Raw genomic sequence first — 54,128 nt, 5'->3', positions numbered from 1 at the left:
CCCAGACTTGAGTCTCCAGCTGTTTTTTTGGACTACAGCTCCCATCATCCCTAGCTAGCAGGACCAGTGGTCAGAGATGATGGGAATTGTAGTCCAAAAACAGCTGGAGACCCAAGTTTGGGAAACCCTGTTATAAGCAATTTCTCTGAAATGAGAGTAGTGTTTTTCCTGGTATACTGAGGAATGCTCCCTGTTAGCAGACAGCATCGTCAGTATTCATTGTTACGTTTATATCCCACTTTTCCTTCAAGGAGCTCAAGGTGTCATACATGGTTCTGTCCATTTTTGTCCTCACAACAACCCTGTTGAGCTGAGAGACTTGGAATGATCCATATTCACCTAGTGAATTTCGTGACAGTGTGGAGATTTGCATCATGGGTCCTAGTCCAGTTCTCTAACCACTTCTGATCTCCATAATCGGGACTAGCAGAGCACAGTAAGCATAATGTGCTTGTCACTCTGATTTTGTTTTACTCCATGTTCCCCATGGACCCTCGTACCTATGGGACCACCTCTCCTGGTATGTCCCACAGAGGAACTTACGATCTTCAAACAAAAACATCTTGGAGGTCCCGGGCCACAGAGAGGTTAGGCTGGCCTCAACCAGAGCCAAGGCTTTTTCGGCTGTGGCTCCGATCTGGTGGAACGCTCTGTCACAAGAGACTAGGGCCCTCCGGGACTTGACATCTTTCTGCAGGGCCTGCAAGACAGAGCTGTTCCACCAGACCTTTGGCCAGGGCACAGCCTGACTCCCTCCTTTGGCAATCTTCACAGAACTCTAGCCCAATGGTTGCCATCAATTTGATTTGAATTAATTTTATAATGAAATGATTTTAGAGTGTTGTATTATTTTATTGTTAGCCGCCCTGAGCCCGGCTTCGACTGGGGAGGGCGGGATATAAATAAAAATGAATTATTATCATTATTATTATTAGCCATTTTGCCACGCCCAACCCATTGCAACTATTCTGTTTCTGGTGCCCCCAGTATTCAAACCAGTCCAAAAAGGTTGACAACCCCTGGCCTAAATGATCAAACCAGTTGCTGGTGCTGTGTGGTCATTCTTTCTCATGTAACTTTTGTCTTTTGCCCACCCAACAGAGGAGCACTGATTCATGGGCTTTTCATATGTACTTAAGAAATTCTCCATTTTTTGTGTACCTGATGGAATGTGCTTTGTGCCCCAGGGCAGTTGAATCTGGCTTTGGTTCTAGAGGCTGATCAGCGCTCCCAAACGATGAACTCTGATCTCTCAGAGGATGTGCATTGGCATCTGGAACAGGTTGGACGCCATTGCACTCAGGCCCACCTCATGGCAATACCTCCATCTTGTCAAGATACAGCTTCCTTTTAGTGGTCCTCATCCAGTCAGCTCAACACTCTGTTGCCTCGCTTGAACGAAAAAGAGAAAGGGACATGCCCTCCCAACATTTTCCCGGTGGAAATAGGGATGCCCTATTCCATAATAATAAAGGGACGCGGGTGGCACTGTGGCTTAAACCACAGAGTCTAGGACTTGCTGATCAGAAGGTCGGCGGTTTGAATCCCCGCGATGGGGTGAGCTCCCGTTGCTCAGTCCCTGCTCCTGCCAACCTAGCGGTTCGAAAGCACATCCAAGTGCAAGTAGATAAATAGGCACCACTCCAGTGGGAAGGTAAACGGCGTTTCCGTGCGCTGCTCTGGTTCACCACAAGCGGTTTAGTCATGCTGGCCACATGACCCGGAAGCTGTACGCCGGCTCCCTCGGCCAATAAAGCGAGATGAGTGCCGCAACCCCAGAGTTGGCCACAACTGGACCTAATGGTCAGGGGTCCCTTTACCTTTCCCTTTATTCAATAATAATTTTACTATTTATACCCCGCCCATCTGACTGAGTTGTCCACGCCACTATGAGCAGCTTCCAACATATATTTAAAAAAATTAAACATTTAAAAACTTTCCTATACAGGACTGCCTTCAGATGGCTTGTGGGTTGGAAAACTCCATACCCTCCATCATTTCTCTGATGAAAATAGGAACATCCTAAGGAAAAGTGGGAAATTCCTGGGTGAAATCAGAAACCGGGATGGCTTCTGTAAATCTGAGACTATCCCGGAAAAAATAGGGACACTTGCTGCGTTTGAATGGAGGTGGCTATCAGCAGTTTATTGATGGCACCAGTTCCATGAAGGTAGTCCTAGACTGCATAGGAGGCAAGGTAGACCCTCGTGAGACCACATAGTGTTAAACTACAGGACGGAGGAGGAGGGGTCTTCTGGCACCACCTGAAAATGGCCATTCAGGCAGGAGCAGACCCACAGCAACACACGTCCAAAATCCCCACCTTGGGCTGTGTATCTGATGGATACTGAAAAGAGGTCAAGGAGAATAAGCAGAGTTGCACCCTCTTTACTGTCTTCCTGTCATTGACGGCTAGGCCAAGGCAGTCTTGGGATCAGACCCAGGCCTGTAGCCAGGTTGAAATGGATCCGTATGCTCAGTCGTCCCAGAGGTACTGCAATGTTGCACTCAAGCATCATGCCTCTAAAGGGAATATTATCGCCTGGCCAATAATACAATCCTTGGTGTCCAGGAAGGCTTTCTTTAGCAGCAGTATTATTATTCAATTTGTTTACATCCTTGTACACTGCCTCTTTTGATTAAAACAAGGGAGTTTTAATCTAATGAGACCTGTGGGTATATGGCGGTATACAAATTTAATAAATAATATAATGCAGCCACTGTAGTGCACCCACTGGCTTTTAACTGAAGAAAAATCTGAATTTATCAGTTCCTCAGCTTTCAAATACAACTTCAAAAATAAATGAAAGTCTTGCTTCAGCTTCAGCTTCTGAGCAAAGGGGAGATCCCAGTGTCAGACTAGGACCAGGGTTTCAAATCCCTACCTCACAGGGTGGTTGTGAGCATTCAGTGAGGAGGTGGAGAACCACCTTGAGCTCCTCGGACGAAAAAGGTGGGTTTATAATTTAAGTCGATCCATCACAAACTATTAGGCTCTACTGAAAGTCACAATGCAGTGTGCTATTTCTTGAGTTTCACAAAGATCTCAGGCTGGATGTTAAACAGAAATGGTGGTGCAAAGATATTGCTGCTAAAGGGATGTTTGCAATCCTGACAGCTTTAAGATGGTGGTTCGGAAAGAACCTAAAGTAGTTCATTGCCAGAAAAAAGGTTTTTCTGCTTGCATGGAGGCAGGCTAGGACAATGAAGCAAGGCACCCCTCTCCCCTTGGAGAGATGAAAGCCAGCGGTCACTCAGAGCTCCCTCTCTAGCACAAGTCAGAACTCGATCGGCATGCCTAGAGCAGTATCTTAAAATTGAATTAATAGCCCATGAATCTAGGAAGTGTATATTTCGGTTAAGAGACGAAGAAACACTACCGATTTGCATGTCCTCAAACTGCTGGTCAAAGGTTTCTCAGAATTTGGGCCACTCACCTGTTGCCTGCTTTACAGGGTTCGAGAAGGAATAGAATTGTTCCCCCTAAAATTGGTTCTCTTCCCACCCCCATTAGAAAATAACAGGGCAGCTTCTTCTCATATTTATCACAGCCGAATTATAGCCCCCAGGATGTTGTCATGGCAACCATCCGAAGGCAGCAGGGGGAGTTCAGGAGATGGGGTCAGAAACATGGGTTGGCAAAAGGGAGGGGAGGTTTGTTGGCAGCGCGGCGAAAAGATGACTGCAGAGGAGTCGAAGAAGAGCACAAAGCAGTTCAGGAGGAGAAAATGAAGAGGACCAAAGTAGATTCAGCAATTGCGCTGTGGCTGGGTTGTGTAAGTGAGCTTTACCCCCTTCTAAGGCTATCTTTTAAAAACCAGCTTCATCCCACTGGGTTTTATTCAATGTAGCACAAAGCAAAACATTTCTCTTTCTGTGCACAGCAAAGCATTCTCCACCCGCTAAATCTGTTCTGGGGGTTCCTCATTGCTCTGGAGAAGATTTGGGGATGGCACAGGGTTGAAAGCTGCTGAGAAATCAAGCAATCAGCAGCAGGGTTGCATTCTCCATGGCACTCTCCTGAAGACGACCATTCAGGGCAACAAATGCCAATTCTGTCCCAAAATGGCCCAAAATCAGACTAAAATGGGCCAGCTTGGTCAGTTTCTTCCAAGAGCACCTGCAGCTAGACTGCCACTACCCTCTCTAGACCCCAAAACAGGTGTTGTAGTTGTCAATCCATCTGCTTCCATTTCCATTTTTTAATGTCCGTCTGCTTTCATGGAAGTGTTAGCACAATGCAGACCCTCCATGTGTCCCTATTTTTCAGGGATAGTTCTAGATTTACAGAAGCCATCCTCGTTTCTGATTTGATCTCAGAATGTCTCACTTTTCCTTAAGGTATGCCTATTTTCATCAGAGAAATGTTGGAGGGTAGAATAGGACACCACTATTTTCATCGGAGGGTATGGTGCTATGTGACCCCTGAGCCAAGGAGGTAAGTAACTATACAAGCTTTAGAAGACATCTGATGAGAGCCCTGTACAGGGAAGTTTTCAAATATTTAATGATTTATTTTGTTTTGTTATATGTACTGGAACCCACCCAGACTGGATGGGGTAACCCAGTCAGATGGGTGGAGTATAAATATATTATTATGATTATTATTTATTAGATAGAACGTCCCTTTTTTTTTACCTAAGAAATGTTGGAGGGTATAACAATGGAGCTTAGCTTTGACTGGATTGTGCTGTGTGTGTGTCGGTGTGTGTTTTCATACCTAAAACGTAATCCCAGGAGCACCAAATGCTCTGTTATTATCATTATCCTCTGATCACCACTCCAAGAACATAACTGAGCCACAAACAGATTTTGGTGAGTATCCAAGTGCCACTGAAACGGTTGTAGAGCATCATCTGCTGGGTATAATGGAGAAGACATTCATTCCTGCTAACCACCATTCTTCCTTTGCCTCTTGAGGGTGCTTTTTAAAACATTGTGCTCATAGGTACAAGAGTCTCCCTTCTGTTCTGCTCACATTAACTACCTCTAATCAGTTACGTTTAAAGAATAGCAAGACCTCCTGTGGCAGGAGACAAAAGAGGGAATCTGTTGTGGTCAGGTTACTAACACAGAGAAGCCAATATAGAAAAGCAAATTACATCTTGAATGAATGCTTTGTGCAGCAGGTGGAGAACAGCTTTCAGCAACGGGTCCTATGGGAAACGGAAATTCTTGGTATGAAAACTGAGAGTATACAAGAACGTCCCTGTTTTCATCTATGAAATGTTGGAGCGTACGGAGCTTACTCTGGCGATATTATTATTTTTCCCCCAGCATGAATGTCTAGACCTCAGTAAAATCAGTATTTTATTTTTTTAAGGAATACGAAGCAGGCATTCCAACCCAGTTCCTGACTATATGTTCTTTTCAACTCTTATCAACGTAAGCACATCCACTGTGAGATTAAATACTACCTAACAACCAGAATGCTACGAACATGAGTTTGACCAAACTGCAGGAGGCAGCGGAAGACAGGAGTGCCTGGCGTGCTCTGGTCCAGGGGGTCACGAAGAGTCGGACACAACTAAAGGATTAAACAACAACAACAAACAACAACCAGAACAATGCTTGCTGGTGGCACCTTTGCAACCAGGGAGCCAGTGTGGCGTAATGGTTAAGATGTGGGACTAGGACCTGGGAGACCAGAGTTCGAATCCCCTCAGCCATAAAGCTCACTTGGTGACCTTGGGCTAGTCACAATCTCTTAGCCTAACCTATCTTTCACTCCAGAGTTCCAAAAAGACATCTACTTCTGCTTCATTGACTATGCAAAAGCCTTTGACTGTCAACTGCAGCAAACTATGGCAAGTTCTTAAAGAAATGGGAGTGCCTGATCACCTCATCTGTCTCCTGAGAAATCTCTATGTGGGAAATCTTTTAATGAGGGTGAAAGAGGAGAGCGCAAAATATGGTCTGAAGCTCAACATCAAAAAATTGAAGATCATGGCCACTGGTCCCATCACCTCCTGGCAAATAGAAGGGGAAGAAATAGAGGCAGTGAGAGATTTTACTTTCTTGGGCTCCATAATCACTGCAGATGGTGACAGCAGTCACGAAATTAAAAGACGCCTGCTCCTTGGGAGAAAAGCAATGACAAACCTAGACAGCATCTTAAAAAGCAGAGACATCACCTTGCCAACAAAGGTCTGTATAGTTAAAGCCATGGTTTTCCCAGTAGTGATGTATGGAAGTGAGAGCTGGACCATAAAGAAGGCTGATCACCAAAGAATTGATGCTTTTGAATTATGGTGCTGGAAGAGACTTTTGAGAGTCCCATGGACTGCAAGAAGAGCAAACCTATCCATTCTGAAGGAAATCAGCCCTGAGTGCTCACTGGAAGGACAGATTGTGAAGCTGAGGCTCCAAGACTTGGGCCACCTCATGAGAAGAGAAGACTCCTTGGAAAAGACCCCGATGTTGGGAAAGATGGAGGGCACAAGGAGAAGGGGATGACAGAGGATGAGATGGTTGGACAGTGTTCTCGAAGCTACCAGCATGAGTTTGACCAAACTGCGGGAGGCAGTGGAAGACAGGAATGCCTGGCGTGCTCTGGTCCAGGGGGCCACGAAGAGTCGGACACGACTAAATGACTAAACAACAACAAAACAACAAGCTTTCACTCTATTCAGCTCATTGAAATACACATACACACACAATGCCTGTGGCAGCAACTGCCTTCTGAAGGTTCCTCGGGCTGAAGGTTTGGCAGCCCTGGTGAAACCAACCACTCCCTGGTGGCAAACAGTGTCTCCTTCTCCCCTCACAGTTCTTCCTCTGGAAACAGCTCCCTTCTGAAGGCTGCTAGGGCTGGAGGATGGGGCAGGGCAGGTGAGGGAAGCCATTACCTATCTGCTGACCAACAGTGACTCTCTCCCCTCACAGTTCTTCCTCTGGAAACAGCTCAGAACCTCACTGTTTTACCAAAGATTTCACATGCACAGTGCAAACACACACACACACATGCCCAGAACACGCATTACAGATTAAATGCGAAGCTCAAATCTTTTTGAATTTTGCATATTACAGCTTTATAGGGATGTTGAATAACACCATAGCCATGAATCATGAAAGAGAATAATTTGGTTGCTCCTGCTATCTCTCTGCCTCCATTTTATGTCTAGCTGATCCTTTGTCTTCAACATTATCCTGAGCATTCAATGATAGCTCCTTGTACTGAAACCGAACCAAAAGCTGATCCGGCCCAGAATGCTCTTTTCTCAAAGTCAGCAGCTCATTTAAGTTTTCAGCCAGCAATCCCTGCAAGCCTGTGGCTGGTGAGAGATCTGTGCATGCAATGGCATCCTGGATCATTCTAGAAAACATAAAAGTTATGTTTTGGTTGTCTTGGCCCAGTTCTGCCTGCACCGCCTGCTACTTAGGAAAAGAATGGGGTGATGACACATTCTTCTGTTGCCTATTCCTTTCACAAAGAACCCGGTTCGAGAGGTGGAGGCTGCCTCACATTGCCCCGGCAACCCTACAAAGCTAAGTGGAGGGTCTGATTGTTCTGCCTGAGCAGAGTTGTGTTGGTATTTCAAAGTCTCCCTCTCACCCCAAGTGCAGCTGCCAACACACACACCACCCAGCAAAACACACATCTACCTTCTGTTGCCCTCATTTCCATCTCAATAGCTTCCTCTCCTCTGGCCCAGTCTCTATTCAACCTCTTCATGCTTCTTATTCCCCCACCCTGTCCCGAAAGGAGCAGCTGGCCGGCCTGAAATGAAATCCCCTTTTAAAATTCCCTCCCAGCTCTCTTCTGGGCAGTTCATTGGAGTGCAGGCCGGCCTCCTAGAGACCATCACACTCCTCCCTTCAGAAAGACAAATAGGCTTCTGTAGCTGTTCATTGGCTGCCTCTGTTGAGGGCAAAGAGGAGCGAGTAAATAGGATTTGCAGACAATGTGACAGCTGTGCTGGGGATGTCCTATAAATTAAAGGGAGGGCAGAAGGAGGGAAATTTGAAAATATTCTCAGAGAGACAAGATGAGCCTGGAGGCGGCAGATAGCAAAGCTTCATGGACGACGACAGGGGCACCCAGGGGATGCAGCTGGAAGAAACCACACCTGGAACAGCCAAAACGTCTGGTCTACAAAAAGGTACATGCAAAAGGAAAGAGAGCAAGAGAGAAGCTGTGTTGGCAAAGGTCTGGAGGTGGGTTAAGTATGGGCTGACGTGGTTGTAAGGAAGGCAGAGACAGAGGGAGACAGAACTGAGCAACAGGTGCAGTTCTGCAGGATATTCACTGCAATCCCCACTGAAATGAACAGTTGAGAAAGAGCGAGGCTGTGATCTTGTGCATCTCCCATTTACTTCGGTGGGGATTACTTAGGGAAACTTCCCACCCAACTGCGTACCCATGTTAATTAGTGAGAGGGGATTTGGGATGTGATATACAGTGAAATGAAAAAAGAATTCAAATATACATTCCCAAAGAAATGAGAGGCTTTTTTATTAGGGATAATGGGAGATGAATTGAGAAAAGAAGACTGCAAATTATTCTTGTATGCCACGACTGCCGCAAGGATTCTTGTGGCCCAAAAGTGGAAATCCCAAGAGTTACCAGCCCTAATGGAGTGGCAGACGAAATTATTCGAGTATACTGAACTGGCAAAAATGAGTTATAAAATTTGAGACCAAAAAGTGGCAAAGTTTGAAGAGGAGTGGAGTAAATTTGTTGTGTATATACGAAATAACTGTAGAAGTTTAAAAACTGTAGCAGGGCTAACATAAATATTGCGATGTATATAGAATGTAATTAAGAATCTGCAGGAATGGATGTAAATTGGGAAAACCGAAGCAGGGAAGGAGGGAAGTCCGGGCGCGAAATTGCGCAGGGTAAATAAGAAGATAAAAAAGGTTGAATGTTAAAGTTTAACTTTAATTTTGTTTTGTTTTTGAAAATCAATAAAAAAGTAATAAAAAAAATTAGTGAGAGGGGATATTATTTGGATTTTCTGATTCAGGCACTTCAGTGTTTTGGGCCAGCTTTGGTCAACTGCTCCCCCTGTTCCCCAGTTCTTCTCTTCCGCCTTTTGTCCTTGCCCAGCACGACAAACAACTTCCTAGTCAATTCCTCTAGTGATGCAGGAATTCTTCATCTGCAGATCATCAAACCGCTAATGGAGAAGAAGCGAAGGAATCGAATTGCCCAGTCTCTCAACCAACTGAAGGCTCTCTTACTAGGTGGCACCAGCCCAGGTAACAAGGTAAGGAGCCACATTTGGTGTCTCCCCCAGTGGCGTAGCGTGGGGGGTGCAGGGGGGGCCGGCCGCATCGGGCGCAACATCTGGGGGTTAGGGTTAGGGGGCGCAAATCCACGGGTTAGGGGCGCAAATTACTTGCCTTGCCCCGGGTGCTGACAACCCACGCTACGCCACTGGTCTCCCCATAACCCATAACAACACATCCCACTGGGGATGAGAGGGCATCAAGCTTCTGTAGGTATCTAACATGATAAGCTTCAACTTTTAACTTTATTATTATTTATTAAATTTGTATGCCGCTCTATACCTGCATGTCTCAGGGCTATTGCAACATAAAATTAGAAGATAAAAACACAAAATTCATAATAAAACAAACAACACAATAACCCTCCTCCCCAACACATTTAAAAAGGGCATCAGATGTCAATCAGCCAAAGGTCTGGCTAAAGAGGAACCTTTTTGCCTGGAGCCTAAAGGTGTATAATGAAGGTGCCTGGCAAACCTCCCTGGGGCGAACATTTCACAAACGGAGCCACTGCAGAAAAAGCCCTTTCATGTGTTGCCGCCCACAGGACTTCTCATGGAGGAGGCACACGTTGAAGGCAGAGACAGGCGTTGAAGGCGTCTCCACCCCCATCATTCAGCCCCAACACTGAGGTCCAGCGCTGAGGGCCTTCTGGCAGTTCCCTCATTGCGAGAAGTGAGGTTACAGGGAACCAGACAGAGGGCCTTCTCGGTAGTGGTGCCCACCCTGTGGAACGCCCTCCCTTCAGATGTGAAGGAAATAAGCAGCTATCCTATCTTTAAAAGACATCTGAAGTTTTTAATATTTAATCTGAAGTTTTTAATATTTAATGCTGTACTGTTTTTAACACTTGATTGGGAGCTGCCCAGAGTGGCTGGGGAAACTCAGCCAGATGGGCAAGGTATAAATTATTATTATTATTATTATTATTATTATTATTATTATTATTAGGGCCTCAGAAGGTGATTTCAGGGTCTGGGTAGGTTCATATGGGAAGAGGCAGTCCTTGAGGTATTGCAGTCCTGAGCTGTTTAAGGCTTTATAGGTCAAAAACAGTACAGTGGTACCTTGGTTCTCAAATTTAATCTTTTCCGGAAGTCCGTCCCAAAACCAAAGCGTTCCAAAACCAAGGTGTGCTTCCCCATACAAAGTAATGCAAAGCGGATTAATCCATTCCAGACTTTTAAAAACAACCCCTAAAATAGCAATTTAACATGAATTTTACTAACGAGGCCATTGATCCATAAAATGAAAGCAATAATCCATGTGTTGTACTATAAAATAAGCCAGTATTGTAGAGGATAAAAATTTAAAGTAATTGTTTTTCTTACCTGCACTGTTTGGATGGGAGGCTTTTATCCATTTCTGCCGTCACACAATCAACCAGCAGCTGAACTGGGTTCCACACAGTCCCAAAAACAAATTAACCGAGAAAGCCTCAAAAAACAAAAACACAAAATAAATAGCAAAAAGATATTTATTAAGCTTTTACCAAAAACAAGAGTACAAAAATACATGGGGGGGGAAAGAAAATTAAAAATACAACGTACAAAAGACAAAAGGAAAATAAAAAAATTAAAAACAAATCTGTATTTCAAAACTTTAAAATCATTTGCTTGTTTCTTTGACCTCCTCACACCTCCCCTTCTTGTATTCCCATTTACATAATCAAATCAGCAAATCCTTGTCCTCTTTCACTTATCTTAACTCTATATCTTAACCTATTACAACTCTATATTTCCATCCATTATCAATTCATTTTTGCATATTCTTAATAGCTTTGTTGCTAATACCACTTATTTTCAATCCAACATCATTTTAACATTCATTAATTTTATAGTGTTTCTGCAAATAGTCTTTAAATTTCTTCCAGTCCTCTTCCACCAACAAACAAAACAAAAAAGTGCCAAACTTAATCTGTCAAACGGACTTCCGGAATGTTTGAAAACCAAGGCGCAGCTTCTGATTGGTGCAGGCGCATCGGACTTTCGGCTTCCGAGAAACGTTTGGAAACCAGAAGACTTACTTCTGGGTTTTCGGTGTTTGGGAACCAAGGCGTTTGAGAACCAAGGCATTTGAGAACCAAGGAACCACTGTACTTTAAATTGGGCCCAGAAACTAATCGGTAGCCAGTGCAGTCGGACCAGGATCGGTGTAATATGCTCAAACCATCTTGCTCCGGTGAGCAACCTGGACGCTGAATTCTGCGCTAGCTGAAGTTTCCAAACTGTCTTCAGTGGCAGAATAAACTTGTTTCTTCATATTCTCTCCCTCTTTCTCTCAGGATCCCTGAGAAGTATAGTTGTGTAAGCCGAGCTTAAGGATAAGGGAGAATTCTTAGCACTCTCATCAAACTGCAAAGTATTCTTTTAGGGAAGCCAGGAGAGTTAAATTGGTATGACACTGAAAGAGGTTTGTGGTGCAGATATAGGTTCCTCCTATTTCTTCCTGCCAGCAGCACCTACACAAAAAGGATCTTTCTTTCTTTCTTTTGTATTCTGAAGACAATCAATCCCACTGGGTAACATACTGGATATCAGTGCAGCGAAATGCAAAACCCAAAGGCTCACAATTTGAAGCTTGGACTATAGGACACTCTCCCCCAGCGTTCAAATGACAGTTTGGGAGAAAAGTTCCAGTAAAAAAATACAATATGAGTTGCAAGAAAATAGTCTTGTTTCATTCACTTTTGAGACACCACACTAGAAAACTTACATTGAACTACCTTCAAAAAACCTTCAGAACTGTAGTTTCATGGGGTGTGCTGAGAATGTTTTAAACCAGATATCCCTGCCTTCTTATTAGGGATTACCATTCCCATGATGCTTCTGTAGGGGACTGTGAAATTTAAAGTGATTTCAATCTGTGACGCAGATGTCCCTCCAAGTTCACTGAATAATAGTTTCTTCGAATTACCAGCTCTCTTTGTTCAGTTGAGAGTAGTTCCTGTCCATGCCAAATCCTCTTCTTTCTCCTCTTGCAATGCCAACTTCTGCCTGGTTCCAAGCCGGTCTCCAGTTATCCTCTTTTTTTCCCTCCCAAAAGCCTCTTCCTAATTCTCGCATGGACAAGGCAGCTCTTCTAGAAATGACTGTGCAGCGGATTCAAACATTGCAGCTAGCAGGTGAGTTGTGGGTGGGAATGGCTTATTACAATGTACCATACTGAAGATGGATAACATGGAGCGGGTTGGGTGTGATGGTTAGGGTGGAGACCAGGAGTGGATCTACACATAGGAAAAAAACGCTATAAATAAGTCAGAAATTAAATCGTGATAACAAAAGGGGGGAAAATTTGCTCCCCAGCGCCATCTGGTGTTGCATGTTTCTAACACATTCAACACACTTTTTTTGACTAATGTAGCTGAGTCCCAGTGTTCAAATCCCCGCTCAGATATGCAGCTCACTGGGTCACCTTGGGCCAGTCACCATCTCTCAGCCTAACCTGCCTCATAGGATTGAGGGAGAGTCATGAATGCCACTTTGAGTTCATTGGAAGAAAGGTGGAATAGAAATGCCGTAATTATAATATTACAACAATAAAAACAAATGAAGTGCCTCAGAGAGTCGCTTAAGTCACTTGCACAGAATTGATTGAGTTCACTGGGCACATATTACAAAATTTTATCTGGATTGCAGGTGGGCCTGCCAGGAGGTAACTGGAGCAGGATTCAGCTCCTAGATCATTACAGCCTATAATCACAATTGTGTGAATTTCGCTTAAAAGAATTAAAAGTCTGCAGCCAAGCAAGCTGAATTCTGCAGCCTGTATAAATGACGTGAATGGGCAAATCTGCATAATTTCTCTCATTCGGCTCTGTTAAGCTATGCAAGACCAAGTGAAATCTTCAGTCATCCTCTCTGGTTTCTGATACTTCCGCTGGCATTGCCCACATACTTTCATTCAGCCTTTCATCCGTAAGGTCAGGAAGTTGCTGCAAACCAAGACCCAAGGGTACGTACCCAAAGGCAAGATTAGAAGATCAGAAAGGACTGGACAGAGGAGGAATGGCGGAGACTGCCTCCCCAGCCCGAACCTTTCAGAGAAGAGGAAGGCAGTATAGATTTACAACAGTGGTTTGCGGGAGGTCATAGCTCAGAGGCAGAAGAGGGGAAAAGCTGGGAAATAATGGGAGAAGAGGAGAAGGCAGAGCCAAAGCAGCTGGCTGACATGTTATCACTAGAAAGCATTCCAGACCCCCCTTCTCCCAGAACCCGGTGAGCATTGAAAGTAGGAGAGCAAAGGGCTCAGAGGCAAATGACTCTAAGCGGCCATCATCAGGTGGGTGGTGCTGTTGACAACTGAGGAGAGAAGGGGGGGTGGAGATTACTTGGAGTAACGCCATTACTCCAAGAAGTTGCATTTCTAAGCCGCTCTCTGTGAATGTTGAATAAAATACATTGGTAAGAACTCTCCTTCTCTGTCTATTCCTGGCAGCCTACCGTAGGGGGATCAGATTCCCTGATGCCTGACAGAAGGGCATTTTCTCCTTCACTTTTACACTGTGAATCACTGACATACTCACCTCCCAACTGATTGCTGATTTAATGATCAGTTTTGCCCCATCTCCATACCTTAGGCAGGCTGTCTGCTGTTTTCATTGTTTAAGGTGTCACTTGTATCCATTTGAAATTGAATTGGGGGTTAGGCAAAAGCATGGAGGAAAAGGCTGTCAACGACTAGTCACGATGGCTCTGTATGCACTACCTCCTGAACCAGAGGCACCTGCTGGGGGCCGTGAGCAAGAGTGTGAAAACAGACCAGTGGTGTAGCATGGGTTGCCAGCACCTGGGGCTGTGTGGAGTAGGGTGGGTGGAAGGCAGGGAAACGGACGGAGTACGCAATGCACATCCAACTGCCTAATAAGATGGCGGTGCGTGTAGATGCAGCGGCTGGTTGCTCCTCAACTCAGAAGGAAGCTGTACTACCCAGGACAGGATGGGGTTGTGCAGAGTTGTTAAGGCAGCAGAGAGCATTGTTGGCTGCCCACTCTCCACCTTAGAGCAGATTTATGCCACAAGGTGCCATAGAAAGGCACTGGACATAGTAAAAGATCCATCGCATCCTGGTCACTGTCTCTTCGAGCTCCTGCCGTCGGGACGGAGATACAGGACGATGAAGACAAGAACGAGCCGTCTTAAGAAAAGCTTCTTCTCCAGAGCGATCTCGGCCCTGAATGGGAAGCCTGGACTTTGAAAGTCATCTAATCTTCCTTGCTGTATTATACTGTATTGTTTTAATTAGTGTTTTTATAGTTGTTTTGATTTTGTGTGGAGTACCCTACCTGGGTGGATGGAGCAGCCAAGTAATTTTGTTGTCCCCGAGAGGGGACAATGACAATAAAGATATTATTATTATTATTATTATTATTATTATTATTATTATTATTATTATTATTATTATTTATTAATGCTATCCGCGTCACCCAGGAGGCCACAGCCACAGAGATAAGAAAAAACGAGATGCTCTATTGTCTGGAGAGGTCAGTTCCTGGTTCGCATAGAGAATACGTTTTTAATGGAGCCTAGCAATGGAAGTGCTCAGCTGCGTTGAAGCAGCACTAGGTGTTGAAATTTTGCGCCCCCTAACAATTTTGCGCCTAGGACAACCACCCTTGAGCCCCCCTGAACAGAGAAGGGCTTTGCGTCTGATCCAACAAGGCTCTTTTATGTCAGAAGAAATCACACAGCTTATACCCCAGTCCCCTTTCTCCTCACGACATGCAGATGCATACATTTGATGGATGCTTGACTTGCCTCTCCTTTCATCTCTCCTTTGTATCTTCTTTTTCTCCCCACAGTGGCAGAGGACAAGGGCTTTCACACAGGATACTCCTACTGTGCCTCTCTTGTCCAAGCCTTCCTCATTTCAGAGACACAGCGGTATCTGAATGCTGCCACTCAGTCAAGCTCTTCATCCCGACGCCCCTCTGGGACTTCACTGGCAATTTCTCCACCAGCATCTAAGCTGGGAAAGGTCTCCAGCTGGAGTGAAAAGTGCCTGCCTTCCCCTGGCTTTAGACGTTTTGAAAGGTCTGTCCCTTCTGGGATCCTGAACAGAACAGGGTCCCAGGTATTCTGGAGACCCTGGTCTACTTGAACCTCTTTTAACCTATATATAAGGAAATGAGGGCAGAAAGATTCTTGTGTGTACTGGAGCCTCTAATTTATTTGGCTTTGGGGGAATACTTTCAGGAATTTTTGTGTGCCTGTGAAGCTCCATGGAGGAAAGTATTTGTGTCCTTCTTGTTCTGTCCACCTTGTCTTATGATCCATTTCCTGCTGTGTACATAAGTTTTCCCCATGCTGCTTTCTGTGGTTCTACATCACACTGTGCTTGGTGTTGTTCACGTGTATTAAATATAAAAGCTTGAAGAAACGGAAAATTATTTGTAAATAAATGCTTCAAAAATACAGGATGATGTAAGAATTTTCATTAACTATATTGTTTGGCCTTCTCCTAAGAGGGTCAAATGTGCTCTAAATAACTGAAACTGCAAGAATGTCATCTTTTTGGGGAGGAACTTTGTGGTGTGGCATTGATATGGAAAACACCAGTGCTTTACTAATCGTCTGCACTTCATTTGCAACTGGAATATAGTGTTTGTTTTCCACCATTGAGCCCAGAAAACGTTCAAGTTCCCAATATGTATCTCCCAGACAGAGGGATACAAAAATTTGGACAAGCCAGTGATTGCAGAGGGCAGAATAACAGCAGATATGAAGCGCTTGTGCTTTCTGTTTTGTCTGAATCCATGTTACACCCTGTGCTATTGTTAAGGCAGTATCTACCCTGTTAGCTGCCATTCCTTCTTCTGCTAGGAACCATTGAAACTGCAGTTTTGCGAAAAATTATCAGCCCCCCCCCCTTATGTACTGAGTTGAATAGGATCCAAAATGCAGCAGTCTGATTGGTCCTAGAACAATAGGATTCAGAATGCAGCAGTCTGATTGGTCCGCAGGAGCCACCCAATCCAGCTCCAGGTGGAAGTGAATCTGCAGCCTGATTGGCCTACAGGAGAATCCCGGAATTAGCCAATCACGTGCGACCCATTGTGTAAATAATGTATATAAAGCAAATATTGTGAGAAAACTTTGATTCCTCCTCACCACTATGAGCTGAATAAAGAGCATGAAATCCACTCTCGACTCCGAGTATATTTCACCCCCCAAAAAAGAAAACACTACGATTCCCAGGATTCTTGGGGGGGGGGGGATCACACCCTGTTAAACTGGTATAAAACTCGCATAAACTTGTAGTTGTTGTTGGAAATGCTTGTCACTGAGGGAAAGGAGACACTCCAAGATTCTGGCTCACCAGCCAGACATGTATTTCCCCCAAGGAATAGGCTTGGACTGGTGGTCTGGATCTATTAGAACACAATGGCTGCCTCCCAGTCCAGCTCCCTTTGCAGCGGAGGACTAAAGGGAGGCGAGCTGGGAAGCGAGCGGAAGCGCCCTGGCCTAGAGCGGCCGGAAGTGCCTCTGCCGAAAACAGGAAGCTGCTCCTGTTAAGGGCGGAAGCGAAGCCAAGGTGGGCGGAGCCGGCGGGAGGGGAAAGAGCCCGTGCGCTTGGCTGGAACCCAAGATGGCGGCGGGGATGTACCTGGAGCACTACCTAGACAGTAAGAGCGGGCGCGGGGCTCGGGCGGGACGCGGCTGGAGGCAGGCGGCGCAGGCGGCTCCCGGGAGGCGGCAGAGGCCCCGAAAGCCCGCAGTCGGGGGAGGGGGGGGCCGAGGCACCTCATATTCCTACGTGTGGGTCAGTTCACACGTTACGGCAGCAGCCGACCCGGATTCGCCCTGGTTCCTTTTTAACAGGGCGCTGCGGCTTAATCCTTCAGTGTGCTCAGTGGTTCCAGTTCCTTCCCTTCGGGTGCGTTGTCTGTTTGAGTTTAGCCCTCATTCTGTTTTACATTCCCCCCCCCTTAAAAAAAAGGAAGGGTGGAAGAAAGAAACTGCTTGATATTGGCATTGGTGAAATTTAAATGTAATAATGTTTGCCAATTCCACACCGCCTCCCTCCTCTTCCCACATCCACAGTTTGGCTCTGCCCTGGTTAAAATATGGCAGTGCACTCAGATACTGCTGGACACAAACACCCGCTTTACAAAACACACACACACAACAACCATTGTATTGTGCTTTGTTGGTTAATATCTGTGTGCAAGCATGTGCGCAAGCGGCGAATCGCAACACGCGCAGTCGTGGGTTGCGTTCACTTCAGGATGCGAACAGGACTCTGGAACGGATCCCGTTCGCATCCTGAGGTACCACTGTATTGACATGTGTTTTAATCTGTTTTTTAGCTTATTGATTATTTTAAGCATTTTTGAATGTTTAAGATCATTTTACTGATAATGTTATTGTTCTGTTATTTTTAAAAATGCTTTGATGTTTTATTGCGGTCAAGTCTCGTGAAGTAAATAAACAAAATGTGTTTTAAGGTGTACACCTACAAATGTAAAATATGATTGAGGTCAATGTGGGTATCATATGAGTATGCTAGTCAAAGAGCCGAAATTGGCTGCAGCTTCTTTTCAAGTATATGTTTGGTTAGGAAACAATTCAGTTAACATGGAGTTAATGTTGAGTGTACAGTAAAAGACAGTATAAATGAAAGTGTAGGAAAGAAGTAACCCAGGCAGGTCCCCACCAAGCTGATCATCTTCTCCATCTCACACTTGCCTTTTTTTCTCTAGGCATTGAGAATTTGCCCTTTGAGCTGCAGAGAAACTTCCAGCTCATGAGAGACCTGGACCAACGAACAGAAGGTAAGTCTGCAAAACCCCTGCTGATTGAGATTGACTATGTAAGGCTTCCTTGTCACACATTGAAGAACAAATAAACCTGGTGTTCGTATCCCTTTCTGTTTGGTGTCATGCCAGAGTGCTCTGTTATAATGCTGCACCCTACTTTTGCTTCCAGATCTCAAATCAGAGATTGATAAACTAGCCACAGAATATATCAGTAATGCACGGACGTTGTCTTCAGAGGAGAAACTGGGGCTCCTCAAGCAGATCCAAGAGGCCTATGGGAAGTGCAAGGAGTTCGGCGATGACAAAGTGCAGCTTGCAATGCAGACGTATGAGATGGTACGAGGGGGCCTGATTAGGTGGGGCTTTTTGGACAGTCTTTGTGAAGAGCCTTCATCCAAGCAGAATTGTATCTCTTTGGGCAGTTACTTTCTGCTGCCATTCTCTTTGCCTTTGTATAAGTCTTTGCTCTCTTGGTGGTTGGGACATAATACCTCAAAAATAACGCTCTCCCCCTCTTACCGTGTCTGCAGGTAGATAAGCACATCCGGCGACTGGACACGGATCTCGCCCGGTTTGAAGCTGACTTGAAAGAGAAGCAGATAGAGTCAAGTGACTATGACAGCTCATCTAGTAAAGGCAAAAAGAGTGAGTTCTGGTTTCTGTAGAAGTGGCTGACATGAGGGTGGGAGCAGGGGCAAATGAAAGATGTCCAGAAATGGTGATAGTAGAATTTCAGTCTTCAGAGCAAGTTACTATGAAAGAAAGACTGCATCCACCTAAATCTGTTTTGAATTTATAACAACTCTAGAGAGGTACGGAAGAGGAAAAATTACTGAGTATTTCCTTCCATTCTGTTGACTGATTCCATCACCAGATGGAACGCATTGCGTACCATCCACACAGTTGCTGCCTGACTCCATCCAAACTCATAGTGGGGGGGAAATGCTAATACAGTGGTACCTTGGGTTACATACACTTCAGGTTACATACGCTTCAGGTTACAGACTCCGCTAACCCAGAAATAGTACCTCGGGTTAAGAACTTTGCTTCAGGATGAGAATAGAAATCGTGCTTCGGCTGCGCGGCAGCAGGAGGAGGCCCCATTAGTTAAAGTGGTGCTTCAGGTTAAGAACAGTTTCAGGTTGAGAACAGACCTCCAGAATGAATTAAGAACTTAAGCCGAGGTACTACTGTAGGTAGACAAGGGAGAAAATATTTCATAATGGGTGACTTGAAGTACACTTGCATTGGCAGGGTAAATGTACATCTAGGCTGCAGCAAAGAGACATTTTCATACAGTAAGTGACTGTGCCTTAGAACAGTGAAGTCAACGAGCCAACCAGGAGGGAAGACTACCTGTTGCTATCAAATTGAACATATTCGTAAGCGAAAAGTTGCGTCAACGTAGAATTTGATGTTAAAAGAAGACGCTTCTAAAAAAGAAGAAAAAAAGAGGTTTGGTTAAAACAAAGTTAATGAAAAGATGCTGACACCAATTTATTACTTATATGCTGATCATCTGTGCGGCTTCCAACAAATTAAAGCATCAGACACAGTAAAACATCGAACATTAAAAACTTCCCTGTACAGGACTGCCTTCAGATGTCTTTTAAAAGTCAGATAGTTGTTTATTTCCTGGACATTTGATGGGACGGCGTTCCTTAGGGCAGGAGCGACTACCGAGAAGGCCCTCTGCCTGCTTCCCTGTAACCACACTTCTCGCAATGAGAGAACCGCCAGAAGGCCCTCGGAGCTGGACCTCAGTGTCCGGGCTGGACAGTGGGGGTGGAGACGCTCCTTCAGGTATACTGGGCCTGTATAGACCTTGCTCCCACCTTGACCTGCTCTATCCCATCATAGGAAGTAGCAAGTACTGCCAGGAGGTTATTTAAAAAGCATTGTAATAGAAACTCTAATTAAATGTATCCCACAGATTAGGAAAAAATGCACAAATGAACCTGACAGAATGTAATTGTGATTTACTTAATTCAAGGAAGCTATAACAGGCAGGAAGGCTTCCTTTAAAAAAAAGCTATTGCATGTATGTTTTATAGTTATGTAAGTAGCAAGCGAAATTCTGAATATTAAGTGGCATATAAATATCTGAAATAAATAAAGTAGATTCTGCCGCAAACAGATTGGCAAAAATAGCATTAGGAAAACAAAAGATGCTGAGGGAAAATCCACATAGCTTCTGCAAACAGAAGTCCTGCTGTAGCAACGTTTTAGAATTATCCGCTAATGCAACAGTGTCTGGGCACAGAACATAAAACAGCGTAGATGTAAAAAGAGAGTTTTCAAAATAGAAGGAAGCAGTGAGGTATTCTACAGGTCTGCTTTGAGACCTGCACTGTTTGACTTGTTCATAAATTACCGTATCTGAAATCCTTTGTGAACATGAGGGCGAAGCTAACAGATGACACCAAATGATGGGTTCTAAAGAACTTAAAAACCAAAAGGATCTCTCCAGATTGGGCAACAACAAATGCCATTTGAGATTCATTGCAAGTTAGCACAAAATCATGGCCATTGGGGCAGAAAATCTTAGCTACATACACTAATGAAGTCATAACTAGTTGTGACTAACCTGGAAACGGCTCTTAAGACCATGGTGGATAGTGCAATGAAAACATGGGCTCAGTGTAGTGGCAGTGAAAACACCAATTTCTACATTAAGAGTTTTTGCGGGGGATGACTAGTATACCATTTAAAACCAGCTACTAAGCAGCAGTGGGAAATGGCTGTTCTTTTCATGCCAGGCTCTGCCTGTGGATTCCCTGGAGGCATCTGGGCAGCTACCAGGAGAAGCAGGATGCCAGGCTAGGTGCCTCTGTAAGCTGATTCAGCAGGCTTTTTTGTGTGCAGTGAGATTCACATTTGGCTTAATATATTCAGATTGCTAATGCTGTGTTCCAATGCGGGGAGGGGGAGAGATTATAGAGCTCCAAATTGTTTTTTTTCTACAGAGATTTGAAAGCATGCTAGTAGGCCAAATAAGCTCTGTTTGTCCCAAAGAGAGGTACTTGATTTGCCCCCCTTTGTCCGTGTTGTGCGCACAGAAGGCCGGGTCCAGAAAGAGAAGAAAGCAGCCCGTGCTCGCTCCAAGGGGAAGAATTCTGACGAGGAGGCGCCAAAGACAGCCCAAAAGAAGCTGAAATTAGTCCGCACGTGAGTGGGGAGAGGGGACAGGGGACAGGCAGAATGCAGTGATCTTTGTTAGTAGATGTTTCCAGTCTCACCCAATGTCAGCTCTACTCCATTCTAGCACCATCCATGGTCGTTGTTGTGCCCAGAAACTCTGGCAGACTAGGTGGTCAATTTTCCTACTGGTGAGGATTGTGAGAAGTGCCAAGCTGGCAAGTTCTTTATTTCTTAAGGGAAACCAAGGTAGTTGATTCCAAGGGACATGGGTGGTGCTGTGGTCTAAACCACTGAGCCTCTTGGGCTTGCTGATCAGAAGGTCTGCGGTTCAAATCCCCACAATGGAGTGAGCTCCCGTTGCTCTATTCTAGCTCCTGTCGACCTAGCAGTTTGAAAGTACACCAGTGCAAGTAGATAAATAGGTACCGCTGTGGTGGGAAGGTAAATGGCATTTCCGTGTGCTCTGGCTTCCGTCACAGTATTTCATTGTGCCAGAAGCGGTTTAGTCATTATTGCCATATGACCCAGAAAGCTGTCTGTGGACAAACACCGTCTCCCTCGGCCTGAAAGCGAGACGAGCACCGCAATTCCAGAGTCGCCTTTGACTGGACTTAACTGTCATGGGGTCCTTTACCTTTTACCTAGTTTATTTCAGAGTGAGGTGGGGGTGAAGGGAACGTTTTTTGATTGCAGGGGCCTGAGAGAAGTCTCCACTGATGACTTACTAACTCTGCTTTCCGTCCTGAAGCAGCACAGAGTACGGGATGCCTTCGGTTACCTTTGGAAATGTTCACCCCTCTGATGTGCTGGACATGCCTGTGGACCCCAATGAGCCCACCTACTGCCTCTGCCACCAAGTCTCCTATGGGGAGATGATTGGTTGTGACAACCCTGATGTAAGAGACTCTCTTGGGAGTTGAGGGTGTGGGGTGAGAGGGGCTCAGCTCTGGGGCAATGTGGACAGCTGCAGATGCGGGGAATCTAAAGGGCCTTATGACACCATTGTGGAAGTCAGGATTCTGAAACTAGAATATTTTTGTTTATGACCTTAGTACAGATTGGTAACACTGTTTAAAACATAAAATGTTCCTGAATTAGCAAACCACACTTTGGCTTGCTGTTCATCTTGCCTTGTTTCTTCTTTTTCAAGAAGTGAATGCCTATGAAAAAGCTATGGATATGGGGCAGTTGTTTACTGTGTGTTTATGTATTCTTTGAGGGACGCGGGTGGCGCTGTGGATTAAACCACAGAGCCTAGGACTTGCCGATCAGAAGGTCGGCGATTCGAATCCCCGCGACGGGGTGAGCTCCCGTTGTTCGGTCCCTGCTCCTGCCAACCTAGCAGTTCGAAAGCACGTCAAAGTGCAAGTAGATAAATAGGTACCGCTCTGGCAGGAAAGTAAACGGCGTTTCGTGTGCTGCTCTGGTTCGCCAAAGCGCCTTAGTCATGCTGGCCACATGACCCGGAAGCTGTCTGCGGACAAACGCCAGCTCCCTCGGCCTATAGAGCGAGATGAGCGCGCAACCCCAGAGTTGGTCACGACTAGACCTAATGGTCAGGGGTCCCTTTACCTTATGTATTCTTTCCCTCAGGACTCTTGCCAGGCCTCATGCAATAGTGCAGTTTTAGCTGAAGTTCTCTCTTGCCACTGCATAGTGGATAAGGAGTGCATCATGTCTGAGCAGCACAATATGCCTCACTTGCCTCTTCCTATAAAAAGGTTTTCCTGGACTGTTGCCACATTATCTCTGCATTCTTTAGCACTTCTTCAGCCAGTCCTTCAGCTCCCCTCCTCCCCTCCCTAAAGGAGCTGCACATGGAGGGAGCACTAAGTGGAAATGGCTTCTAGTGACCTGGCACCTGCAGTCACTGCCCAACCCGACAGTGTTCCTTTAGGCTTCGCAGCTGCAGTGTCCCTTGAAACACGGAGGCGCTTGCTCTCTGAGCCATCCCCAGCAGTGTTGTCTGTGTTATACTTCCCAAACTTTGTAGCACTCACACCCCCAAATTGAGAAGCTCTGGGTTCACAGGTTCCATCTGCTCAGTGAAAGATTGCATATGTGTAACAAGTGGTAGGAGAAGAATCTGGGAAGAGGATACTGGATTGGAGCCCTGCCCTGTCTCCATTTGAGTTTTTTGTCTTAATTTATCACAGACAGCCATTTGGTGATAACAGACCTACTTCCAGCCTTCTAAATGTTTTCCTGTTTTAATATTCATTTATTTCCACATATTTCCGGGGTCTTCATCTACTAATCAGTTTTAAAAAATAAGTCCAAATGAGCATGTGTGTTAAGGCTTTTGTGTAGTAGTAGTAGTAGTAGTAGTAGTAATAATAATAATAATAATAATAATAATAATAATAATTTATTTATTTATACCCCGCCCTCCCCAGCCAAGACCGGGCTCAGGGCGGCTAACAACCAATAATAAAAACAAGTTGATTAAAATACAATTTAAAAGATTAAGCTACAACATTAAAACATTAGGATGCAGCCTCTTCACAGGAGGAGAAAGGAAAAATAAAGGGGGAGGGAATCAAACTGATTCTAAGCCAAAGGCCAGGCGGAACAACTCTGTCTTACAGGCCCTGCAGAAAAAAATCAGATCCCGCAGGGCCCTGGTCTCATGAGACAGAGCATTCCACCAAGCCGGGGCCAGTGTTGAAAAGGCCCTGGCTCTGGTTGAGGCTAATCTAACTTCCTTAGAGTCCGGGACCTCTAGGGTGTTGCTATATATGGACCTTAAGGTCCTCCGTGGGGCATACCAGGAGAGGCGGTCCCGTAGGTACGAGGGTCCTAGGCCGTGAAGGGTACCGTATTTTTCGCACCATAGGGCGCACCGGACCATAGGGCGCACCCAGTTTTTTGGGGGGGAAATAAAGGGGAAAAAATTATTTCCCCCCCAGGTGCGGGGCTGGGGCGGGGGAAGCTAGAGCTTCCCCCGACCCCAGCCCTCAAACAGGCAGCTCTCCGCAAGCAGCGGGAGCGCTCCCGCTGCTTGCGGAGAGGTCCGCGAAGCCTGGACGCGCTGAGCTCAGCGCGCCCAGGCTTCGGCATGCAGGCACCTCTCCGCAAGCAGCGGGAACGCTCCCGCTGCTTGCGGAGAGGTCCGCGAAGCTTGGATGCGCTGAGCTCAGCGCGCCCAGGCTTCGGCATGCAGGCACCTCTCCGCAAGCAGCGGGAGCGTTCCCGCTGCTTGCGGAGCGCGCCCAGGCTTCGGCATGCAGGCACCTCTCCGCAAGCAGCGGGAGCCCAGCGCTGGGCTCCTGCTGCTTGCGGAGAGGTGTGCGAAGCCTGGAGAGCATGAGGGGTTGGTGCGCACCGACCCCTCTCACTCTCCAGGCTTCAGCGAAAGCCTGCATTCGCACCATAGGACGCACACACATTTCCCCTTCATTTTTGGAGGGGAAAAAGTGCGTCCTATGGTGCGAAAAATACGGTAAGTGAGCAGGATCAATGTATAGCTTTAATTCTTCAGTCTTCATTCCCGGCAAGTTGCGTCTGCACAGGACTCATCTGTTCTTCAGGTAGATATGTATTTAGTTGTGTTAGCTACTGGCCTTTGCAATTTGTGTAGAGTGTCAGAGAAAATTATTAAACTGAATTAAAACACCAGTTATTTGCGTGCAAATGTACAGAATACATACAACACCCCTTAACAGATAAAATATTAAAATTCAATTCAAATTTTAAAATTACACAACTATACAGTTTAAAACTCAGGACGTTGTCGTGGCCTTATTTGAATCATCATCGTTTGTATGCTGCCTTTCCAAAGTTAACTATGCTGAAGAAAGCTTGCAACATGAAAGCTGTGTACATAATTACAGCAATATAACAAAAGTAGTCATGAGCGTAAATAAAAGTATCTCTGTAAGCATACAGAAAAATAAACAATCCCCAAATAAATCATAAGGTTTAACAATAAAGATACAACCCCCCCCCCAATAACAGCAAAATTTATGCATCACCAAAATAAAATCTTGACCCCCAACAAAAAACAACAACACCTAAATAATACTCTACCCCAAGAGTGCTTTGCAGGACTCACAGCAAATATGGTTGGTTGCAGCTGGCTAAATGGCCTCGCTGAGACAGTGTCAGTTCTTTGTTAGGACATAGAAGCTGCACTCGCTGAACTGGTTGACGGATTCTTCAGCAGGGACCATTCCACTTGTGTGTGTATTTCTAATGGGGTGTGTGTGTGTAACATAGCTTCAGAGTACAGGGGGCAGATGAGCCCCATAGAGATAGATAGATGGGTGGTTAAGAAGCTTTGGGAGAGCCAGGAGCAAGGGAGAAGGGATTGTTCATTATGGAGTAGAATTACGTACTGATCCTTTACAAAGAAAGACAGTGATGGCGAACCATAAGAGGGAGGGAAAGGGCTTGAAAGTGAGGCTCTGAGAAACCCCAAACAGTTCTAACATGGAGAAGAGACGGGGGGGTCACTAACTTTAAGCTTTTGTTCTCTTTATACCTTTCCCCAGTGCTCCATTGAATGGTTCCATTTCGCTTGTGTGGGCTTAACAACAAAGCCAAGAGGGAAATGGTAAGTGACTATTTGCTTTCTACAGTCGTACCTCGTGTTGCGTCTGCTTCATGTTGCGCCTTTTCGTGTGACGTCCCGCAACAACCCGGAAGTACCGGAATGGGTTACTTCTGGGTTTCACCGCTCGCGCATGTGTAGAAGCGCTAAATCGCGCCACGCACAAACACGGCACTTCTGGATGCGAACTCTTTGAGTTGTGGATGTGCGTCCAGGACGGATTGTGTCCACAACTCAAGGTTCCACTGTATAGTGCATGGGTAGGCAAACTAAGGCCCGGTGGCCAGATCCGGCCCAATCAGCGTGTTTTCACATGAGTAGAATGTTTGCTTTTATTTAAAATGCATCTCTGGGTTATTGTGGGGCATAGGAATTCGTTCTCCCCCCCAAAGAAAAACACACACACAAATGCTTTAAAGGTTATTCGCAGTGACTTGCAAAAGCTCAGAACCAGAGAGAGGGTTGTTTTTGTTGAAAAGAGGCACCGTATCCAACCTTTAGTTGTACTTATCTTTTGTGGAAAAACCATTTTCTTCCAAATGCTCCATGAAGTCCTGGCAGACTGCTGAAATCCAAATTCTAAAAAACACCTTTACATATTTTTGAAACCTAGGCACAGCATTGAAGGAAATGTATGAATAGGGCCATCCTATGACAAGATGGAAAATCTGAGATGAAAAATCCAGGTGACATCACTAATTAACATAAATTATGCTCTACTGGAAAGTTTTCTTTCACTGGCATTCCTTAAAACAATGTTTTCCCCCAACTTACTACAATTCCCATCATCCCTTACCACTGGTAATGAGAATTGTAGTCCGATGGGTGATGGGAATTGTAGTCCAAAAACAGCTGGAGACCCAAGTTTGGGAAGCACTGCCTTAAAGGAACAGGAGCATCTGAATAAATGCATGGTGGATTGTACCCTGTAGGTCAGACCAGACTGTCTCCTGCTTTTAGTGGCACACAGAATCCAAATGGTTTTCCTACCCTGCCTCCTGATAATGCAATTTTTGTATACAAATTTACTCAGTTTGCATAGCACCTATTATATTGCTTTCTTTTCTGCTTGCAGAATTGGGAATTTCTTAATGCGCAATTCTAGATGCCTTTTCATTCTCAGACACCATTTGTCTTGTGATTGCTGCTTTTGCCTTGTCTCCCTGCTACAGGTTCTGCCCTCGCTGCTCCCAGGAGAGGAAGAAGAAATAAAACCTGCGTGTTCTGAGGTCCAGATGTGGTTACCAGAACACCCACCCCTGCTCCTGGGCTTCAGCACCCTTCTCCCAGTTCCTGGGGTTTCATAGTTAGGGGGTGGGTCTCATCCTGGGTGAGCAGAGCTACCTGCGAATGGTTTGTATCCATATGATGGTTCCTGCGTGTACTGAAACACTCACTGCTTCCCAGTTCCTCTGTGGCAGCAACCCTTGAGGGGGAAGATGGAGTAAGCCTTCTTCATTCTTACAACCTTTTACCCTGAATAGGTTCCAAAGCTTGCATTAGCTCGGAGGAACCCAGACTTGTTGGTGGAAGAAGGAGTGACACCTGAATAACAGAAGAAATGAAACATTTCCTCCAAAAATTTCTCATTTGTGTCCCAGAAGAGGGGCAACCAAGTCAAGCCCCTTGTTCAGTAAGCTGGGTAAGAAGATGGGCCTCTCATGCCTCCCCCCCCCCCACGACATTCCATTTCTCAAAGGGAGCGGAACCATTTAGAGCCAACTGGAATGGGTCTCGTTTTCTTCGTGAGGAGGAGCGCCCCCACCCCTGCCTGCTGAATGAAGTGTTTTGTGGATTTTTAAACGGAGGCCATCCAGAATTCACTCCTCTCTCGGTGGTGCTTGTATTGGGGGAAACCCCGTGTTGTAAAATATGGCATTAAATAAAGTCAATTCAACAAACTTTGTAGTGATTCTCGGTTGTGAGTCGAGGGGTGGGATTCACGGAGCAGGCAAGTCATTGACGGAAGAAGAGGCATCTTCAGCACTTAAGAGCTCTAACTTGCCCGTCTTACCTGCAGTGGTTGTTTCTGATACCTAGTTTTCAATATTGCGATATATCACCAGCTAAGCATCACGATATGCTGATATAGCACAATGTCTGAAATAAGGGCGGAGCACGGTTGCTGCTGCTATTATTTTATATGTAGCTCTCCCATCTTAGTTGCCCCAGCCACTCTGGGTGGCTTCCAGCAAATATAAAAGCATAATAAAATATCAAAAATTAAAAACTTGCATGTACAACTTTGCTGCCTGCTGATGTCTTCTAAAAGTTGCATTTTAATAATGCAAAAAGCTAATACTGTAATTAACGATGGGGAATTCAACTGGTTATAGCAACAGGAGACAGACTTCACAAAAGTGCTTTTAAAAACCTGGGTTTTTATTATTATTTTAAGTATTTGGTAGATTGTTGTTGTTTAGTCGTTTAGTCGTGTCCGACTCTTCGTGACCCCCTGGACCAGAGAACGCCAGGCACCTCTGTCCTCCACTGCCTCCCGCAGTTTGGTCAAACTCATGCTGGTAACCTCGAAAACACTATCCAACCATCTCGTCCTCTGTCGCCCCCTTCTCCTTGTGCCCTCCATCTTTCCCAACATCAGGGTCTATTCCAGGGAGTCTTCTCTTCTCATGAGGTGGCCAAAGTACTGGAGTTTGGTAGATACCTAAAAGATAAATTGGGCACCAGACAAACATCCCAGGAGAGGGATTTTTACAATGGGGTGTCGCGGCCGAAAAAGTGCTTTTCGTGATTCTAAGGGTGAGCCTGATGCATAAGGCAAACGTCCGCAGTGGCGCCACCTGATTTTGGCTTTGGTCCTGCCCACTTTTGACTGGCTCCACAATGCAGCCCCCAACAGGCTACCCCCCAAGGTCTGGACCTCCCAACCCATGTAGGGCCTTATAGGTTAACACTGTGACTTTGAATTGGCCTTTTCCTCCACTTCCTGTCCTGGCCGCCTTTCTACCATCTTGCTCTCCTGGTTCCTACTTTCCTTCTGGTTTCTACTTTCATTTATGTTGATGGTCCAGTTAACTCCCACAAATTTATTAAAGCCCATGTTCTGCTTCATGTGCTCTTTTTTGGGGGGCGGGGGGAATTTATTTATTGCCATTTTGTGTTTTCTAGCTATTCTGCTTAATGCTGCCATAACCAAATAAAGTCATTTCAGGTTTACTGGAGTTGGGACAAAGTAAATGGAGGCAAGAATGAACACAGGCATATTACAATATACCGTATTTTTCCATATATAAGATGCCCCCATTTTGGGGGACTCAGATTTTAGAAAATGGGAGATGTATCCGTGTATAAGATGCCCCCTAATTTGTGACATTATTTATTGGGTGGGGGGGCCTAGTCTTATACACGAAAAAATACGGTAACTGTCTCAATGAGTACCCAAAAGGCCAGAGAGAGTGCTATTTGTATAGATACTTACATCCATTTCACTACCATCTTTAAATTATTTTAATCTGGACTGGTGCTGCTTCATTTTGGTGCCCACCTACTTATTTCCATTTTAAATGTATACATGGGAGTTGGCGCAGTGCGAGGCACCCGGAATCATTTTACATGTCACCGTGAGAGAGCTATGTTCATGTTGAGCCCTAGTGGAGGAAAGAGCATCCCTGCAAGAAACTCAGTGTGGGAAATGGTGGACTGCGCTATCTTGGAAACAAAAATCCTGCAGTGATAAAACCTGTCCCTGCTCAACCACCCACACCGTCCCACGATGTCCTTTTTCTCCAACTTTCCCAGTTTCTCTTGCTGGCGACACAGAAATGTCGGTATCCGAGGAGAAAAATGCACAAGGGGCGCTACCTCAATTTAATTAACGTCCACAAGCATCTCCTGCGTAAACCCCACTTGAATGAACCAGACTTGAAGAACATCTCTATGTTCATCATCTGCTCCCATTCATTTTTCTATCGAATTGTGGCCCATTATTCAGATGTTTTGGTGCTGGAGGAGACTCTCGAGAGTCCCATGGACTGCAAGAAGATCAAACCTCTCCATTTTGAAGGAAATCAGCCCTGAGTGCTCACTGGAAGGACAGATCGTGAAGCTGAGGCTCCAAGACTTTGGCCACCTCATGAGAAGAGAAGACTCCCTGGAAAAGACCCAGATGTTGGGAAAGATGGAGGGAACAAGGAGAAGGGGACGACAGAGGATGAGATGGTGGGACAGTGTTCTCGAAGCTACAAACATGAGTTTGACCAAACTGCGGGAGGCAGTGGAAGACAGGAGTGCCTGGCGTGCTCTGGTCCATGGGGTCACAAAGAGTCAGACACGACTAAACAACAACAACATTCAGATTTGCTTCCCACTCGACTGCTTTCAATGACAGATGGAACCTGGTGTGTTATCTTGCCTCATATCCGGGCCACCACATGTAAAATCACTTTCCTGTCCTCCCCATTCCCTGCCCAACCCTCCTTAGTCCACCTAGATTCTTTCTCCTGCAATGGCTTCAACTATGAGGTCATTGTGTTCTCATTCCAACAGCTTCTGGCCTTGTTGGCCTTTGAAATGGGGTGAGCCTGATGCAGAACGGCAATGTTGAGGCTCAGGTTGCTACGATGGGCCTGTCTGGTGGGTGAGTGAGCGACCTCTCCATTTATCCAAGAGGAAGCCTGGCTGGATTTCTGGCTTGTGGTCATCTTTGGCTCTTTATGGCCTATAACTGCCATTGCTCCTGGTTGTATATTCTGGCCGGTGCTCTTTTTCTGACAGTTCCTATTAACATGTGGAAGTCAGACATAAAAGTCAACATGGGCCTTAGTCCATCGATCTGATCCCACTGTGATTTTAACTTATTCTGCCTGGTCTGGATTTGAAGAAAATGGACATTTGGGGTGGGTGGGTGAGTTAAGAAGTCTCTTAGGAACTATTCCTTCACAATGAATTGTGAAATTGGGCGTTGCTGTCGTCGTTTCTTAAGAGGTAAAGGTAAAGGGACCCCTGACCATTAGGTCCAGTTGTGGTCGACTCTGGGGTTGTGGCGCTCATCTCGCTTTATTGGCCGAGGGAGCCGGCGTACAGTTTCCGGGTCATGTGGCCAGCAGGACTAAGCCGCTTCCGGCGAACCAGAGCAGTGCACGGAAACGCCGTTTACCTTCCCGCCAGAGCGGTACCTATTTATCTACTTTCACTTTGACGTGCTTTTGAACTGCTAGGTTGGCAGGAGCAGGGACCGAGAAACGGGAGCTCATTCCATTGTGGGGATTCGAACCACCGACCTTCTGATCGGCAAGTCCTAGGCTCTCTGGTTTAACCCACAGCGCCACCTGCGTCCCTCCTTCCTAAGAGATATTCATTGGTAAATAAAAAGTTTAGGTTTGATAAGTCAGTCAGTAGAACCTCAGTTTTTGAGTGTCTCGGAAGCCGAACAATTCAGAATCTGAACACCGAAAACCCGGAAGTAATTGCTTCCGTTTTTGAATCCGCCTCAGAAGTTGTATGGCTTCTGAGGCATGTTTTTCATTGTTTCCCATTAACTTTGCAGCCAGCCCATTGATCTTCGGTTTTCGAACATTTTGGAAGTCGAACAGTCTTCCGGAACGGATTCTGTTCGAAAACCGAGGTTCCACTGTATTTAACAAGTTTTGGGTGCAGCGGTTCAGTAACATTCAGTAATTTTATTTACAAAAAATATTTACATGCAACTACATGTTTAAAAAACACCAGAAAAAAGCTTGCAACAACAGCATCTATAGGCAATAAAAGCAATTTTTAAAAAAATGAAGACCATCAACGATTACAGAAACAGATTCTCTTTATTGCCTGCACAAGCTCTGGTGGCAGAGAAAAGTTCAGGAAATTTTGCATCTCTGTTTTGGACAATAGGTGGCCCCCTTCTACTTTCTGGTTGCTCAGTAATGAACTACTGCGGCCCGTGCTATTGTGAGGAAATCTACGTAGAAGTGTCTGTATTCAATATTGGGTGAAGGAACACCATCTTTTATAACAAGTGCATGACAGTGTAATCTTATGTATTTTTACTCAGGTGTACGTTTCACTGTGTTCAACAGTGAAAATGTGCATAAGATTTAGCCTGAAAGTCAGACAGATGACTTATTGTGCTTCTCGCTTGGCCTTTCAACAGCAGAAGGGTGGCTTTGTTTTGTTTTTTTATTGTGTGGAAGTATTTTAGAGGCTGTCATTTTTGCTGTGGTATTGGCAGTTAATGCTTTACAAAGGACCCATTGATCTGAGTGCAGTTGAGGTTGATCACAGAATAGTCTGATCATGTGTTGTTTTTGTCTCCTTGTACTCCTTATCTTTTAAAAGGGACGCGGGTGGCGCTGTGGGCTAAACCACAGAGCCTAGGACTTGCTGATCAGAAAGTTGGCGGTTCGAATCCCCGCGACGGGGTGAGCTCCTGTTGCTCAGTCCCTGCTCCTGCCAACCTAGCAGTTCAGAAGTACATCAAAGTGCAAGTAGATAAACAGGTACCACTCTGGCGGGAAGGTAAACGGCATTTCCATGCGTTGCTCTGGTTTGCCAGAAGCGGCTTATTCATGCTGACCACATGACCCAGAAGCTGTATGCCGGCTCCCTCAGCCAGTAAAGTGAGAAGAGCGCCGCAACCCCAGAGTCGACCACGACTGGACCTAATGGTCAGGGTTGCCTTTACCTTTACCTTTACTCCTTATCTTTGTAGTAACTTAATTTCCTTTTGGACTTTTTATAAGAAAACCTTCTCCCTTTCCCTTATGGGAGATTCCAGAGCCTGTAGAGAGTCCTTAAGTGGGTTCCCTATCGGTAGGAGAAAATAACAGTGGCCAACCAGAGAATATTGAGAAACAAAGCGGTACTAAGCCTGATCTTTATTAAAGGAACTGTTGCAACAGAGTCCCCACTCACCACACTCAGGGAGGGAGGAGAACCCTGAACAATGGTGCTCAAGCCCTTATATAGACTTTTTAAATAGCCCACCCTGTAGCTCAAGACCACCACCCCATACATACATCACAGAAGGAGGTGGTCTACAGCAGAAATCCTGTCTTCCAGGATACCTGATAATGGTCACTGATTGCCTTATCTGGGCAGCCTGGCTATTCTTTTGTGATGGGTAATACTTTAGTTCTTGAATCCAGGTCAAAGGCTCACCCTATTCATGCACGAATACGCCCTTAAAGTCAGGATTTGCAAGCAAAAAGACAAGGGGAAGGCTTTCCCCATTTGCCTCCCTTACCGCAGAGGAATATTTGAGGCCATTGGGAGAGTCAAAATGGCTCCAGGATTGCTCTCCCGTACTATTTCAGACACATGGTTCGTATATTTAGATATCTGTGCATTTATGAATATTTATTCTATATTTGAGACCTTAAAATTCTTAAAACATCTCCTTGTACTCCTTTTCTTTGTAGTAAATTAATTTCCTCTTGGACTTTTTATAACATGTGTTTTGTTTTGTAATATGTGGTGTAACAGCCATTGGCTATAAGCGATAAAAATCTGACAGACGGATAACTTCTCCTTCAGGTTTCCTAATCTTCCTGGCGCAGTTGATCCCAAGGACTTTGTCCTACCAGCCAGGCAGCCCCCTCACGACTGACGAGTACCTGGACTTTTTTGCGTCTATGAGGCCCAAGTGGAAGGCAAGCGTGGTGTGTCAGATCCGACGTAGCAAAGGTTGCCAGGATCCTAAAATCCTACAGCTGGATCAGTATGAGAACCATGGCGAGATCCCAGATGGTATGTGCAGATCACTGGTTCATGCTTCAGATTCCCACCAGAACCCTTTTGTGGGGAGAGACTCTGGTTGCACTTTCTTCAATATATGATTCACGCCACCAACAGCCTTTTCTGCAGTCTGTAAATCTACAGATCTCTCTAAATATGGCCTGTAAATGTCTGTGCGGGTCCTATGGCAACCATCTTCAACTTTTTCAGGCTTCAGACCAACCTCTAAAACCAATTTTCAGCATAGAACCAACTTTTGAATTTTTTTTTAAACAAAACTTTATAATTTCTTCTTTCACAAGGCATATCTACACTGGCGAAATGCAGGGTTTACAGTATTTCTTAACCCTGGGGAACCCTTGGAATTGTACTTCTGTCAGGATGGGGCAGAGAGGTGGCTAATAAATACTTTTTAGTATCTGCAGATGTCAAGGAAATAAACAACTATCTGACTTTTAGAAGATATCTGAAGGGCAGGCCTGTTTTGGGAAGTCTTTAACGTTTGATGTTTTATCGTGTTTTTAATATTCTATTGGGAGCTGCCCAGAGTGGCTGGGGAAACCCAGCCAGATGGGCAAGGTATAAATAATAAAATTATTATTATTATTATTATTATTATTATTATTATTATTATTATTATTATTATCTAGCAAACTACAGTTCACAAAAGGAGCATAGCTATCGCAATCAGCGAATATAGAACAAGCAAAAGATATACCGTATTTTTCACTCTATAGGACACACTTTTTCCCCTCCAAAAATTAAGGGGAAATGTGTGTGCATCCTATGGAGCAAATGCAGGCTCCTTGGCTTCAGCGAAAGCAACGCGAAGCCTCCGAAGCACAGAGGGAGCGCTCCCTCTGTGCACCGACCCCTCCTGCTCTCCAGGCTTCAGGGATAGCCACCTGAAGCCTCCGGAGCACAGCGGGAACTCGTGCTGCGCTCCGAAGGCTTCGGGTTCCTTTTGCTGAAGCCGGGAGAGCAAGATTCTCCTGGCTTCAGCAGAGAGGGAGAGCTGTGCAGCGCCCCTTCAGCCAAGCGGGAGGAGAAATGGAAGGGGTTCCGTTTCTCCTGCTGCTTCACTGAAGAGGCGCTGAGCAGAGAGGGGGAGATTTATTTTTTTCTTGTTCTCCCCCTCTAAAACAAGGTGCGTCCTATGGTCGGGTGCGTCCTATAGAGCGAAAAATACGGTATATTGCTAGACATGCCCCATCTCTCTTTGCTTCTCTCTCCATACTTTTCTTATTTTTCTATTTGTCTTCAAAAATTAAAATAGAATGGTGGCTTTGCCAGGGAAGCAACCCTCCTTAGGTCGGGCCAAGACCCAGTTGTGGATCTACTCTCAGCCTACTAGATGAAGGCCTAAGAGAAGAAGCAGAAGATGCTCTAGGTGTTTTCATCAGCTCACCTGTACTGCCTTTCTGTTCAGGAAGGACACAATTCACCCTGAAACAGACCTGTGCAAGGCTTGCCCAGGAGTACCTTGGAGTGGATTGGGCCCTTTCCCCGCTTTGATTCCCCAAACCACAACTATTAATCTAGATTTACATGGGAAGGGGAACGAGCTTTCATTAGTCTGCAACGATAATTCGATGCAATTCTGAATGTCTTGTGCTTTGGAAGCAAAACAATGTAAAAATTCTCCTCCTGGTTTTAAGGGAATTAGGGGAAAAGAAATTGGCCAATGGTAGTTCGTTGTTTGGCAATATACTTCCACAGACCCCTCAGTCAATAGAGAACATAAGTGTATAGCTCAGTTCAACAACTGGTGCTTTGTTTACTTCTGAGCAATGCTGAAGGATATGGTACGTTTCGTTCTTCCTTCCCCTGGTAAGACTTCTCGCCTTCTGCTTCCAGGTCCCATCTGTGCGGATCTTCCTCACGTCATACGTTTTGAGACTTTTTGTCTATTTGCACAGTTTCGGTGTTCAAACCGGAGATTCTACGTCAAGGTGAGGAGGAGAGAAGTATGTCTGCCCGCTGCAATAGAGCTCCTGTTTTTAGAAGAATACAAAATTCTGAGTGATTTGGCTAAAAGCGGAAGGTTGAGGCATGTGGATATCGTTAAGGTCCCTTAACAGGTTACCCTTCACCCTCCCACATAATTGGAGGATTTCAGGAGGGTTAGTACAGAGGCACAGATAGAGATACAGGACAAGGTACTACATGAGAAGATGCCCAGAGCAGATCTGGAACAAAAATGCAGACTGAGTGTGGACGGGCAAGCCGAGATGGCTGGGCGAGGCAGGGTGCCACACAAACCAGGCCACAATCTTACTGATGCTTTCGCAAGGACCCAGCAGCTTCCCTTGAGAGGTGGAGTTACATTGAGACCTGATAGCACAATGCTATATAGTGGTACAGTGGTACCTCGGGTTACATACGCTTCAGGTTACATACGCTTCAGGTCACAGACTCCGCTAACCCAGAAATATTACCTTGGGTTAAGAACTTTGCTTCAGGATGAGAACAGAAATCGTGCTCCGGCAGCGCAGCGGCAGCAGGAGACCCCATTAGCTAAAGTGGTGCTTCAGGTTAAGAACAGTTTCAGGTTAAGAACAGACCTCCAGAACGAATTAAGTACTTAACCCGGGGTACCACTGTTCTCGAAGCTACAAACATGAGTCTGACCAAACTGCAGGAGGCAGTGGAAGACAGGAGTGCCTGGAGTGCTCTGGTCCAGGGGGTCACAAAGAGTCAGACACGACTAAACAACAACAACAATTAGACGCTGCGCCTTGGTTTTTGAACCGTTTCGGTGTAGAGCCAGTATGGTGTAGTGGTTAAGAGCAGTAGTCTCGTAATCTGGGGAACCGGGTTCGCGTCTCCGCTCCTCCACCTGCAGCTGCTGGGTGACCTTGGGCCAGTCACACTTCTTTGAAGTCTCTCAGCCCCACTCGCCTCACAGAGTGTTTGTTGTGTGGCAGGAAGGGAAAAGGAGATTGTTAGCCGCTTTGAGACTCCTTAAAGGGAGTGAAAGGCGGGATATCAAATCCAAACTCTTCTTCTTCGGGAGTCGAACGGATTCCCGGAACGGATTAAGTACAAGGACTGAGGTACCACTGTATCAGTCTTCCTCCATTTTGCAGCCTTGACAACAAAGGGCACCCAGTGCATAGGCCAAGAAACTTCTGCCTTCAATTGACATACGCTATTCAGAAATCATGGCTGTCAGGAGTTTGTTACATTATAGAAGGTGTATTTTCTTACGAGTCCCTTGCCTTTGCTCAGATCTTAGGGCAAATGTTTGGATGGGCAGGGATATTTCACTCATTTCCACACACACCCCCACTTTTAATTTTTATACTGTACCACCTTTCTATATTACCATATCCAAGGCGGTTTACCACCTGAAGAAACAACAAAATAGACAGCAAAGATCACACACCTATTAACAATCTGATCCAATACAAAAAAAGTCATAATAAAAACCCAACTTTAAAATAAACAACTTATATCAAATATAGTCGTACCTTGGTTTTCGAACGCCTTGTGAGTCGAACGTTTTGGCTCCCGAACATTGCAAACTCGGAAGTGGCTGTTCCGGTTTGCGAACTATTTTTGGAAGCCGAGCATCCGATGGGGCTTCTGTAGCTTCTGATTGGCTGCAGGAGCTTCAGAAGTCGTGCTTTGGTTTGCGAATGTTTTGGAAGTCAAACGGACTTCTGGAACAGATTCTGTTTGACTTCCAAGGTACGACTGTAAAGCAATATTCAATAATTCGCCAGAATGTAAGAGTAAACAGTAAAATGAAATATCAGCAAATAAAAATTACACTTAACAATTACAATAAAGATAAATTATTACAATAAATTACTAAACTGCAATCGGTAAAGATAATGGCAAGTCACGATGCATAAAATACCACAAAACATACAAAACCATGTAGAAGGGTGAAACAGAGAAGCAAGGGCACACAACTTATAATTAAAAAAAAAAAAATCCCTGAACTATTCATGCTCTTACCAGCTGCTGAAGTTTTAATTTATAGGGGGATTATGCAATTGCTACACTTTCCTGCCTTTTCTTTTTCCGGTCCTTTATATCTGCTGCAGCAAGCAGGACTTTAATATTGCCTTGGCTCCAGGCTGGAAGGACTGAGGAACGAATGCAGAGAAGGGGTTGTGCTGTTAACACAACCAGACATCCCTAATTCCACTGCCTGTGGTGGGTAGGATCATTTCACCGTGGCCTCTTAGCCCAGCAGATTTTGCAGTTTCTTTTGTGGTGCTTCCAAAACTTGCAAAACCTGCGTGCCCAGAGAAACAACAGTGAATGTAGCTTCCCAATGCTTTTTTATTCCTGGCCCTGCCTCATCTTCCTTAGGAGGGGCTGATCTGCTTTCAAGCAGGAGACGGGTGATACCTTTTTTTTCAGATAATGTATTAAATTAGGGTTGTTTCAAGACAGAACATTGCTCTTTGTGTGCACATTCTCCCTTTCCTTTTGCCCCCCAGTAATTGGGTTTTGAAGATTTAATATTATTTGGAAAACCTGCCTGAAATATACTTGGAGTCAAGAGTGGATTTCATGCTCTTTATTCAGCTCTTAGTGGTGAGGAGGAATCAAAGTTCCCCCACAATATCTGCTTTATATACATTATTTACACAATGGGCTGCCCGTGATTGGCTAATTCCGGGCTTCTCCTGTAGGCCAATCAGGTTGAATCCACATTCACTTCCACCTGGAGATGGATTGGGTGGCTCCTGTGGACCAGTCATACTGCTGCATTGTTCTAGGACCAATCAGATTGCTGCATTCTGAATCCTATTGTTCTAGGACCAATCAGACTACTGCATTCTGAATCCTATTGTTCTAGGACCAATCAGACTGCTGCATTTTGGATCCTATTGTTCTAGGACCAATCAGACTGCTGCATTCTGAATCCTATTGTTCTAGGACCAATCAGACTGCTGCATTTTGAATCCTATTGTTCTAGGACCAATCAGACTGCTGCATTTTGAATCCTATTGTTCTAGGACCAATCAGACCGCTGCATTTTGGATCCTATTCAACTCAGTACATAACACTGCTGGAATTCTTTTAGAAGAGGCGACAAAACAAATAGGTCTGCATGCCAGGGGAAGCGATGCCTCTTTCAAGCCTCTCTTTAAAATAATACAAGGAATTCCACATCATGCTAAATTGATGGTTCAGAGCATTCCAGCTTATCAGACGTGATGCTTCCCCCACATCCCCTCGCACACTGTTCTGGGGCTCCTCCTGACAACCCGGCCAGCCAATTTCAGGGGGGTAAAACCCTATTGTGTAATCCAGTGTTGTATATGCACAAGTATCGAATGTGGTGACAGTAATAATAATGCAACAAAACAACAACACCATAAACTGGCTTATAAGTATAAAACCAAGCTTACTAGAATAATAGCTAGAATCGAGATAGACTTGTAACCATTCAAGCAACAAACATACTAAGGTGCCATGTGCAAAACAAAGCCTGGAGATACTGTAAACATGGAGTGGATAAGTGTACAACTGCATCTTAACAAGTTACATGTGCAATAAACGTTATAAACCGTTTTGTATGACTGGCTTTTCAGACTGATGAAGCGTGTGGTGAAACCTGTAATATATCCAGAGAACAGGTCTCCTTTTGCCCACTTGCGTTATTCTCACCGGGGCGGTGGCTTTGAATTGCCTTCCTGTGATTGATCCATGCATACGGCTTTGTGTTTCCAACTCAAGACCCATTGAAGAACATCTCATCCAGTTCAATCTTTGAAAAACAGCTTTGAAAAACTTTTTCATATTCTCCAGGGTGCTACCCTTGCCATTGTGGCGGCACGGGGTTGCCATTCTGTGATTGGACTTACGCTACTTGTTGAACGGTTCATTTATCCAGTCTGTATAACGTATACTGCACATGTAACTTGTTAAGATACAGTTGTACATTTATCCACTCCATGTTTACAGTATCTCCAGGCTTTGTTTTGCACATGGAACCTTAGTATGTTTGTTGCTTGAATGGTTACAAGTCTATCTCTATTCTAGCTATTATTCTAGTAATTTTGTTTTTATACTTATTTGCCAGTTTGTGGTGGTGTTGTTTTGTTGTAATCCAGTGATGGCCAAACTTGGCACTCAAGCTGTTTTGGGATTTCAGCTCCCATTATCCCTAGCTAACAGGACCAGTGGTCAGGGATGATGGGCACTGTAGTCCCAAAACAGCTGGAGGGCTAAGTTTGGCCATCACTGGTGTAAGCAGTAGTCCTACCCTATATGTTTTTCCATCCCAGGTGAGGTGGAAAGATTCCATTTCCCCCTAAACCACAGACATCATGCAGAAGACCTCTTATTTTGGCATAGAAGCGGCATATGAAATAAATAGAGCAGGACTTAACCGCACCAGGGAGCCAGGTCTGCTTGGAATAGCAGCAGAAAATAGGCCTTCACTGTGGTTATGGTCTTTCAAGAGGGGAAGTCCTTTTCCCCCTTCTTTTTTAATGGGAGGAATGTGGAAATTGGGAAATCCCTGTATACCTGAAGGACCGTTTCCACCCCCATAGTCCAGCCTGGACACTAAAGTCCAGCACCAAGGACCTACTGGCAGTTCCCTCATGCAAGACATGAATCCACAAGGAACCAGGCAGAGGGCCTTTTTGTAGTGGCTCCTGCCCTGTGGAACACCCTCCAGTCAGATGTCAAGGGGGAAAAAAAACAACTATCTGTCTTTTAGAAAACATCTGAAGGCAGCCCTGTTTAGGGAAGTTTTTAATGTTTGATATTTTACTGTGTTTGATGTTTTAATTTGCTGGAAGCCGCCCAGTCAGACTGGCGGCCTAGAATACTAATACTAATACTACTAATACTACTAATACTAATACTAGTACAGTGGTACCTCGGGTTACAGACGCTTCAGGTCACAGACTCTGCTAACCCAGAAATAGTACCTCGGGTTAAGAACTTTGCTTCAGGATGAGAACAGAAATCGTGCGGCGGTGGCAGTGTGGCAGCAGCAGGAGGCCCCATTAGCTAAAGTGGTCCCTCAGGTTAAGAACAGTTTCAGGTAAAGAATGGACTTCCAGAATGAATTAAGTTCTTAACCTGAGGTACCACTGTACTAATACTAATACCAGGTAATGAACTAGGACTGATGAGAAAAGGAGACAGTCCTCTTTTACATGGGGGAGTGGGAGAGAGGATTCTTCACCCAAGACAACTTGGTCACGTTTTCCCAAATTTTCTCCTTCCTCCACCCCCACCCTGGATAGCGGATACTGTGCCCAGAGTTTGAAGAGGATGAGGATGAACACGAACACGAGGTTCACGAACATGAAGTTCACGAACATGAGGTTCACGAACATGAACATGAGCACGAACATGAGCATGAACATGGGCATGAACATGAGGTTCACGAACATGAACACGGGCATGAACATGAGCATGAACTTGAACACGAACATGAACACGGGCATGAACATGAGCATGAGCATGAACATGAGTACGAACACATGCACAGACATGAAGACGAGTACGAGGATCAAGACGAAGTCAATGCTGTTTCTCCATCCCCAAGCCAGTTGCGTAACATGGCGCCAATAGACCATAGTGCCACACCCTCCCGCGACGCCCGCCTCCGCTCCAACATCGACGCCATTTTGAAATATTCCTTTGCCGTCTCAGGCCAGGAGCCCGTGGCCAGGGAACGCTCCTTCTCAACTCCCTCCAGCACGCCGGACTACGTGAGTGCCGTGCTCGTCGCGGCCACTGCGGAAGCCGTGTCCACCACCGAAATGGCCGCCTCCGAAACTGAAGAGCCGTCAGTCACCAAGGCGCTCTCGAACCAGCAGCTCCACAAGAGCATCCACCGCCTGATCGGCATGGCCTTCTCCCTGGAGCAGTCCCTGAATGCCGAGAACGCGCAGCCTTACAAAGGATCAAAGGAAGGAGGCAGAGAAGGAGACCTGAATATGCTGACTAGCCAGGAAGGGTCCGGTTCCAAGGGGAGGTAAGGGCAAGTCTTGCTCCCAGGCCAAAAGTAGTAGCATTTGCTGAGGAAAACAGGCCCCCCCAAAGCACAGGCGGCAGGGCCTAGAGGAAGATGCCTAGCGATGGGACACCTTTGTTGTCAGCTCCCACTGGCTCCTCCCTTTCGTTTCCCCTCATTATATTGACTAAATATATGTTTCTATATTTCCAAAATGCTTGTGTGGACTAAAGTTATAAGTAGAAAATAAAAAGTGCATTGAGGACAAATAATGTGGAAAGTCCTAAAGTTTATTTTCAAGACTTGCTTCTTCAACTCTGTCAACACAGGCACCCCAACAGACAATGTACAGGGTTTGGATATTCTGGCACACTGCAAAGCCATACAACTGAGTCACCCCCATCATTCCTCTGCTCTCAGTTTACTCTGTGCTTCCTCCTCCCCAGATCTCCTACACCATCAATCCATGTTCCTCTTAATTGTTGATTGTAAGGTGCTTTCTGGTCAGGATTTGCATACCGGCTTTATTTTGTACAGGGCCTAGCGCCCTATGAGTGCTAAATCAGTGTGTGGATGAGTGACAGCCGCATTGCTTTGTTTTATGAGGGAAATCGTTGGCTCTCCATATCCTTACTCCTTTAAAAACAACATACCCAAAGGTATACGAAATGATGCAATGCTTCAGCTCCCAGTTTGGGCCAGTCTAGCAGTTCCTCAGTTATTTATCCATTGTGACGGCCATGTTACAAACAGCCACAAGCCCACACACTCTAAAACCAAGTAAAAAACAAGGAAGACCAAATCCACTCACTTTTAAAAAGAGAGAAAGAGCAGCTACTTCAGGAAAGAGTGGATTCTAAGGGTGCGTATCTGTTTCATAATGAGCAAAGAATTAAACTTTGGCTGACATTTTAGATATAATGGAATTACTTGTCCTGAGCAATTAATAGGTACTAATGGGTTCATTGTCATCCCATTTATACCCATTTGAGCAGTGGCGTAGCGTGGGGGGTGCAGGGTGGGCAGCCACACTGGGCGCAACATCTGGGGGTTAGGGTTAGGGGGCGCAAATCCACGGGTTAGGGGGCGCAAATTACTTGCCTTGCCCTGGGTGCTGACAACCCACGCTACACCACTGCATTTGAGGGCTGGGACTTTATCTTTCCCTAAGAGTGGCAGCAGCTCATTTTGGGGACTTCCACTTCTTTTTCGTAGACTTCTTTGAACATCGTGTCATTTGGAGAGAAGGGGTTGGTGCGAATGGAACTTGCCTTTTCCACTACCCCCCCCCCTGAAATGTCACACAATGATGCAATTCTCAGAGCATTCTGGGAAATTATAATGGCAGCTTCCCCAAATCAGCTCTGCTGCCACCGACCCAGCAGCAGCGACGACAAAAAGTTGAAACGCAGACGAGAAGCCATGAATGTGGAAAGAAATGTGGTTTGAATGAATGAATAATAGGTTGAGCGAAGTTTCAAATAAAGAAACAGGGGGGGGCACATCCTCAGGTGATGTTGAGCAAAGGAGCGATGGGGAGAAAGGAATGGTACTTGTAGGTGTTGTCAGGTGCTAGTTGATGTTCACAGCCCTACAGCGAGCAAACATGCTGTTCATTATTGTCACCTGTTCAGCTACCTTCTCAAAAAATGCAAGCAATGAGAAGAGCAAAGTGAAGAGCAGTGGTCTCCACTTCCCTCCTGCCTTCCTCCTACCCTGGGAGTTGTAAGGATTGGGCCCAGAAGAACAAGGTTGTGGTGCCTTGGTGAGGAGAAGGGAGACCCACAAAGATGGGGGGACATGTTACCCAAGGGTCCTCCAAACCCCGGATCTGGAACTAAGACAGGGGACTAATGTTCTCCTCACCTGCCTCGTCTTTACTCCAGAACCTCTCCTCCTCCTTTCCCCCAGTCATACATTTCTCCTTAAAAACCAAAAAAAACCAAAGACGTTCGTCAGGGTTTCATATCTGCACATTTATTGGGACCCAAGAGTTTGCTGGTGTATTCTGCTAGAGTGTTAACGTATCCCAAGCCTTTGGCAGTTCCACACTTTCAGATAATGCATTGCAAAACCATAGCGCACAATTAGATTTTCTGGCAGCTGTAGGTAGAGCTTAAAGGAGCATGTTGCGAATTTTTCAAAAGCAACGTCTGTGGCTGGCATTCAGTATTGCACTAAGACGATCATTCTATCAGGGCAAAGATTTCTGCTTGCCAAATGGGATGTTCTCTCGTCTCCACATCCCGCACACTGTTCTGCAGCATTCTCCAGACAGATTTCAGAGTGGATTTCAGAGAGAGGGGAAGGGAGGAAATCCCCATTGTGCTAGTAGGAATCCTCAGTCCGGGTTAGTAAAATCCAGCCCTATATATTAGCATCAGTTATTTATTACCCTAAACAACTTCATATTCAATCATATGTAAGATCTGTTTTAAAATTGTCAACTTCTTTTGCTAATTTTCCAATTGCATGGGCATTTCTCTCTTTTTGCCAGTCACCATCCACGATGACCCATTCACTCAAACAAGGTGTCACTTGATTACTTGTCTGTAATTGAAAAAAACATGCACATATTCTGATGGCCCATCAATGTGGTGGTATGGTAATAGGACTCTCTGTGGATTACCATTTATGGGTTCCTCCAAAGCATAGGTTTCCTCCTTTATGGGACCCAGGGAAAACTATTTTGTGAGACTCTGCATTACGCCATAGGGGCACATGTCCTGTGGATTTACCTCATTTTTTGCTCTATAAGACTCACTTTTTCCCTCCTAAAAAGTAAGGGGAAATGTGTGTGCGTCTTATGGAGCGAATGTAGGCTGCGTGGCTATCCCAGAAGCCAGAACAGCAAGAGGGATTGCTGCTTTCACTGCACAGCGATCCTTCTTGCTGTTCTGGCTTCTGAGATTCAGAATATTTTTTTCCTTGTTTTCCTCCTCCAAAAACTAGGTGCGTCTTGTGGTCTGGTGCGTCTTATAGAGTGAAAAATACGGTAAATAAGGACTTCTTCTGAGGCTCAAACAAGGCATGAGAGTAGATACGGGTTTGCCACTGAAAATGGCAGTTGGATATCAACTTCCCCTTCCTCTATCTACCTAGATAGCGCAGCATGCATTTCCCCACACATGAGTCATCTTAGTCCCATGTTTCCTTAACTGGTTACAATGAGAAGGGGGCGGGGATTGACATAGAAGGCTGCCATTTTCAGTGGTTTCTTCTCGGGCTGATGAGCACCCAGGTATCGGAGTTGCCTCTAAGAGATATTGTGAGGGGGTTGGGAGATCAAAATGGCCGCCCTCCTTCTCACAATTTCCTTCTCTCCGTTTCTCCTTTGTTGCCTTAGCCTCTTAGCTCTTGACAAGGAAGAAGCTCTGGTGATTCTCTGCTATGCAGTGCTGCAAGACATTTGCATATCCTCAGCTGTTAGCAAGGCCTGGAAACAAATGGAGTCAAAAACCTTTGGCTTTGGGGATTTGGTAAGCTCCGTGCTGGATGCCAGTTTCATACCTTCTCACAGCAGAGCCCAGCAGTTGATAAACGGGGAGGTCTCCAAGCCCACCTTAAATTTCGGTGCCCCCTTCTGAGCTAGTAAGAGGTCCTGATAAGAGGAGATGGGGAGGCAGTTTGGTTGAACAGAACTTTATTTGCGAATTTATAATCCTCACTTTCATTTTAAAAAGAATGCAGGAAGGCGGAATGCAACATATAAAAATAAAATAAAAAATAGGCCGTCCATACAAAACATAACAACAAAAAGAACATTCATATGGTAAATGCCTGTCTATACAATGGTTTCAAAAAACTTCTGAGGGAAGAATAATCAGTTCCACAGGGCAGGGCTCAGCACACTAAAGGATCAGTCTCTAGTGATGGTCAACCAGGTTTCAGGGGCATGTGGCACCACCAGAAGTGTCCCATCAGAAGATCTCAGTGACTGAAGTGGAACACAGGACTCAGACAACTGGCGCCCAAGTTATTTAGGCCTTTGAGAATTCACACAAGTACCTTGAACCTGGCCTAGCAGCAAATCAATTTTTGGATCCAGTTAAACCACAGAGCCTAGGACTTGCCGATCAGAAGGTCGGCAGTTCGAATCCCCACGACAGGGTGAGCTCCCATTGCTCGGTCCCTTCTCCTGCCAACCTAGCAGTTCGAAAGGATGTCAAAGTGCAAGTAGATAAATAGGTACTGCTCCGGCGAGAAGGTAAATGGCATTTCCGTGTGCTGCTCTGGTTCACCAGAAGTGGCTTAGTCGTGCTGGCCACATGACCCGGAAGCTGTATACCGGCTCCCTTGGCCAATAAAGTGACATGAGCGCCGCAACCCCAGAATTGGTCACGACTGGACCTAATGGTCAGGGATCCCTTTACCTTTACCTCAGTTACAAGGGCATACCCTCCAAGCACCCCTTTTTTCCAGGGACAGTCCTGGAATTATGAAAGCCATCCTGGCTTTTGACTTGATTCCGAAATGTCCCTGTTTCCCCTGCCCGTGGTGCTGCCACTGAGCTCGGGGAGAAGGATGAGCCAGCTCTTGTCCCAAGCAACAGCAGTGGCAGCTGTGAAGGAGAATCCCATGGGCTCTCTATGGCTGCCACTGCCGGCCTCCTCTCTTGGGCAGCTCCTAGTGGCTACTGGAGAGTGGGTGAGGAGGAGGAGAACCAGCCAGACATTTGTCCCTATTTTCATCTGAGGAATGTTGCAGGGTAGGCAAGGGGCCGCACTCTGAAGAGAAGGACTGACATGTTGGGAAGGACTGCGCCCGCAACAGTGGTTTGCCACATGCTTCAAGACAGAGAGGTAGATTGTTCCAGCAGGCGCGGCTATGTTTTGGTCCTTCTCATTGCTCCATAACTCCCTAGGTGTGTGATAGCCTTGGCCGACGCCATGCCGACATGTGCTCTGAGTGTGCTTTCTGCTCCCTGAAGACAGAGCAGTGCCAAGGGGCCTCCAATCTGAAGCGTACCCACTGTGTTGGTGGCATATTCACATCCTACATCAACCCGGGGATCTTGGCTCAACACCAGGCTATGCAATCCAGGGTAAGCCAAACGTTTAGGTTGCCCAGATATTAGCGAAAGCTTCGCTTGCGGACAAGTTCCATTGATTCCGCCCCTTTCCCTCCTCCTCATTCTTTACCACCAGGTCCCCACAGGGGTAGAGGAGTATTTTGGGGTTGAGACATATGCAGGCTTGAAAGCAGACTATTGGTGCGGTCGCTTGGCTGCTCATGGCTGTGATGATTATCGGGTGTCTCTGTGGTTGAAGACAGAGTATTCCTCCTTCCAAAAAGGAGATTTCCCAAAAGAAGTGAGTATTAATGGAATGTCTGTCCCTTGACCCCATCACGTTGGTTTGTTCCTGTCACCCCCGCCACCTTGTCATTTCCTTCTTCCCAGATCTGCGATTCGACAGGAGTTCAACACCCCACCTACTGCGCTTTCAAGAGCAAGCAGTGTCTGAAAGACAGCCATGCTGGAGAGAAGGTGGGAGGTGACACCTTCAAGTTCCCTTCTTGAAGCTTAAGTATAAGAAATCAGTTGTTTCTTGAGTGCTCCCTCATTACGGAAAGGCAAAGCTTATCCCCCTCCCGTTCCTTTCAACTAAAAAGAGGTAGAAAGCAACAAGGCTGTCTTTGTTTAGTTGGATCATGCATTGAGGGCTCATCCAGTGGCGTAGCGTGGGGGGGCCGGCCGCACCAGGTGCAACATCTGGGGGTTAGGGTTAGGGGGCGCAAATCCACGGGTTAGGGGGCACAAATTACTTGCCTTACCCCGGGTGCTGACAACCCATGCTACGCCACTGGACTCATCTAGACTTCCTTTTGTGCCATGTTTCTGGGCACATGTCTGCATTTTCAAGCACCATGCCCGAGCATTTGCTTGTTTTTGTCATGGCGATTTCCCCAGGAACACCTGTGTTTTACTGAGAAGAAAAGGTGCAGTGATAGGGGCAGATGGGGCTTGTCAGCCTGGGAAGGTAGCCCATCTGGGAGAAGGAAAACTCTGATGCTAAACCTTGCAGCATATCTTTGGGAGAAGAAAAAACTCAGGAGGAAAAAGCAGAGACATCACCTTGCCATCAAAGGTCCATATAGTAAAAGCTCTGGTTTTCCCAGTAGTGATGTATGGAAGTGAGAGCTGGACCACAAAGAAGGCTGATCGCTGAAGAATGGATGCTTTTGAATTATGGTGCTGGAGGAGACTCTGGAGAGTCCCATGGACTGCAAGAAGATCAAACCTCTCCATTCTTCAGGAAATCACTGGAAGGACAGATCCTGAAGCTGAGGCACCAATACTCTGGCCACCTCATGAGAAGAGAAGACTCCCTGGAAAAGACCCTGATGTTGGGAAAGATGGAGGGCACAAGGAGAAGGACACGACAGAGGACGAGATGGTGGGACAGTGTTCTTGAAGCTACCAGCATGAGTTTGACATCATGCTGCGGGAGGCAGTGGAAGACAGGAGTGCCTGGCGTGCTCTGGTCTACGGGGTCACGAAGAGTTGGACATGACTAGATGACTAAACAACAACAACAAACCCTACACAAATCCGGTGTGGCATACCTAAGACAGTTGGATGGCACCTTGTCCGTCTCCTTCTAGCAAGTCCTATAGCCAAGCTGGTGCCAAACGTATTGCTCTGCTTTCCTCTGGAGCACACCAGAGAGACCGAGAATGGCGTCTTGTCATCCAGACAGCTCAGGATTTCCATGCACACTGCCCAGGCTTGCACCCTGGGGGAAGTCTTTTTTTGCTGCTGAATCAATGTGATTTCCCATGGATTGCTGCTTGCTCCAATTCAGTGGTAAAATGCAGGCTTTCCCTGGGAAAACTAAAACCACGTGGACATGGAGCTTTAAAGCTCAGACCTGTGCCTGGAAAGTGTGGCGCAACAAGAAATCTGGAGGAGCCCTTAGCTGCTCTTTTGCAAGTCATTTCCAACGAGTCAGCAGCTCTGTTCCCCATCTTGGTTCAGTCTTTGCAGAGTACAGTGGTACCTCTGGTTGCGAACGGGATCTGTTCCAGAGTCCCGTTTGCAACCTGAAAAGAACGCACCCCGCGTCTGTGCATGCGCCGGTCGCAATTCGCTGCTTCTGTGCATGCGCATGACGTCATTTTGCATGCGCAAGCGGCGAAACCCGGAAGTAACCCTTTTCGGTACTTCCGGGTCGCCGCGGGACACAACCTGAAAACGTGCAGGGCAACTTTAGCCCTCCAGATGTTGATGAACTACAATTGCCATTGCAATTAAGGGGAGTTGTAGTCCAGCAACATCTGGGGGACCAGGGGTTCCCCACACCAATTCTAAAGGATGCCAAGTTCCACTTGGCTAGTAGTGGCAAACTTTGGTCTCTCAAATTTCAGCGGCACCCTGTGTGATGCTAAAACCTGGTGCCCTCCCCTGCCTCTTGCACTCCGTTCTACAACACTGTTATTATGCCCCCTGCAGCTCAGTGCCCAGTGCAACCGAACTGGTGGCTTTACCCTAACCCTGTGGTTAGTTTGGGGCAAGGTGATTTGATCCTTCGTCCGAAGCGGAGAAGACAGCTCTAATGTTCTGTTCTTCTTTCACCCCTCAGGTGATGCGGAAGCCTTGCCAAAAACACCAGACTTACCGAGTGCTAAGTAGGGAGGAAGGGGAAGAGGAAGTGGTGCTTTGGAACAAAAATTTCTTTCTCAGTAACGGAGAGGGGAGAGAGTGAAAGCAGTGGCTCCAATAGCGAGGCGGTAAGGCAGAGAAGATGCAGCACATAGAGACGAATGCATGTGCAGTGTGTGACGCTCATCTGATACAAGGCATTCGGCAGGGCACAGTCTCTGCTGGTCTCTTCTGTCCTTTGCTTGTGATGTCACTGTGGATATTCTCACTGTACAGCTAAAATGTGTCTCTATAGCACCAACCATCTTCACCCAAATCCTTCAGGCTCATCCAGGACTCTGCAACCTAGAGCAGAATCCGCAAGAAGGCAGATAGCGCAGCATAGCCATTTAACCCCAGTGATCCTTACCCATATCTCCATCAGTGAATTCAAATCTCAACACTATTGCTAGGCCATGTGCTTTGTATTCTAATACATAAAGGACCATCTCTTCAGCTCTGTAGGGCTGCTTGGTGTGGTGTCTTCATTTCTGGTGAACATTTTGGTGACTTATTTTTATCAGATCACAGCCTGGGTGCGAGTGCAGATGTTTTCCCTTAACAAGCCCAAGTCTCATGACCAGAAAGTAAATTCTATGTTCAGAATTTAGCATTAGACAGTCTTGACATGCGTTACCCAATCTCTCACTTCGCTTCCTTTGTCCAGAATTTGATTTCTTTCTAGTTTCAGACCAGATTTGGGCAACCCTACTCAAATCGCTTTTAGTTTTTCAAAAGTTTGGCAAAACCTGCCTTCACTTCCTTAAGTTTTAAAGCAAAATAGTCTCTTTTCTGTCGACTCTCCCAGGGTCTGCATCAAGTACCATGTTCTTTCATTTAAGCAGAATTCTAAACAATGAAGTACAGTGGTACCTCAGGTTAAGTACTTAATTCGTTCCGGAGGTCCGTTCTTAACCTGAAACTGTTCTTAACCTGAAGCATCACTTTAGCTAATGGGGCCTCCCATTGCCGCCACGCCGCTGGAGCACGATTTCTGTTCTCATCCTGTAGCAAAGTTCTTAACCCGAGGTACTATTTCTGGGTTAGCGAAGTCTGTAACCTGAAGCATATGTAACCTGAAGCGTATGTGACCCGAGGTACCACTTTATTGTTCCTTTTTTCACAATGACTAGTTCTGGGATGTAGGAATTCTGGGCTGAGCTATAAGTGGACCTTAGACTCCACACAACCTTATCTAACAGCGATGCTGTACGCAGCATTCCGTTTCACCCCCGCCTGTGTGGATTAATGGTATGGCTCTTGTTAGTATGCTTATGAATGAATACAGACATATGGTATTTTAGCAATCAAGCTGCTGTGGCAATACGCTCACCATGTTGTACACAAACATACAATTCCCTCTCCAGGATTAATCTCAGAGAGAAAAAACCACTTTCACCAATTTGCAGAAGAAGGCAGCTGGTGCTTGCAACATCCCAAAAAAAAGAGAGAGTTCTTTTGAAATTGATTTCCCTTTTTAAGTCTTTTTAAAGGGGGAAATCAGTTTCAAAAGAACTTTTGACTTAAAAAGACGCTGAAAGAGATCATTCATGAAGATCAAGCGGGCTTTCTTCTGGTAAGGAAGATGCAAAATAATATTGGAAATGTGATTGATATTTTGGAATATTTAGAAAGCAGGAATGATAAAACAGCAGCACTAATGCTAGTAGATGCGGAGAAAGCCTTTGACAACATATCCTGGCACTTTATGAAAAGATTAATGTAGAGAATGGGTTGTGGAGAGACCTTCTGTAAAGAAATTGAGGCAATATATTCAGTTCAGCTGAGAGCTGGACCATCAAGAAGGCTGATCGCCGAAGAATTGATGCTTTTGAATTATGGTGCTGGGGGAGACTCTTGAGAGTCCCATGGACTGCAAGAAGATCAAACCTCTCCATTCTGAAGGAAATCAGCCCTGAGCGCTCACTGGAAGGACAGATCCTGAAGCTGAGGCTCCAGTACTTTGGCCACCTCATGAGAAGAGAAGACTCCCTGGAAAAGACTCTGATGTTGGGAAAGATGGAGGGCACAAGGAGAAGGGGACGACAGAGGACGAGATGGTGGGACAGTGTTCTCGAAGCTACCAGCATGAGTTTGACCAAACTGCGGGAGGCAGTGGAAGACAGGAGTGCCTGGCGTGCTCTGGTCCAGGGGGTCACAAAGAGGCAGACACGACTAAATGACTAAACAAAAACAACAACAACTCAGATCAACAAGCTAAACTAATCATAAATGGAAATGTCACAGACAGCTGTAATAGAGGAAAAGGGACAAGGCAAGAGTGTCCATTATCTCCATTGTTATTTATAGTAGTATTGGAACTGCTAAATAAGAGAATATACTGTACAAAAATAAGAGGAATTGTAGTAGGGGAGAAGTCATACAAATTAAAAGCCTTTCTTGATGACCTTATAATCATGTCAGAAAATCCAAATGAAAGCTTATTAAAAGTGTTGGAAACAATCAAGGAATTTGGTCAGGTGATGGGCTTCAAACTGAACAGTAGCAAAACGAACTTATTGGTTAAGAATATGGGAGCCCAAGAAAGAGAGGAAAGAACTTCAAAACTGACAATCTGTAAGAAAGTAAAATACCTAGGAAAATGGCTAATGGCAAAAAATATCAATCTATTCCAAGATAACGATATAAAAACATGGAAAGAAATCAAAAGGAGATTTGGAGTTGGTTAAAATGATCATTCTGGGGAAGAATATCCACCATAAAAATGAATGTACTTCCAAAAATGCTTTTTTTGTTCCAATCAATTCTGATGATTGGGGGATTGGGGGATTGGGCTGCTTCAAAGAATGGCAACGAGACATCTCTAGATTCATCTGGCGGGGGAGGGGAGGAGACACCCAGGATTAAGCACAAATTATTAATAAATATAAAAGAAAGAGGGGGATTTTCCCTGCCAGATTTGAAATAATACCACGAGGCAGCCTGCCTCTCCTGGATCAGAGAATGGTTGCTATGACAGAATATGGATTTATTAGATTTGGAAGGCTTCAATAACCATTATGGATGGCACGCCTATTTAGGGTATGATAAGGTTAAGGTCCACAAAGGATTTTTGAATCATATAAGCAAACTGCTATATGTGGTATGGGCCAAATACAAAGATCTACTTGAACAAAAAACACCCTGGTATATATCACCCTTAGTGGCATTTGCAGTAAAGAAAAAAATATATGAAAGGAAACTGGTCAACCTATGTAGAATATTCTTAGAAGAAGAGGAAAACCAGCTTAGATTAAAAAGATTCGATGAAACTAGATCACATCTCTCAGACTGGCTCCAATGCCATCAACTAAATGAGACATTCAAATCAGATAAAAGGAAGTGTTTTGCTACAGAACCATCTAGATTAGAAAAAGAGAAAAAGAGTAGGCAATCAAAAGAGAAAACTCTCTCTAAAATGTATAATAATAATAATAATAATAATAATAATAATAATAATAATAATAATTTTATTTATATCCCACCCTCCCTGGCCAAAACTGGGCTCAGGGCAGCTAATATCAAAATGTATAATACATAAAAACATAAAAACAAACAATCGATTTAAATACAGCTTAAAATCAGATTAAAGTCAGAATGCAATCAGTATAAACTTCTCTTTGAGGTGAAGGAGGAGGAGGTAAAATCTGTGATGGTCGAATGGGCCCAAGACTTTGGATATAATATCCCAATGGAGTCTTGGGAAAGATTATGGAAGGAAGACCTAAGGTTTACCATGTGCTACACGCTGAGAGAGAATTTTATGAAGATGCTATAAAGGTGGTATTTAACGCCTTCAAAACTAGCAAAAATGTATAGGAACACCTCAAAACGTTGTTGGAGATGTGGCAGGGCAGAAGGCACAATGCTACATATGTGGCGGAACTGCAGAAAAGTAAAGGAATTTTGGGAAACAGTTTACAACAAACTCAAAAATATATTCAAGATTACCTATGCAAAAAAAAAACCCCAAAGCCTTCCTTTTAGGCATAATAGACATGGATATACCCCAAAAGGTGAGGGAGATATTTCTCTATGCCACTGTGGTAGCAAAAATTATACAATAGCTAGAAACTAGAAAGGAGATGTAACACCGACTAAACTGGAGTGGCAATCAAAACTGTTAAGAGTTTGCAGAATTAGGAAAAATGACGAACAAATTAAGGAACCGGACTGAACAAACATTTATGAGGGAATAGGACACGTATAGAAAGTATCTCAAGGACCACTGCAAAAATTTGAACTCGTTGTCAGGCCTGTAGTGACTTTTGTAGGAAAGTAGGAAACTATAGAAACTTAATGGAACTAAGATGTATTATTAGTGATAAAGATAAGTGCAACAAACCAAAATGTACTAAGGAACCATGATGGGGTGATGGGAAGTCTCCATAGAAGATATGTATTATGAAACTATTATATCTTCTCGTAAGATGTGAAAGTGTTTTCGTTGACTGTTTGTTTTCTTTTTGGAATCAATAAACCAAAATACTGTATAAAAAAGAAGGAAGGAAGAAACAGATTTCCCTTTAATAAATAAAACAATTATATTTTCAAATGACTAGTCGAGTTGCATTTTTTAAAATGAAAAATATGGATGGACAGTCCTTTTGAAGACTGGGAGAAGGAGAAAGGCATACAACGGCGATCTGGGTTCAAATCCCTAAGGAACACATCTGCTTATTGTGTCACGCATGGAGGAAACCAGGGATTATTCTTTTCAGCCGGAGCTCACCGGACCTCAGTTCTGGCACCTCTTAGGTGGGTGCCATTGCCATTATAAGAGAGCAACAGAGGCGTTCATTGTGAGTTCTGCCACCTCTTTTTCCAGAAAAATAGCACTGGAGGAAACCACTATAAATGGGAAGGGGAAGTCTATTTTAAAAGTACATCTGTACCCACCCCTACCATATAACATCAGGGTTAGGCAACCTAAGACCCAGGTGCCAGATGTGGCCCAATTGCCTTCTCAATCCGGCCTGCGGATGGTCCAGGAATCAGCATGTTTTTACATGAGTGGAATGTGTCCTTTTATTTAAAATGCATCTCTGGGTTATTTGTGGAGCATAGGAATTCATTCATATTTTTTTTCAAAATACAGTGGTACCTCAGGTTACATACGCTTCAGGTTAAATTTGCTTTGGAGCCAGTTTGGTGTAGTGGTTAAGAG

At 45.2% G+C, this 54,128-nt stretch overlaps 3 protein-coding genes across 11 annotated transcripts; all 3 read left to right on the top strand.

The window, feature by feature from the left end:
- The first annotated feature begins 6,359 nt into the window (after positions 1-6,359).
- LOC309360195 (transcription factor HES-7.1-like) lies at positions 6,360-15,635 on the top strand. 3 transcript variants are annotated; one of them, XM_081894842.1, is made up of 4 exons: positions 6,360-8,102; positions 9,111-9,212; positions 12,280-12,358; positions 15,035-15,635. In XM_081894842.1, the coding sequence occupies exons 1-4, from the start codon at positions 7,989-7,991 to the stop codon at positions 15,331-15,333; spliced, it is 594 nt and encodes a 197-aa protein (XP_081750968.1). In that variant the 5' UTR covers positions 6,360-7,988; the 3' UTR covers positions 15,334-15,635. The 3 variants fall into 3 exon arrangements, with proteins under 3 accessions (XP_081750968.1, XP_081750967.1, XP_081750966.1); XM_081894841.1 differs by having other exon boundaries at positions 7,997-8,102; positions 9,022-9,212; XM_081894840.1 differs by having other exon boundaries at positions 8,006-9,212.
- Positions 15,636-16,720: 1,085 nt separating this feature from the next.
- On the top strand, positions 16,721-27,586 carry ING4 (inhibitor of growth family member 4). Of its 5 annotated transcripts, none has more exons than XM_081894823.1 (8): positions 16,721-16,858; positions 17,936-18,007; positions 18,162-18,328; positions 18,523-18,637; positions 21,055-21,160; positions 21,885-22,029; positions 25,627-25,688; positions 26,858-27,586. In XM_081894823.1, exons 1-8 carry the CDS (start codon positions 16,822-16,824, stop codon positions 26,895-26,897), a joined length of 744 nt encoding a protein of 247 aa, XP_081750949.1. In that variant the 5' UTR covers positions 16,721-16,821; the 3' UTR covers positions 26,898-27,586. The 5 variants fall into 5 exon arrangements, with proteins under 5 accessions (XP_081750949.1, XP_081750948.1, XP_081750947.1 ...); XM_081894822.1 differs by having other exon boundaries at positions 21,882-22,029; XM_081894821.1 differs by having other exon boundaries at positions 21,052-21,160.
- Positions 27,587-30,169: 2,583 nt separating this feature from the next.
- On the top strand, positions 30,170-49,397 carry ACRBP (acrosin binding protein). Of its 3 annotated transcripts, none has more exons than XM_081894282.1 (10): positions 30,170-30,282; positions 33,174-33,386; positions 35,232-35,326; positions 40,604-40,684; positions 40,775-41,340; positions 44,666-44,798; positions 46,184-46,363; positions 46,467-46,631; positions 46,721-46,807; positions 48,903-49,397. In XM_081894282.1, exons 1-10 carry the CDS (start codon positions 30,243-30,245, stop codon positions 49,023-49,025), a joined length of 1,683 nt encoding a protein of 560 aa, XP_081750408.1. In that variant the 5' UTR covers positions 30,170-30,242; the 3' UTR covers positions 49,026-49,397. The 3 variants fall into 3 exon arrangements, with proteins under 3 accessions (XP_081750408.1, XP_081750407.1, XP_081750406.1); XM_081894281.1 differs by having other exon boundaries at positions 40,604-40,741; XM_081894280.1 differs by having other exon boundaries at positions 40,604-41,340; positions 48,903-49,394.
- Positions 49,398-54,128: the final 4,731 nt, after the last annotated feature.

Source organism: Podarcis melisellensis (genome assembly GCF_964234715.1).
Source record: "Podarcis melisellensis genome assembly, chromosome: 17".
Lineage (NCBI taxonomy): Eukaryota > Metazoa > Chordata > Lepidosauria > Squamata > Lacertidae > Podarcis > Podarcis melisellensis.
The sequence above is the reverse complement of the archived record's forward strand: the minus strand, read 5'-3'. Positions and strand labels throughout refer to the sequence as shown.

Excerpts from the sequence above, each read along its gene's own strand:
- LOC309360195 (XM_081894840.1), top strand. The coding sequence starts at position 8,868 with ATGTTAAAGTTTAACTTTAATTTTGTTTTGTTTTTGAAAATCAATAAA. Across the intron at positions 9,213-12,279 it reads GCACCAGCCCAGGTAACAAG|CCTCTTCCTAATTCTCGCAT; the intron begins GTAAGGAGCCAC and ends CCCTCCCAAAAG. Across the intron at positions 12,359-15,034 it reads TCAAACATTGCAGCTAGCAG|TGGCAGAGGACAAGGGCTTT; the intron begins GTGAGTTGTGGG and ends TTCTCCCCACAG.
- ING4 (XM_081894825.1), top strand. The coding sequence starts at position 16,822 with ATGGCGGCGGGGATGTACCTGGAGCACTACCTAGACA. Across the intron at positions 18,638-21,051 it reads ATCTAGTAAAGGCAAAAAGA|AAGGCCGGGTCCAGAAAGAG; the intron begins GTGAGTTCTGGT and ends TTGTGCGCACAG. Across the intron at positions 21,161-21,881 it reads AAGCTGAAATTAGTCCGCAC|CAGCACAGAGTACGGGATGC; the intron begins GTGAGTGGGGAG and ends TCCGTCCTGAAG.
- ACRBP (XM_081894280.1), top strand. The coding sequence starts at position 30,243 with ATGTTGAGGCTCAGGTTGCTACGATGGGCCTGTCTGGTGG. Across the intron at positions 41,341-44,665 it reads GGGTCCGGTTCCAAGGGGAG|CCTCTTAGCTCTTGACAAGG; the intron begins GTAAGGGCAAGT and ends TTGTTGCCTTAG. Across the intron at positions 46,808-48,902 it reads ACAGCCATGCTGGAGAGAAG|GTGATGCGGAAGCCTTGCCA; the intron begins GTGGGAGGTGAC and ends TTCACCCCTCAG.